Genomic DNA, 72089 nt, shown 5'->3' with positions numbered 1-72089 from the left:
TAAATCCAGCGTCAGATCAGATCAGATCAGTCGCTCAGTCGTGTCCGACTCTTTGCGACCCCATCAATCGCAGCACACCAGGCCTCCCTGTCCATCACCAGCTCCCGGAGTTCACCCAGACTCACGTCCATCGAGTCAGTGATGCCATCCAGCCATCTCATCCTCTGTCGTCCCCTTCTCCTCCTGCCCCCAATCCCTCCCAGCATCAGAGTCTTTTCCAATGAGGTGGCCAAAGTACTGGAGTTTCAGCTTTAGCATCATTCCTTCCAAAGAAATCCCAGGGCTGATCTCTTTCAGAATGGACTGGTTGGATCTCCTTGCAGTCCAAGGGACTCTCAAGAGTCTTCTCCATCAGTAATTGCCTTAAGTGTGAATGAATTAAGTATTCTAAACCAAAAGACAAAAATTGAAAAATTGTCATATACACATACATAAGCCTTTAGTCAGATTTACTTGGGAGTCTGTAATTTTCTCTGCTCACTGTACCACCATGTAAATGAATGTGTTGTTCTGGAATTTAAGCGTGTATGAGGAGGGGAAGGAGACTTTTCTATGTTTTTGAAAGTCTTTGGCAGAGTTTCATGTTGCTGTGAGTGTGTGAGGTGTGGTGCCTCTCAATAATTACACTGATGGGAAAATTGAGAAGAAACTGCTCAGAGCCACAGGAAGAATCAGTAGCTGAACCCAGGAGCACACGAAAAGCAGGTTTCTCCAGAGTCCACCACACCTTTTGGGGGACTTATTAGGGAAAAAAAAAAATCCTCTGAGTCCTTGTAAACCTTGACTTATGGTTTACTCTGGGGCAGGGAGAAGGTGAAACAAAAATTGTCATCAGACTATAAAACATCCACCTAACCTTCACCAGTTTGGGGTACTGCTTCCAGTTTAATTCTCTAGTGGTTCGCCAAACCCAGCTAACAGACTGGATAACAACCAGCCCTCCAAAGTGCTTCATAATGTGCTTAAGCTTGAACAATAAGGTGGAAACTTCTTGAATGTTTTCTTTCGCCAACTTGAGGATTTCACATACTTAAATCTTTGTTTAAAACAGAATTTTATAATTTTTAAAAGATTTTTCTGATGTGGACCATTTAAAAAGTCTTTATTGAATACATTATCATTATCATTACAATATCATTCAGTATACATTATAATATCATTACATTATCATTACAATATCATTCCTGTTTTATGTTGTGATTTTTTGGCCATGAGGCATGTGGATGTCAGCCCCCCGACCTGATTGAACCTGCACCCCTTGCATTGGAAGGCAAAGTCTCAACCATTGGACCGCCAGGGAAGTCCCTCCCATGCTTAAATCTTAAATGCTTGGTCTGAGAACCATTTAATGAGTAAGGGTTTTGAGCACTGGTTTAGTATGATATGAGAGTGAAACACAGTCATGAAAACTAGTGACTGTGGAAGTCCTTTAATATAACACGTTGCCTGCTGGACCCACAACGGTATTTTCTCTTTCACCAGTTCCTGGGCTAACAACCTGGCAGGCACCCCTTCTACAAATCTTTATGGGGGTGGTAACATAAATACAGATGCCAGGGCTCTGTCCCTCTGACTGTATCACAACCTCTGGGTGAGGACCTGGGTTTAACTATTTTTAAAAAATCTCCCCAGATATTTCTAGCATGCAGCCAGGGTTGAGAACCACAACCATCCAACTCTTTAGTATTTCATTCACTCAGTTTCTCATCTTTCTGCATTTTCTCTTGAAGTCATAGTCCAAAGGACCATGGAAACACTCCCTAAACTTGGGGGGAATAAAACACCTAAATTTGGATCTGTTGGTTAATTCATACTTGAGTCAACATGCTGAAGGTTAATCATACCCAAAGGGAAGAAATGAGAGGTTTTTTTCTTCCAACTCCTATCTCACATGGGAGAATGGAGAGAGACATGGTGTTTGCCTTTTCAGAATTCTGCACACCCAGCCTGAGTCAGCGCTTGAGCACGAGACCACGTCGTCTTTTGGGGTTATGTTCAAAACCATCACCTGGGGGCCATATCTTCGTCTCCGCTCTCCTGGTGACCTCCTACAAATTTCCCTGCTGTCCTGGGCCAGTGAAGTGCAAGGTGGGCCCCTGGCTCCCACACATCCTCAAGCCAGCCACCCCAGGGAAGAGCTAACCTGCACAGCCTCTGTGGTCTGCTGGGCTCCAGCCAAAGCCCCTTTAACACCCACTCACCAGTGGATTCAACACACACCTGCTGCCTTTGGATCAAGTGAGGCAAATTGACTACATTTCCTACATCAAAACCCTTCCCAAAGCCCCCTCTCCCCGCCACACCCCAGTCCTGGTGGAGGTCCTCATTCTCTTACCTGAATGTCCAGAGTGGCTCCCAATCAGACTTGCTTGACCTCAAGCCTCAGCCCCTCCAAACCCAGCCCACACGCTGCCCAGAGTCATCCATTTACCACTCAGATAGGGTCAGTCCTCCTCCCTGCTGGGCAAGCTCCAGTGGCACCTGCCACTAAGGTCTGCACGGCCTGGTTAAAGGCACCAAAACGGTCATAAACTGGCCTCTGCCCACTTCCTGAGCAGCTATCCACTGCTCCTGCTTCATGGAATCCCCCAACAACTGTCATGTACAGCCCTCCATACACATCGTTCTGAGCATTGCTTAACTGTCTCTTCATCCTGCTGGTGAGGAAGGGATTCCCGTCCTAGGTTATGGGGATGGCCGAGGACACGGACACTCGATGAATGGGTGAGACCCGCACCTGTGCTCACAGCTGGGGGAGGACCCCAGGGGGACTGCACTGGAGGCAGAGCAAACAGCCTGTTTCAATGTTTTATTTATTTATGGCTGCACAGAGTCTTTGTTGCTGAGAGAAGGGGCTGCTCTCTAGTTGTAGTACACGAGCTTCTCATTGCGGAGGCTTCTCTTGTCATGGAGCACAGGTTCCTGGGCATACGGACTTCGGTAGTGGTGGCACGTGGTCTCAGAAGTTGTGGCTCCCAGGCTCTAGAGCACAGGCTCGGTGGTTGTGGTGCATGGGCTGAGTTGCTCCATAGCACGTGAGATCTTCCCGGATCAGGGATTGAACCATGTCTCCTGCACTGGAAGGCGGATTCTTCACCACTGAGTCACCAGGGAGGCCCGAACAGCCTATTGCTCGTGGAGGTGGGCTTGGTGGTATCGAGGGGCGGGGTGACCTCGGGCTCATGCTGGAGGATGTGGCTGGCTTGTCTGAACAATGCCACAGGCTGACACCCTCTTCTCAGAAATAAGCAGGATCCGTGCTGGTCTCTCTTGACAAGGAGGGTTGTTTAGGTGGGGGCCTTCCTCCTGGGGAGCAGGGTGGCTAGGAGAGGCTGTGGCCCAGGCATTTGAGGCTCTGTGGCTTCACTATATGTGCACTTAATACCAGGCCCTAATCTGAGGTTTTCCATCACAGGCCTGAGAACTCTGTTCCTGTGTTTCTCCATTTCCCTCCCCCTGACTCTCTGGCCCAGTCCTGGTCCCCAAGACTGTCAGCTCAGGCTTCCCATCCACCAGGACATGTCCCCTGACCTCTCCCCTCCAGCCAGTCACTCACCGACCCCTAGTACGCCCTTGCACAGAAGCTACAAAAGTACTTTAATTTTCTGTCTCTTTTCTGGAATGTAAGCTCCTTGAGGACAGGGCCCTGAACAACTTATTTGTTTTCAAATCCTCAGTAAATGTCCAAGAAAAGACGGCATAATTTAAGAATATAACTCATACATTTACTTTTATCAAAAACATTCTAATTTACTTTTACTAAATGTTATGCCATCAGGAAAGACAAGTCCACTGGAATTCCTTAAAGAAAACAGGAAATAATAAAACTTCCAATTTCTACAGGGAAACTGTGAGGGGAAATTATGTAAAACTTGTTTTGCTAATGCACCCTCCCCGCTTTCTTCACAGGGTTGAGCTCGGCCCACGTGCACACCTGCCCTCCCCTTAAACTGTTAAGCCCAGATTCCAAGAGAGCCTGGGATTCTAAAACACCATCTGAGGTCAGCGTGCAGGTACCAGTTCACGTGGGCAGGAGCTGAACTCACCTCTGCCATCACCCAGGTTTCCTGGGCTGAGGCATGTGGGGTCAGAACCTCCAGGCACCTTCAGGTAGGAGACAAACAGAGACAAAGCTGCTTCTGTAACCCTTGACCCCTGCTTAGAAGTCTCCCAGCATCTCACAACTGTGAGAAGCAGAGCCAGGATTCAAACCCAGGTGCGCCCAGTTCCGGAGACGGCACCCAGCTGGGCCAGGAGGACAGTGGACTTGGTGCCCGGGCTGCTGTGGGAGCTCGTCGCCCACAGCAGAGGGCACAAGCCAGCAGCCTCAGGCTCCAATGGTCCAAAGACAAGTCTTCCTTGGTGTGGGCTATACTTAAAGTTTATTTCCAATTTGCTTTTTATTGTGGGAAAATACACATAAAATTTAACTACTTTTAAGTGTACAGTTCAATGGCATTAAGTATACTCACACTGTTGTTTAGCCATCTCCACTATCTGTCTCCCAAACTCTTTTCCTCTTACAAGACCCTGTCCCCATTAAACACTAACTCCCCATTCGCCACTCCCCCAGCCCCTGGCAACCACAGTAGAACTACAGAAAGTAGAACCACAGTTCTACTTTCTACTGAATTTCTATAAATTTTATGATTTTAAGTACCTTGTTCAATGGAATGATTTGTGGGCTTCCTTGGTGACTCAGTGGTAAAGAATCTACCTGCCAATGCAGGAGAGGCGGGTTGGATCCGTGGGTTGCGAAGATCCCCTGGAGGAGGAAATGGCAACCCACTCCAATATTCTTGCCTGAGACAGTCCACAGGGTCACAGAAGAGTCAGATATGACTTGGCGACTAAACAATAACAATGCTATTTGCCTGGTTGTGACTGTCTTATTTCCTGTATCATAACGTCAATGATGTTCTATGTTAGGTCCATGTTGTAGTATGTGTCAGAATATCCTACCTTTTTAAGGTTGAATAGATTTCCATCACGTGAATATACCACACTTTATTCATTCATTCATCCATCAACCGACAGCGGGGGTACTTCCACATTTTAGCTATTGTGAATAATTCTGCTATGAGCATGAGTGTACAAACACCTCTTTGAGACACTGTTTCAGATCATACATCCAGAAATGGAACTGCTGTATCATAGGATAATTCTATCCTTAATAAACCTAGCAGCTGTACTTTGCGGCATTCCCATCAACAGTGTACAAGATTTCCAGCCCGTCTACATTTTCACCAAGACTTATTTTCTTTGTTTTATTATCTTTTAAATAATAACCCATCCTATTGGGGATGAGGTGGTATCTCACTGTCGTTTGACTTTCATTTCCCTAATGATGACTGATGTTGAATGTCTTTTCAATTAAAAAAAAAGTGTCCAACATGAAGCTGGTATTCATTGCCACAAGGCAGGCAGGCCTGAGGTGAGGTGGGGACTCCCTCTGGAAGGAGCAAGGCTCTCCTGGTCAGCCTGGTCCCCACCGCTACTCCCTCCCTGCTGCCTGACCTGGCGGCACGGGTGCCTGAGACTCCCTGAGGGGTGGTCAGCGTTGCCCTCAACAAGTGCAGACCTTTAGGCAAACGTCTCACCCCAGTCCAGTCTGCGTTTTCCCCACCTGGCCCCTGGGGCCTCTGGAGACCACAGGTGACTGGATTTCTTCTCCTTGTGCTTCTTACAATCATCTCCCAACAGGAGGATTTGCTAAACAAACAACAGAGAAAAGCTTTCTCCCATGAAACTTAATAAATCCATCAAGAATCTGGGCATGACCATGGAGGGACATCCTGAGCCCAGACGATCTCGGGAGGGGCCGCCCGAGGCCTTTTGAAATCAAAAGCAGGCCGAGCCCTGGTCACAGCAGCGTTTCGTTTCGCTGCTTTGGAGTAAATGGAACAGCTTGATGAGACTTTCTTGAGATGAGAGTGACAATACTAAAGAAGTTGCTGGGGCGAAACGTGTCTACCGCTACACCCACTGAACAAACGCGCAGAGGGTGTTCTCGGTGATGAATGCCTGCCCTGTGCCCCATGGGGAGAAGGCGGGGATGGCGGGAATCCACTCTCCCACGGTCTACAGCCTGTACCCGGGATCTGTGGCAGACACCAAGACCGAGAGAAGAAAATCTGCGATCTTGTGTGTCTGAGAAGACGGGCAGGACCCTTCACGCCTGCTCCCAGACTGAACCTGGTGAATCGCCCGGCTGATTCACCGAGGAAGTCAGGAGCAGGAGAGTCTGGGGCAAACCCAGAGAGGAGAGGAATCACCCGGGGCCATCTTCCTGGGACCTCTAAGTCTTACCCTTATGCAAGGATCTATTCCTGTTAACCACAGGCTGCTCCTTCCTAGCACCTGGAGGATGTGCACCCATTTCACAGGAGAGCAAATGGAGGTTTGTGTCACAGTGGCACATGACCCTGGATGTGATCTACAAAAGTGTTATTAAAGGTCTGTTTGGCTATTTAAAAACTCCGAGTGCCTACCTAAGTTGATTAGGTGCAGCCTGAATCAATGAAAGCTTTAGCAAAAAGATCCTCAAGCTACCCATAGTGGGGTCTGGTCATTCTGCAAATGTGGGCTGGCCCCAGAAATCCTTAAGGGGCCCATGGCACATCAGAACAAAGGTGAAATTGAAAGTCGCTCAGTCATGTCTGACTCTCTGTGACCCCGTGGACTGTACGTCCATGGAATTCTCCAGGCCAGAATACTGGAGTGGGTAGCCTTTCCCTTCTCCAGGGATCTTCCCAACCCAGGGATCAAACCCAGATCTCCCGCATTGCAGGCAGACTCTTTACCAGGTGACCACAAGGGAAGCCCATATCAGAACAAAGGGGCAGATCTATTATGATTGTAATAATAGAAAGCAGGTTCATTGAGTACCAGCATTAAGTATCCTTCAGGCCAAGTAGGCTGCTAAACCTCCCCACATATTCTGTCCCCCTGGTCTTGGAGGTCATACTGAATTTAGGTATTCGAGGCATAGACAGGTATTCAGGCTTTGGCTCCAGGGGCTGTGCTGCCAGTCATCATGCGAAACTAATCTTCCAACCACTCCAACCTCAGGGCTCTGTGTGCTTCTCTAAATGAACTGCCATCTGCTCGCCCTGCCTACTCAGAGTACCATTCCAAAAGCAAATCTGCCCCCCTACACTCCATGGCTTTTGGTTTCCTGCAAGAAGTGAGAGCACCTGTGTTCGTGATTCTAATTCCTCATGACACACTGAAGTGGGTGCTGGTCCAGAACCAGGAGAGCTGAGCAGTGTGGGCACAGGTGAGTGGCAGATGCAGCGCACACTGTCCCTCTGCCCTAGAGGTTGGTCCCTGTGGCCCACCCACCGTGAGTGAATAAGCATGGCCAGTTCTTCCAGGCTGCCCGATTCAGGTCACAGACGATGCCACCCCACTCCTCCATACAGCAAAAACTTCTTAAATAATATTTTGGGTTAACGTTTTTGTAAAATGCTTTACTGTTTTCCTTCCATTTTTTCTTCTTCAACTGTCAGACTTAATTTTAGCAATTTTGATGGAAATTTTTCTAAATGGCTTTACATGTTTCTTTACCTTTTTCTTTCAGGGCAGCTTGAAAAAATAAAACCTTTAGTATGGAGAATTTTGAAGATACACAAAAGTAGTTCATAGTAGAAACCCGCAGTGTGCCCTCTGCCAGGTCTGGCTTCTGGGCTCATTTCACATCTGTGGAATCAGTCACGCTGTGAGTGTAGCAGGAATATGGTCATTATCATAGTGAATGTCTCTGCCAGGCATTTTCACTGCTAAGAAGGATTATGTTGAGTGAATAGATCACAGTTTATCTGTCCTTCTGCTGATGGACATTTGAGTTGGTTTTGATTGGAAGATGGAGCCAGCAGAAATACTGAAAATGTTCCTGCCTGTGACACTGGAGACTCTGTATGCTCACTTCTCGCTCTTCTTACTTTTTATTTAAGTATAGTAGATTTATAATTAGGTTAATTTCTGCTGTACAGCAAAGTGATTCAGTTACATGCATATGTGCCTTCTTTTCCATTATGGTTTGTTACAGGATATTGACTATATTTCTATGTGCTGTACAGTAGGACCTTATTGTTTATCCATTCTGTATGTAATAACTTGTATCTGCTAATCCCAAACTCCCAACCCATCTGTCCCCCACCACCCCTCCCCTTGGCAACCACAAGTCTGTTCTCCACGTCAGTGAGTCTGTTTCTATTTTTTGGATATGTTCATTTGGGTCATATTTTAGATTCCACATATAAGTGATTGTATTTGTCTTTCTCTGACTTGCTTTACTCAGTATGATAATCACTAAGTCCATCCATGTTATTTTAAATGGCATCTCACTTTTTATGGCTAAGTAGTATTCCACTGTATACATGTACCACATCTTTATCCACTCATCTGTCAATGGACATTCACGTTGTTTCCATGTCTTGTCTATTGTGAAGAGTGCTGCTATGAACATTGGGGTGCATGTATTTTTTTTGAATTACAGTTTTCTCTGGATATATGCTCAGGAGTGGGATTGCTGGGTCATAAGGTAGTTCTATTTTTAGGTTTCTGAGCAACCTGTATACTGTTCTCCATAGTGCTGCATGAATTTACATTCCCACCATCAGTGTAGGAGGGTTCCCTTTTCTCCATACCCTCTCCAGTATTAATTATTTGTAGAATTTTTAATGATGGCTATTCTAACCAGTGTGAGGTGATACCTCATTGTGGTTTTGGTTTGCATTTCTCTAATAATTAGTGATGTTGAGCATCTTTTCACTTGCTTGTTGACTTTCTGTATTTCTTCTTTGGAGAATTGCCTATTTAGGTCTTCTCCCCATTTTTCGATTGGGTTGTTTGCTTTTTTTTTGCTGGGTTGTATGAGTTGTTTGTATTTTGGAGATTAAGTCCTTGTTGGTCACACTGTTTGCAAATATTTTCTCCCATTCTGTAGGTGGTCTTTTCCTTTTGTTTATTACTTCCTTTGCTGTGCAGAAGCTTGTAAATTCTGATTAGGTCCCGTTTGTTTATTTTTGTTTTATTTCTGTTGCCTTGGGAGATTTGACCTAAGAAGACACTGTTGCGATTTATGTCAGAGAGCATTTTGCCTATGATCTCTTCTAGGAGTTTTATGGTGTCGTGTCTTATGTTTAAGTCTTTAAGTCACTTTGAATTTATTTTTGTATATGGTGTGAGTGGGTTCTAACGTCACTGACTTACATGAGGCTGTCCAGCTTTCCCAGCTTTGCTGAACAGACTGTATTTTCTCTATTGTGTATCCTTTCCTCCTTTGTCATAGATTAATTGACTCTAGGTGTGAGCATTTCATTTGTATTGAGCATAAAAACTTAGGAATGAAACTGCTGGATCAGAGGCTAGAGGTGATTTAAGACTTAGGAAATGATGCCAAACAGGTTTCCAAGGTAACTGTGCCAATTTACTCCTGCCTGGGATTAGTAGCTTTAAAAGCCGGGAACATGCCTTCAATATTGAAAGAATCTCAGTATTTGAATCACTCAGTTGAAGCCTGGTATGACTTGAGTGATCTGAACCATCTTCATTTCAACAGAGATATGGAAAATGTTGCTCAAGGGTACAGAGAGGAAGGTCATTTTGGGAGATGCCCAGTGGTTTTCTCACCTCCAGGTATGACCCTCTGCTTAGAGCTCCTCTCTGTTAAGTTTTATGCTCAGGGGACTCCTCCACGGGTTCCCAGGGTGGAAAGCAGAGTACCTGGACCCTGCCTGTCCCAGCTGTAGACTCAGCCTTCAAAGACAACAAATTGGAAAACCCTTACATGGCCCTGTAATGAAATCTTACAGTAAAAGTAACTGTATAAGTTAAATTTTAGGTGAAAGAATCGCTACTTGTGGGTGATACAATTGTGTATCTGGGAGATTCAACTGAAAAATGAATAGAAATAAAAAGAAAATCCAGTAATGTGACTAGTTACAAATTTAACATTCAATAAGCAATGGCTTTCTGATGTGCAAGGAACCTGTTAGAAAATATAACAGAAGGAAAATTCACTTGCAATACCCACAAAAGACAGAATATCTAGGAATAAACTCAATTAAGATGAATTTAAATGAATCAAAACTTTATAGCTCCAGTAAAACTTAAAAAATATTGAGCAAATAGCAAAATACACCCAGTTTTTTAATAACAAGAACTGACATTATGCTTTTTCCTCCCTGTGCCCAGTCACTTCAGTCATGTCCAACTGTTTGTGACCCTATGGACTGTTACGCATCCTCTGTCCATAGGATTCCCCAGGTAAGAATCCTGGAGTGGGTTGCCATACTTATCTAAAAATTTAATGCAATCTCAATAAAAAATATCTATTTCTTAATTAGACAAGCTGATTCTAAAGTTCATATGAGGACTTCCCTGGTGGTAGAGTTATTAAAAATCCACCTGCCTGTGCAGGGGACAGGAGCTCAGTCCCTGGTCCAGGAAGATCCCACAGGCTGTGGAGCAAATAAGCCCATGTGCCTGCAGCTACTGAAGCCTGTGTGCATAAAACCCGTGCTCTGCAACCCAAGAAGCCACCTCAGTGAGAAGCCAGCACACGGCAACTAGAGCAGCCCCCACTCGCCACAACTGGAGAAAGCTTGCACAAAGCAAAGAAGACCCAGTGCAGCCAAAAAAAAATAAATAAGTAGAAGTATAAGATTTACACAAAGAAAATATGAAAAAATTTAGACATTAAAAAAATAAAGTTCATATCATGCAAAACTAGCCAAGAAAACTCTATAAAAGAAGGCTAATAGGTGAGACTGCCCTTTTAAATAATAATAACTAGGGCTTCCCTGGTAGCTCAGCTGGTAAAGAATCTGCCTGCAATGCAGGAGACCCCAGTTTGATTCCTGGGTCGGGAAGATCCCCTGGAGAAGGGATAGGCTACTCATTCCAGTATCCTTGGGCTTCCCTGGTGGCTCAGTTGGTAAAGAATCTGCCTGCAATGTGGGAGACTTGGGTTCGATCCCTGGCTTGGGAAGATCCCCTGAAGAAGGGAATGGCAACCCACTCCAGTGTTCTTGCCTGGAGAATTCCATGGACAGAGAAGCCTGGCGGGCTACAGTCCAGGGGGTCCCAAAGAGTCAGACGTGACTGAGTGACTAAGCACACATAAAACTACACTTACTTAAAGGTGCTTGAAACAGCATATGAATGTACAGTGAGATCAATGGGACAAATAAGAGTCCAGAAATAGACCCCAACACATATGGTAAGACGACATTTCAAAGCAATGAACAAAAGGTAGATTATTCAATAAATGACTCTAGGACAGCTGAGTGCCAGCTGGAGCCATGGCGTGCTCCTTACACTGAAGAAAATTCCAGATGGAGAAAAGTACTTTAAGAACATAAAAGCACGGAAAGAAGCTTGAGGGTTGTTGTTTTTTTTTTTTTAAATCATCTCCAAATAGGGAAGATTTTTCTAAATAAGACATAAATCCCAAAAGCCATAAAGGAAAAGGCTGCTACATTTTCATACCCATAAAGTTTTTATAGACGATTAAGAGGTACAAACTATTATGTATAAAATAAGCTATAAGAATATATTGTACAGTATGCAGACTACAGTCAATTTTTTATAATATCTATAAATGGAGTATAACCTTTAAAAATTGTGATTCACTATATTGTGTACCTGTAACATATAATACCAGAGAAGGCAATGGTACCCCACTCCAGTACTCTTGCCTGGAAAATCCCATGGATGGAGGAGCCTGGTGGGCTGCAGTCCATGGGGTTGCTGAGGGTCGGACCCAACTGACCGACTTCACTTTCACTTTTCATTTTCATGCATTGGAGAAAGAAATGGCAACACACTCCAGTGTTCTTGCCTGGAGAATCCCAGGGACGGGGGAGCCTGGTGGACTGCCATCTATGGGGTCACGCAGAGTCGGACACAACTGAAGCGACTTAGCAGCAGCAGCAGCAGCAGCAGCAACATATAATACTGTACATTAACTATATTTTTTTACAGTAGATTAATTTTCTAAGGAAAAAAGTTTATTTAGGGAAAAATAGTTATTTCTAAAAGTGTTTTGAAATGACAGACTTGGAAAAAACATTCGCTACTAAAACAATAAAGGCCTAACTGCCTTACTACTGAAAGAACAACTGTTATTTAAAAATCAGAAAGAGCTGGTTAATATCCGTAATCCAACATCCAAAAGAAGAGTGAACAAAAGACAAGAGCAGGTAGTTTATATATAAAAAGGTGCTCGACCTAATTCACAATAAAAGCAATGGAAATCCCAACGAGACAATAAAAATTGAAACGACAGATAATCCACGTTGGACGCAGGCTTTGGACACCACCAGAGGCGGTGCTGGTGAGAGGCCAAGGACTCTGTGTTCTCCAAGGCCCTTTGGTGTTCGGTGTCAAAAACTGGACGCGTGTACCTCTGCATCCGGCACTTCTTCCTCTACAGATTCTGAGGGCAGAATTCCATAACTGAAAATTGTTTTTAATAGCACTAAACTGGAAACAATTCAACTGGCCTTTCAGTAAGAGCCTGGCCAAGTGTGCTCTAGAATGGGGACTGACAAGCTGTTTCTTAAAGGGCCAGATAGTATTTTAGACTTCGGGGGCCAAGAAGCAGCACAGAGTTTATTATGTAGGCACTTCTTTAAAACTATGCTCAGTCAAATATGAAAACAGATGTCTTTGGTCTCAGGTCTAGGATATCCATCACCGACTCAATGGACATGGGTTTGGGTGGACTCTGGGAGTCGGTGATGGACAGGGAACCCTGGCATGCTGCGGTTCATGGGGTCACAGAGTCGGACACGACTGAGCAACTGAACTGAACCAAACTAGGATATCCACACAATGAAATGCTATCCAGAGTATGACGAGGCATGTCCAAATATTTATTGTGTGAAAAAGCCCCAAGGCATATGTTTTAAAAAGTAAGAGGTAGTCAGTTCAGTTAAGTCGCTTGGTCGTGTCCGACTCCTTGTGACCCCATTGACTGCAGGATATGCAATCAACACACAAATATCAGTTGTGTTTCTATATACTAACAATGAACAGAGTGAAAAGGAAATTAAGAAAATAATCTCATTTACAGTAGCACAAAAAGAATGAAATACTTAGGAATTAATTTAACCAAGGAGGTGAAAGACTTACATACTGAAAAGTATAAAACATTGCTAAAAGAAACTAAGGACACAAATAAATGAAAGGTATTTTGTGTTCATGGATTGGAAGACTTAATATCATCAAGATGTTACTATTACCCAAACTGATCTATAGAGTCAAGTATCAGATCACATCAGATCAGTCGCTCAGTCGTGTCCGACTCTTTGCGACCCCATGAATCGCAGCACACCAGGCCTCCCTGTCCATCACCAACTCCCTATCAAAACCTCAAAGATATTTTTGCAGAAATAGAAAAATTCATTCTTAAATTTATATAGACTCTCAATAGACTGCAAATAGCTAAAAAATCTTAAAAAAAAAAAAAAACAGAGTTGGAGGATTCATACTTTCAGTATGGTACTGGCATAAAGACAGACATACAGACCACTGGAACAGAATAGAGAGCTTGGAAATAAATCTCACATACAGGGTCAAATGATTTTTGACGAGGGGACTAACACTATTGATGGGGAAAGGACAGTCTTTTCAACAAATGGTGCAGGGAAAACATTCAACTATACACAGATGATCAATAAACACATGAAACAATGCTCAAATGTCACTCATCATTAAGGAAATGCAAATCAAAACTACAGTGATATACAACCTTCAGCAATAAGGATGGCTATTTTCAAAAACCCAGAAAAGAACAAGTGTTGGCAAGGATGTGAAGGGATTGGAACACCTATTCACTGTTGGTGGAAATGTAAATTGGTGCAACTGTTCTGGAAAACAGCTTGGTGAGTCCTTGAAAACTAAAAAATAAGATTATTATGTGATCCAACAATTCCACTTTTGGGTTTATATGCAGGGTCTATAAAAAAGCAGGGTTTCTTGGAGAGAGATTTCTACATCCATGTTTGTAGCAATATTATCCACAGTAGCCAAAAAGGCTGAAGCAACCCAAGTATCCACTGACAGATAAATGGATAAACAAGATGTGAAATACACTCACTCACACACATACACTGAAATATTATTCAGCCTGAAAAAGAAATGACATTCTACTATACACTACCACATAAATGACATTATTTGAATGGAACTTGAAGACATTATTTGACGTGAAATAAAGATACAAAAGGACAAATATTGTATGATTTCACTTACATGAGGTATCTGAAATAGTCAAATTCATAGAGACAGAAAGTAGAATGGCAATCACCATGGGCTGGGGGCAGAGGGGTATAGGGAGTTATTGTGTACTGGGAATAGGTTTCAGTTTGGGGCAATGAAAGAATTCTGAACATAAAAAGTAGTATGGCTGTACAATAATGAATATACTTAAGGTCACTGAATTGTACACTCAAAAATGGTTAAAATGGCAAATTTTATATTATATATATTTTATCAGATTAATAAAAGAATATTATTTAATGTTTTTAGAAAGCAAAGGATGTAATAATAAGCTTCCAATTATACAAATTTATGTGCATACAAATGTGTATATAGGAAATTTCTGAATGACATGTGAGGAACATGCTGGGTTTCTGGGATGGCAGAGAGCCTTGTTGTTTAGGCACTAAGTCATGTCACCAACTCTCTTGTGATCCTATGGACTGTAGCCCACCAGGCACTTCCATCCATGGGATTTCCCAGGCAAGAATACTTGAGTGGGCTGCCATTTTCTTCTCCAGGGGAATCTTCCTGCCCAGGGAATGGAACCCGCATTTCCTGCATTGGCAGGCGGGTTCTTTACCACTGAGTCACTAAAGAAGCCCAACAGAGAGCCTTACTCTTTCAATAAAAACTCTGGATTTAGAAAGAAACATTTGCCATAAAATAGTAAAGTGTTTTCAACAGTCATAGATCATCAAAATCCCTTCTGCCACACCAAACTCACAATTCACAATCTACTTCCCACACTGGTCACACCACACCTACTGCTAAAGTCAACATCAGCCTACTCAGCGCCTTTGTGTAATTAGAATAAGGCAACCACTCCTCTGGGCGGATATGACTCTCAGTCATGCAGCTGGAGGGCAGAAAGAAGGACGGGTTTCAGGCCCACTAGCCCTTCACTGGGGTGCCATTTTTGCAGTGCACAACATGTACAACTGTTCATGGTGTTTCTGCCTGGGGCCAATTTTCCCCTACTTGACCAATGTTGTTTTTCACAGACCAAGAGAGAATACATAGCACCTTTGTTAAAAATACAATTTCCTTAAAAAAAAAAAAAAAAAAGTGTTTCTTTGAAAAGCTTACAAAAGATAAGGGGAGTAATCCACTCTTTTCAGTTGATACAATACAAAAGGCACCATACAAATTTTCTGTTAATTGTTGATTACAGTGATATTCATAACCACACGACCTGTGAAACTTTCTGGTTACTTGGAATTTGAATTTTTCTCTCAGAAAGTCCTAACTGTTTAGTTACTAGGGAAAACTCCCTTGTTCTCTATTTTTCTTTCTATCAGTTGGGTCCCTGTAACCAACTGTGTTGAGGGATGTGGTCTATCTGTATGTAGTCTGAGGACTTTGATGCACCACTGTGAGGCCAGAAGTTATAGGGTCAATGTGATGTCTGATTTCAGATAAACAAAATGCACACCAAATGGTTTCTGTATTGCCTTTTTTCTTTTTTCAAAGAATAATGTTTGGTACAAGCCGTATGACCCGATGCAAAGAACTGTGATTATTTGTCATACTTATGTGCCACAGATTCATTACAAATCTGGAAAATGAAAATGACCTGGAAATACTGAGTCAGCAGCCATGAAATTAAAAGACGCTTACTCCTTGGAAGGAAAGTTATGACCAACCTAGACAGCATATTAAAAAGCAGAGACATTACTTTGCCAACAAAGGTCCATCTAGTCAAGGCTATGGTTTTTCCAGTAGTCATGTATGGATGTTAGTTGGACTATAAAGAAAGCCAAGCGCTGAAGAATTGATGCTTTTGAACTGTGGTGTTGGAGAAGACTCTTGAGAGTCCCTTGGACAGCAAGGAGATCCAACCAGTCCATTCTAAAGGAGATCAGTCCTGGGTATTCACTGGAAGGACTGATGTTGAAGCTGAAACTCCAATACTTTGGCCACCTGATGCGAAGGGCTGACTCATTTGAAAAGACCCTGATGCTGGGAAAGATTGAGGGCAGGAGGAGAAGGGGCTGACAGAGGATGAGATGGTTGGATGGCATCACCAACTCAATGGACTTGGGTTTGGGTGGACTCTGGGAGTTGGTGATGGACAGGGAGCCCTGGCGTGCTGCAGTTCATGGGGGCTGCAAAGAGTCAGACATGACTGAGTGACTGAACTGAACTAAACTGAAGTGTCCAAGCAAGAAGGAAGGTCTCAGCTACCCTGACAGCTGGTTTTTGGCTCTTTCTCCTTAGATACACATGTTTGCAGCTCTTGATGACCCTAAGTCCATGATAAGCAGGTGCTTTGTAAAACCAGACTGTTCTGAACCTAAAGGTAACTCTCTTCCTATTAAACATAAAATAGACCTACTTTCAAATGTATTCTGTCCTTTAAAAATATTTTTCGACTTAGAGAAAAGTTGGTTACTGACCCTTTACCCAGATTCCCCTAATGTTACTATCTAGCATAATCATGTAAAAGTTAAGAAATAGTCATGGGTACAGTACTATTAATCCATCTGCAGACTTTATTTGGACTTGACCAGTTTTCCCACATCTGCTTTTGGCTGTCATATATCCTTAATCTCCTTAGATCTGTGACTTTCCCTCTCTTCCCTTATCTTTCATGACTTGGGCATTACTGAAAAGCACTGGCCACTTATTTAGCAGGACACCCTCCATTTGGGTTTGTCTCACTTCATGTACCTATCAGGGGAGCAGCATGTTGACATCTTTTTACAGTGGTATTGCCTTTGATCACTTGGTTATGGTGCTGTCTCCTGACCATAAGATTACTGTTTTCCTCTTTGTAATTAATAAATATCTTGTGGGTGGGGATACTTGAGACTGCAAATATCTTGTTTTTCCACAAACTTTTGCTGACAACTTGAACATTCATTTGTGGATCTGAGAACTATTAGATTGATTTTCTCCAGGAGATTTCTGTTCCCCTCTTTCTTTCTACATTTATTAATTAGAAATCTTTTATAAGGAAGAGCTGGCCTTTCTCCCTTATTTACTTGTTAATTTTGAAAACTTTATTTACTTATATCAATATGTGCTTATGGATATTTATTTTATTGGGTTATAATTCAACATTGTTATTTATTTTATTGCTTCCATTGATTGCTCCAGCTTTGGCCATTAGAAGCTCTGTCATGTTTCTGAACCATCTGCCACATCCCCATTCTTTTCAAGTACTTCCTCCCTTACTGGTCTGACAGGATGCTTCAGACTCTTCATAGCAGCACTATTTACAACAGCCAAGATATAGAAACTACCTAAGTGACCATGAACAGAGGAGTGGATAAAGGAGATTTGACACATATATACAATGGAATATTACTCAGCCTTAAAAAAGAGTGACATTTTGCCCTTTGTAGCAATATGGTTGAACTTTCAGGGTATTATGCTTAGTGAAATAAGAGAAAGAAATACTACATGATATCACTTAAATGTTGAGTCTAGGGGACTTCACTGGTGGTCCAGTGGCTAAGACCCTGTGTTTCCACTGCAGGGGGCCAGGGTTTGATCCCTGGTTGAGGAACCAAACATGCCCACAACTAAGAGTTTGAAGGCCTCAATTAAAAAGTCTCACACACCACAACTGTGTGCAGCCAAATAAACAAATAAAGATCCGGTGCAGCCAAATAAATACTTACGAGCTGCCAGTCCAGGTTCGATGCACGATACTGGATGCTTGGGGCTAGTGCACTGGGACAACCCAGAGGGGTGGTATGGGGAGGGAGGAAGGAGGAGGGTTCAGGATGGGGAACACATGTATACCTGTGGCGGATTCATTTTGATATTTGGCAAAACTAATACAATTATGTAAAGTTTAAAAATAAAATAACATTTTAAAAAAATGTGGAATCTAAAAAATAAAAAAAGAGAGTGAATATAGCAAAAAAGAAACAGACTCACAGACCTAGAGAATAAATTAGTGGTTACTGGAGGGGGAAATGAAGGAGGAAGCGGCAAAATAGGGATAAGGGATTAAAAGATACAAACTACTATATATTAAATAAATAGGTACAAGGATACATTGTACATCACAGAGATTACAGCCAATATTTTATAATAACTGTAAATGGAGTATAACCTTTAAAAATTGTGAATCACTATGTTGTATACCTGAAACTTACAAAATATTGTAAATCGCGTATACCCCAGTTTAAAAAAAAATTTATGCTTCAGGCTCACCTTGTGTTTTCCCCATCCCACTGCAAGAAAAGACGCACAAGTGATATTGATGTCTAATTAATCATGAATAAAAGTAAATATAATTATCGACAGTGGCGTGATAGGATTAAATAATACCCTAGACCTCCATATCACCTCTGTTCAGAGGCTCTGCAATTAGCTTAAGTTCCATGGTTTGATTCATTTTAGGTAATTTCTAGAACAGTGCAGGACACATGTGTGCTGCATGCTCAGTCGCTAAGTTGTGTCCGACTCTCCGTGACCCCATGGACTATAGCCCACCAGGCTCCTCTGTCCAGGATTCTCCAGGCAAGAATACTGGAGTGGGTTGCTGTGCTCTCCTCCAGGGGATCTTCCCGACCCAGGGATTTAACCCAGGTTCTCTCACATTGCAGGCGGATTCTTTACCATCTGAGCCACAGGGGAAGCTCACAGGACACATAGTAGGTCATAATATAACATCTCTGAGAATACGTGTTCCACACGGGCATTTTTCTTTCTTAGCCTCAGAAAAATTATCCTCTTGGCTAAATTCAGGTTTCTCTTCCTTAGGACACCAGAGAAAATGGATACATCACATCTCTGTTCACCTCATGCTCAGAACAGCCCTCAATTCTGGACCTTAATTCCAGAGCCCAGGATGGGAAAGGTAAAGGAAAAGACAGTGGGACACAGCAGGGATTCAACTGAAAGTCAAAAAGTCACCACCTCCGGAGGGCCTCTGAGCCTGTCAGTCCCCAGTCAACAGGGCTCCCCAGCTCATTTTCCAGGTTGTTATTGCTGTTTTTCCCTAAATCTGCTCATTGTCAGGCTCAGCACTGTTTAAATCTTGACGAGAAAGAGCAAGAAAGCAAAGTAAGCAAGCATAAGGACTTTTCTCTGCAAATGTTACCCAAGTATGTTGGTTCTGGCCTCCAGCCAAGAAAAACACAGATGATCCAAGAATCGCCACCCTCCGCTGGGACCTGCAACCCTTCAGCCCAGAGGTTTTATTTTGCAGGCAGCGGTAAAGAAGCAAGAGTGGTTTAACCCCAGTGCCGAGGCCCCTGGGCTGGCAGCTCTGTCTTACACATGTCAACTTGTCCCAAGCATGAGACAGGGTACCGCTGGGCACTCTTTCCGTGGGATCCAGCAGAAAACCCGGGTGGTGTTTAAGAAAAAGCAAAGTGAATTAAAAAACAGAAGACTGAAGTTCAAGAACCCCGCCAACAGTCAGCCTTGGGCTCAGAGAGGGAATAAAACTAGGCTGATGCCAAGATACCACCTACTTTCTAGGTTCTTGAAAATGATTTTTTTTTTTTTTTTTGGTCCTGTTGACTGATAGCAAGTCCTGTAGCAACAATAGGAATTCCTAGGATCAGGCCAGGCTTAGAATTGACCAAAAGCCCCAGGTTTAAAAGCTACATGATACTGAAGTTCTATCAGAGCTAAAAGAACTGACTAGATGGGACATTCAAATTATTCACTATGTAACAGCGGTAATAATCATACTAGTGACCACACATTCACGTGCCTAATATCTGAAGGATGTTCAACTCCAGTCCTAACCACCAGCCCATACAATAGGTGGTTTTACCTTTTGTGGCAGTTTTCTTTGTTTTAATGGCCACCAATCTTTAACTATTAAGATCTTTGTCCCTCGCCTTGAATCCTGATACTTCTAGAGAAACCTGCTCCGTTTTGACAACTTGGTCTTCAGTTGCTAAGACCCAGCCACCCTAGGTTGTTCTTTCCCAGGTGAGGACATCCAGATACACAGGCTGATTAAACTTCCATTGTCGGGGACTTCCCTGGTGGTCCAGTGATTAAGAATGTGCCTTGCAATGCAGGGGACACAGGTTCAATCTCTGGCCAGGGAATTAAGATCCTACATGCCAAGGAGCAACTAAGCCCATAGACCACAACTACTGAGCCATGCGCTCCGGAGCCTGTGAGCCACAAGAGAGTCCCTGTCCTGCAGCGGAAGATCCCACATGATGCAACAAAGATCTTCTTATGCCACAACTAAGACCTGACACATAAATAAACATTGAAATTAAAAAATAAATAAATAAAAAATAAAGGTCTGACACATAAACATTAAAATAAAATAAATAAATAAAAATAAAATAAACATTAAATAAAAACTCCAATTGTCTCTCCAGTAGACGGCAGACTTATATTGCTAGGAAGGTCTAAATAAGTACATAAAGGTTAAGCTTTTCTTTTTGTTCTTTTGAATTAACATTCCTATTTGGCATGGCTTGTGCTTTGAGTAAAGCATCTGCAGGTTGCGTTGTTTTGACTCCCTGCATTTTCAGATGATTGTCTCTGCCTCTGGGCAGTGGAGTTCATCAAGTCTTCTGCTGGCGGATGAACAGATGGCACCCGGGGCTGTGCTCGGGTGGCTGCTGGGCACCCCTTCCTGCCCTGTGTCCAATTGCCCCTTTGTGCTCAGTGAGATAACTCTCCAGGGTTACATGCCAGTAAAGGCCCAGTAAGTAACAGAACCAGGGTTTTACCAGGATCTGCTTGTTAATTTTCTCAAGCGGGCTCTCTCTGTTTCTTCATTTTCCTTTTTTTTTTTTTTGGCTGCAAGCACAGCTTACCAGGTGGTGCTAGTGGTAAAGAACCCACTCCTGCCAATGCAGGAGACTTGGGTTCAATCCCTGGGTTGGGAAGATCCCCTGGAGGAGGGCATGGCAACCCACTCCAGTACTCTTTCCTGGAGAATCCCATGGACAGAGGAGCCTGCCGGGCTATACTCCTGACCATATGGGTCACAAAGGAGTCACAAAGCGTATAGCGTCACAAAGAGTCAGACACGACTGAAGTGACGTAGCACGCACGTACAGCTTGCAGGATCTTAGTTCCCCGACCAGGGGTAGAACCCATGCCCTTGGCAGTGAAAGCACTGAGTCCCAACCACTGGACCACCAAGGAATTCTTCTTTGTCTTCTGAAATAACTCAGAATCCCTGTGCCTCACCAGCAAAGTTGGAAACATCATCAATTTACATGAAATAGCCTCCTAATGAAGTCCAATTCATTAATTTTTCCTTTGTGTTAATGCTTTTGTTTGTGTTCTCACTTTACTGCTGCATGTTGGCCCTGCCCACGGTTGCCTCTCAGAAAACTCGTGATGAATGATCAGAGGGAGGAAGGAGCAAACCATGTAGGCCCAGACTGTTCCAATGCTCAGTGAGACAGTCTTGTTTCAACCTGCCGGGTCTGACCTCTCCCAGAGCTCTCCAGGACCATGAAGAAGCCCAGGAAATCCCTGGGAGGCAAGGGGTTTTCGCAGAGAGGACAGTTGAGGCAGTTAAATGGGTGACATCCACAGAAGCCACTTTTTCCAGGTCAGAGCAGTCTGCTTGGCAGCTGTGGCAGACCCTTGTGGATGGTGAGTTCAGAAGACTCAGGGTAGGGTCAGTAAGGTCACTCCAGGAAAGGCCAGAGAGTAAATGATCTGTATTGTCCCCACTCGTCTCTGCCCCTGCAGTGTGGAAGGAGCCCTAGACAACACACAAACCAGGGGCGTGGCTGCGCGCCAAACTTTACCTACAAGACCCGGCGGTGGGGAGGCTGTAATTTGCTGACTCCTGACTCAGGAGATGGTGGTCAAAAAACAGGGCTGGGCCTTGCCCTCAGCTGTTCAGTTGGAAAATTTCTCTTTTTTTCATGTCTTCATTTAACAAACACTTAAACAGCCACATTAGGCCAGACATTTGGAAAGTGAAAAGTGAAAGTCACTCAGTCGTGTCCAACTCTTTGTGACCCCATGGACTATACAGTCCATGGAATTCTCCAGGCCATTTCCCTTCTCCAGGGGATCTTCCCAACCCAGGAATGAAACCCAGGTCTCCTGCATTGCAGGTGGATTCTTTACCAGCTGAGCCACAAGGGACACCCAGACATTGGGAAGAACTTTATCGATGCACTTAATTATCACAATGATTCTATTAATATTAGGCAAGTATTTACTATTATTCTCCCTGGTTTGGTACAGAGAGGTTAGGTAACTTGCCCAAGGTCACACAGCGGTAAGTGGGAGCATCAGGGTTTGAATGCAGGCAGCCTGTGCTCTTCCCATCACCCTGTGCTGTGCAGAGGCAGGCTGGCCTTCACGGAAGGAACACACTGGGCACCCTGCTCTGTGTTAGCCTGGAGGGAGGGGACAGGGCTGAGGTGATGAAGACCCAGTTCTGAGATGGGAAGGACCCTATGGGGCCTTCTCAGGACAGACTACCCCTGACTTCTGGTCTTCCACCTCCCTCTTGTCTGTACAAAATCTTTAGCCAAAGAATAAATTTCACCAGAGAGATGAGAAGATATAGAAACAAAGGAAAGCAGTCCAAGACCAAATAATAATTTTGTCAGGAAGCAAACTGTCATGAACTGTCTTCAGTTCCTCCTCAAGAGCTGCAGATAATATTGAGCCATATCCTATGAGCTGTCTTGTAGATACTGAAACCCCCACAAGATGCAAGAAGCTAACTACTTGATGACCAGACTGTAGCCATGACATAAGCTGCCACAATTCCAGGAACTGGCCTCAAAGAAATGGGAACAAGCTGACCTTGGAACTGAAGATTAACCATACCTATAACCATCAAGATGATGCTGGTCAGACCACCGATGACCAATTTCAAGATGACTGTCAGAGCTGACTGTGCTGCTTCTGTATGTAGCCCCTCCCATAAGAGCTCTTGCCCACTGATGGTGGGGGTAGCTTGCCTTTGGACAGTAGTCTGCCTTCTCCCCTGGTTGCTGGTCTCTGGAATAGAGCAAACTTTCCTTTCCACCAACACCTGCCTCTCAGGTATTGGCTTTGGAGCACTGAGCAGCTGGACCTGATTTCTGTAACATTCCTACCCTCAAGGAGCCCTGTGGGAACTGTGCAGATCAACAAGGAAAAGCATAAGATGCAGGATGACTCTACTTTTAAGAAAGCAGAGAAGTCGCAAAACTCACCTTCAGGGATAAAGGTCAGAAAACTGGTGACCTTGAGGAGGACAATGGAGGACACAGGGACATTCTGCAGTGCTGGAAGGGGCCAGTGTCTTCAACTAGGCACCCCATATATTTGGGTAAAAAAATTGTCAAGCTGACCCAGTAAAATACACGCATTTGAAAGGAAACAGACCTGGGGGTGGTGGGTGGAAGCTGGCAGGTAGTGAGGCAGCTGTTCAGGCTGTGGCTCTCCGAGGTCTCATCCAGATGCTGGAGGGTCCCTCAGCCCCAGTCCCCTCTCCTCAAGAGTTCTACAGGGAGGAGATGGAGTCACAGACAGTGACATGAACTCTGAATGAGTCCTCTGGGGGCAACACTGACATCCCTCCTCAGCAGGCAGATGGCTGGGAGCTGCTTCCAGACCAGAGTCAAGGCCTTCCCCACAAACCCCTTTGGGGTGGACTGGGATACTTGCCATGAAGCCTGGGCACAGATGTGGGATCCACAACACACTCACCCAGGGGACCCCACAAAGAGGGAGGGAGAGGGCCTCTCTTTGGCCATCAGCCAGGACTGTGTCCCTGACCTTACTCAGCACCCTGTGAGGTGGGCTCGGATTGTAAACTCCTTGCAGATAGGAGTCTTCTTGGGAATCTGGTGCCTTGAACAGAGACTTGGGAAATGGCCTGCCCACACGCTGGCACTGGTTTTAGGTAGGACTGTGGCCACGCCATAGGCAAGTGATGTAATAGGATTATATGACCTGAGTCACGGAGGAGTCAAACAAGATGCTCTGTGTAGAAGTGCTCAGCCCACTGCCAGGCAAGAGGCAACACTGCATGGATGTTAACTGCCATGCTTGGAGAGGGACTGTCCCATGTGAAGGTCACACCTATGACCTCAGCCAGATCAACTGTACCAGACGTCTCCACTAGAGCAGCCAACCACCTGTTCAGGTGCCATCTGCGCCCCCACCTCCGGAAGCCTGGGCTCTGCCTAAAATGTCAAGCAAAACCTTGATGTAATTATGTAATGAACAGGTGCGTGAACTAGCTAAAGAGGGATGTTCCAAGTCTGGCTGACACACGGAGAGGCTGGACTCCCCACCATATCAACACGAGGCCCCGCCGCAGACAGCAAGACGGGTCCTAACAGTCTCTTGTGTCCAAAGAGAAACATGGGAGGGCTGTTCCAGCTGCCTCTGAAAATGCGGGGCTTGTGTGCAACTGGACACGAGGCTATGAGCAGGTGGCCTCTGGAGACAGGCCTCTCTCCCACAGCCCGACAGCCTTGAACACGGTGGATTGTGAAGTTATTTGTCGTACGAGCTGATCTGACTGAAATTCTAATTCCAGAAGTGAGTCATGGGCTCGGCACCAATACTGTGGGTGATGTGCACATGGATGGTTTTTGCTGCCTTGTTTGTAGTGACAAAGAAACTAGAAACTGCCAGAATGTCCAACATTAGGGGCATGGTTGAAGAAATTGATACTTACACACCTCTGTTTAAAAATAAATTAAACCTGTGTCTTTTGACCTAGAAGGAGTTTTACAATGTCTTGTTAAGAGAGAAAATCAATTTGCACAGTACTTAATGCACTGAGAATAATCCCATTTTAATAAAAGGATAAAACCCCATCTAAGTGTATAAATATTCACATGTTTGTTCGGGGATGGAAGGGGTACAGAAGGATACACAACTGAAGGAGTAGGGAGAGATTATTAGCTTTTCCTTTCTCTTTATTTTTTTATTTGGAGATTTCAAATTTATAGGAAAGTTGCCAAAATTAAAAGTGGTACAAAGAACCTATACATATCCTTGGTCAAGATTCATCCACTGTTAACATTTTATCCTTTAGCTTTATGATATATGCATGTTTCCTGCCCGCCCTTCACTTACTTGCAGTTTCTACACACACACACACACACACATTTTTTTTTCATGATCCATGTGAGGGTTAGTTACATACATCATGGTCATTCACCCCTAAAGACTCCAGAACCTATTTCCTAAGAACAGAGAGGTTCTATTACATCAGCACAGCACAGCCTTTGGCTTAAGGAATTAAATACTGATACAAAGTATGTTCTCTGATCATGAGAATTAAACTAGAAATCAGTAACAGAAAGACAGATGAAAACATTTCCCCAAGATATGGAAACTAAAAGACTTGCTTCTAAATAGTCCAGGAGTCAAAGAAGAAATGAGAGAAATGAGAGAACAGTTTGAATTTAACAATGTTAATACAATCTTTGACCTAATCCACCGATTATAATTCCTCATGTCCTTTGCCATGTGACTTGACACTGCTGTACGACCAACTGGCATGAGCAGAATTTATCTCCCCCACTCTAACCGAACTGGGGATGGGAAGAACGATTTGCTTGAGCTAAAGAAAAGGGGGCTAAGTGAGAATGTGTCGGTTCCTGATAATGGCTTGACATTTTGGCAAAATGTAAACATATGAGTGACCCCTGGGCTGGAAAGATCCCTTGGAGAAGGGAATGGCTACCCACTCCAGTAGTCTTGCCTAGAAAATTCCATGGAGAGAGGAACCTGGCGGGCTACAGTCCATGGGGTCGCAGAGTCGGACACAACTGAGCATGCACATGCACGCACACACACACACACACACACACACACACACACACACACACACACACACACAAAGATACAAGCAGTGTATTTGCTTTTCAGCCACCACTTATCTTCAACTCAAAATTCTCTCTCAAGATGACCCGAATTAGCAGGTTATCACTCATAGCACAGATCAGTCTGTCTGGAATCCCTGACATTTCATTGCAGAGGAATGAGACGGCAGGTCCATCTGTGGGGACAAATACACACCCGGGGCTTGTATGTACAGCTGTCGGCTCTTCCTTGAGCTCTGGGTTGGAAAAAACCCATTAGTTCAGTTCAGTGGCTCAGTCGTGTTCAATTCTTTGCGACCCCACGGGCTGCAGCACGCCAGGCTTCCTGTCCACCACCAACTCCCGGAGCTTATTCAAACTCATGTCCATTGAGTCAGTGATGCCATCCAACCATCTCATCCTCAGTTGTCCCCTTCTCCTCCCACAGTAGTATGTATAATGGTCATCTGAGTTAAATTCGCCCATTCCAGTCCATTTTAGTTCACTGATTCCTAAAATATCGATGTTCACTCTTGCCATCCTCTGCTTGACCACTACTAATTTACCTTGATTCAAGGACCTAACATTCCAGGTTCCTATGCAATATCGCTCTTTACAGCATCAGACTGTACTTCCATCACCAGTCACATCCACAATTGGGTGTTATTTTTGCTTTGGCACTGTCTTTTCATTCTTTCTGGAGTTAGTTCTCCACCGATCTCCAGCAGCATATTGGGCACCTACCGACTTGGGGAGTTCATCTTTCAGTGTCCTTCCTATCTTTGTGCCTTTTCATGCTGTTCGTGGAGTTCTCAAGGCAAGAATACGGTTTGCCATTCCCTTCTCCGGTGGACTACCTTTTCTCAGAACTCTCCACCATGACCCGTCTGTCATGGACTGGGTGGCCCTACACAGCATGGCTCACCGTTTCATTGAGTTAGATAAGGCTGTGGTCCATGTGATCAGTTTGATTAGTTTTCTGTGATTGTGGTTTTCATTCTGTCTGCCCTCTGATGGATAAGGATAATACATTTATGGAAGATTCCTGATGGGAGAGACTGACTGAGGAGGTCACTTAAGCATTAAAACAGATACACTCAGAGAGTAGAATATGACACACCTGTATTGTTAAATACCTATACCTTAAGGCCAAGTGCACATCAGGTGACAGCTGGCCCCTCCCAGTCTGCTGGGGGGGTCCCTGGAAGGCCAGGCTGGGGAAATGCTGGTGCTGACTCTCTGAAAGGGAAGAGGGTGAGAAGAGCCCAGAAGACCCCTTTTTTATTTTTTTAATTGAAGGATAACTGCTCTACAGAATTTTGTTGTTTTCTGTCAAACTTCAACATGAATCAGCCATAGGTATACATATGTCCCCTCCCTCTTGAACCTCCCTCCAGAAGACCCATTTCTTGAAGGCTGATCATTGTTGTCCTGGGGAACCTGGTACCTGAGTGACCCCATATATCCAGCCTGGGTCTTGTAGGGGGAGGGGAAAGGAGCCTGGGGAGCCCTGCAGCCCATCCCAGTTATCAGAAACAAGCGACAGGACAGTCTCAGACTTTTCCCTTGGGGGAGACACACACATTTCCCTTGAATAAAGGGATTCCAGCTCCCTCTAAGCACAGACTCCAGAACAGAGGTCCTGGTGTACAAAGATCACAGATGCAAAATTTTACATATGCAGAGCTTTCTTTGCCTTCTCAAAGGGAATCATGTCCCACCCCCAACCCACCCAGCCAACCACCCACAAAATAAGAACTACTGCTCTTAAGAGAGTTGGAAAGCAAACTGGTTAGACTGCCATAGGTTGTAACAAGAAAATATTTTATTTGAGAACATTTGATACTGTGGGAAGCATTTCTACTAAATCCAAAAGCACCTGACTGATGGTCTACTTCCACTCTCCACAAGCCAGCCAACAGCCTCGGCCGGCAGACGCGAGGTGTGTCTGTCCATGGCTGACCCCTCCATCACCGCACACCTCCGTCAGGGGCACAGTCAAATGGCAGGCTGCCCGGCTCCTCCAGCCCCAAACTGACCTCACTTCACAGGACAGGAGAAGAGCTCTCGCCTCCCAGGCCAGGGCCCCAGCCGGAAATGCTCACAGGAGAAAGGTGAGGCAACGTCACACACAGACACTGTGACCAAAGTCAGCGCATGCCCCGCTCTGGGGACAGCACAGCCGGGTTGGGACAGGCTGGGTCAGCATGTGGTCGTCACCAGGACAGCGCAAGGCCTCGCGGACACAGCTGGGATCTTGGACTACAATCACTCTGCTCACTTTAAATGGGACAGAACATCTCTCCTCAGGAAGATCAGCTCAGGCCTTTCTGGCTGAACGCGCTCTCGGCTGAAGTCGGCACACCTGGCAGTCTTGGCTGACCTTGGGAGTCCAAGGTGCGGACAAAGGCCTGTCCAGTGACTCTGCTGACCAGGGGGTCACCACACACGCGTCCGCCCACGCCCCTCAGCTCCGCGGAGCTCAGAACCTGCAATGGGTGAGTGCTGCTGCCGGGCCTCCTATTGGCCCTCTCCTCTAAGCACGTGCACCATGAAGAGCTGCGCTCACATCAGCCCTCTCCTCCAAGCATGTGCGCCCCGTGAGGAGCTGCACTCACGTCAGCCCTCTCCTCCAAGCACTTGTGCCCCGTGAGGAGCCGCGCTCATGTCAGCGTCGCAGACGCAGAAAGAAGGCGTGCTTACACTCCGTGCTCTCCAGGGGGTAATACTTGTCATAAAAGTCTAAGACGTACTCTTCCGTCTTGAACCCGAACTTCTGGTAGAGCAGCATGGCAGGGTTGCTGGCAGAGACGTGCAGGGTCACGTCCTTGCCCATGCAGGTCTGCAAGAGAGTGGAGAAGCACACAGTGGGAACGAGAGAGCCTCGGGGAAAAGGAGTGGGTGGAGAGAGTCCCTGACATGCAGGCAGTCAGGTATGGAGGCTGGAAGAGTCCGGCCTGAGGCTGGGGCACGGCCCCACCAGCTAGCGCCCGTCGGGGGACCCAAGCCCGCTGGCCGCCGCCAAAACCCTCGATGAAACGTTCCAGACTGAGGAGGTGGACGGTAAGCTGATTGAATGTTTTTTCCCAGTTTTTGATGGAACTTGCTCAGTAATTCCCACATGTTGGTGTCTGTCCACCTTTAATGAGGCCTCTTAGTATACGAAGCCTTAAGGACCCTGGTTTGTATCCAGTTTTTTCCTCTCTGGAGCAAAGAGCCACTGGGGATATTTCACTGCCAACTGTTTTATAATTCAGTTACATTTAAGTATATCCAGCGTAACAATACCAAACACTATGACAAACTTGAAGAAACAAGGGATGAAACCAGACATTCTGTTTTTAAAAACTAGATGTCATCCTGCAAGACAATCATAAACGCTTCCCCCTGGACCTACTAGGAAAGATGTCAAGTTATGTGACCGGGTATGAAACCTCAAGACTTCTGTTTAATTATACAAGCTGGGTATCCCCTAGGGACATTCCGAATCCCAAAGACGACCCCCTCCCCCCCCTCCCCCGCCCCAGCACTCCCAGACTTCTCAGAACTGAGGTTTCTTCACGTAGCACCAGCCTTATCCAGTGGGGGAAAAGAGGGGTGTCTGTCTACTGCAGCTAGGCAGGTTCTCAGATTCTTTAGCCACACAGAAGAGAGCACCGGAAGTTACATAAACTCAGAATTGGCTCTTTAGTGAGGAGGTGCTGAGATTGTGGGCTTCATGAGTCTTGGAGGTTTTACAACCCCGTCCTTAAGGCTTCCTATACTAAGATGCCTCATCAAAGGTGGACAGACACCAACATGTGATAATTATTGAGCAAGTTTCATTAAAAACTGGGAAAAAACATTCAATCACCAACTCCTATTTAAAAAGAACCTTGCCTACATGACACACAGTGCTCCATACCGAATGGCTTCAAGTAAGTCACCAGATGAATTCTGGGGTAAAAAAAAAACCTTGCCTGTGCTTCTGGTGTTTGTATATAAATATATGGTCTATCTTCCTCAAAGGTGATACAGATACATCAAAGGATGGATTACTTAGAAGGTTCACAGCAGCTTACACAGTGACAGTAAAACTACAAATAAGCGGCAATAACAGAATATACCTACTGCTGATAGGATGAGGTTTTTTTGGTTTTGGTCATGCTGGGTGGCATGCGGGATCTAGTTCCCCCACCAGGGACAGAACCCGCACCCCCTGCATTGGGAGTGCAGTCTTAATCACTAGTTCACCAGGGAAATCCCTGATAAATGGTTTTGTTAAAATGTTTAAAAATACCTAAGAACTAAAAATCACATGTTCACCCCCACTTCTCAGAGTCACCACGGTGGTGACTCCAAGACCAGAAGCAGTTACAAGATGGACGGTCCCGGACTTCCCAGGTGGTCCAGTGGCTAAGACTCCACGCAACCAATGCAGGGTGCCCGGGTTCGATTCCTGGTGAGGGAATGACCAGGAATTTGATTCCCATGTGCTGCAACTAAAAGTTTGACTTCTGCAATGAAGATCAAAGATCCCACGTGCTGCAAGAAAGACCTGGTGCAGCCAAATAAAAATTAACTAAAAAAAAAAAGACGGTCTGAGTGTTGCAGGCTCTTACCTCTGTACGCACCTCATTTTATTTATTACACATGTCCACAAACTGATTTCTTTGAAACTTGGGTCTGAGGAGTGACCTCTTTGGGGGTGAGGCTTCTGTCTAGGTGTAAATAACCTTGTGGACAACAGAGCTGGCTCCCCTTCACCTGGTGTTGCCTGGCTCTGGCCCCGTCCGCACTCCAAGCCTTTCAGGGCAGGTAGGCAGACAGTGAGCAGAGACAACATACCTGAATCAGATGATAAATCATGAAAGTTGCGATCCCCGCTCTCCTCCAGTCAGGATGGACAAACAGAAACGAAATATAAGCTTCGTTGTACTTCACGTCGGGGACCATGAAGCCGAACGCGATGATGACTTTCTTATAGAGGACGACGACGCTGAAGTCAGGGTACTGCAGGCACTCGGACAGGTCGACGCCTATGCAGAGAAGCGATCAGTCAGCCCAGGCTCTGGGATGAGTGAGCGGCAGGCTGTTCAGTCTGTGCTTCAGCTGCACCTGCCTGCTAAAAACACCCAGACTGCAGACAGAGACACCACTGCAGACGCCACACATAAATACCAAAATTAGCATCATCTGGTCTGTGTACATATGTTAAAGAAGGGAAGTGGGACAGGGTGGATAGGAGAGAGCACGCAGGCTGGAAGTGGGCACACCTGGCTTTGAGCTTGGCCTCTGGGCCATGTGCGCCAGCTGGCACATACCCCAATGCCGTGCCTCGGGAATCTGCCTCAGGTGAGATGAGAGATACCCAGACCTGAAGGGAAGATCTAAGACCGCCCAAATTGTCGTGTTCTTTACCTCATACACAGACCACTGACAAGCTCTTTGGTACAAATGTCACTTTTTACAATAAAGGAGTTAAATATCACATAATTCCACGCTTATTGTTTGGAAGCCACCTCGCGCAGGGACAGGAAGAAACAGACACTCCCAGAACGTTCCTTTCAGCCCCATCCCACCCCCCACTACATGCACTGACATCCTGACAAAATCTTATCCAGCCCCTAGAAGACGTATTGTTTCCTTTACATTTCAAAGCAGAGCCACAAAGAACATACATTTAGCAATGAGAGAGTGTTCCTTTAATTGATGACTTCAGAGACTATATATAATGTGGTAAGGCTGATAAAATGATATATTGCATTGGGTCTATTATTTTCAAAGTCTGTGATTGGGGTTTTTGGCTTTTTAAAAACAACTTTTGGCTGTACTAACACCAAGGACTAGTTAAGTAAACAAAGCACACAGAATTATTAAGCAAACATCAAAAGTGTCCAGACACATCCAAGCCACCAGCCTGGGATCTCGATACATGCGGGAGATAACAGGGTGAACCATTTCTTCTGAAACCAGAGACAAACAGGGAAGAGGAACAAACGGCACTGTTTATTGCTTTAACTTCTGTGTGGATCACAATATACTGTGGAAAATTCTTAAAGAGATGGAAATACCAGACCACCTGACCTACCTCCTGAGAAATCTGTATGCAGGTCAGGAAGCAACAGTGAGAACTGGACATGGAACAACAGACTGGTTCCAAATAGGAAAAGGAGTGTGTCAAGGCTGTATATTGTCACCCTGCTTATTTAACTTATATGCAGAGTACATCATGAGAAACGCTGGGCTGGAGTTAGCACAAGCTGGAATCAAGATTGCTGGGAGAAATATCAATAACCTCAGATATGAAGATGACACCATCCTTATGGCAGAAAGTGAAGAAGAACTAAAGAGCCTCTTGATGAAAGGGAAAGAGGAAAGTGAAAAAGTTGACTTAAAGCTCAACATTCACAAAACTAAGATCATGGCATCCGGTCCCATCACTTCATGGCAAATAGATGTGGAAACAGTGGCTGACTTTATTTTTCGGGGCTCCAAAATCACTGCAGATGGTGACTGCAGCTGTGAAATTAAGATGCTTACTCCTTGGAAGGAAGGTATGACCAACCTAGACAGCATATTAAAAAGCAGAGACATTACTTTGCCAACAAAGGTCCGTCTAGTCAAGGCTATGGTTTTTCCAGTAGTCATGTATGGATGTGAGAGTTGGACTATAAAGAAAGCTGAGTGCCGAAGAATTGATGCTTTTGAACTGTGGTATTGGAGAAGACTCTTGAGAGTCCCTTGGACTGCAAGGAGATCCAACCAGTCCATCCCAAAGGAGATCAATCCTGGGTGTTCACTGGAAGGACTGATGTTGAAGCTGAAACTCCAATACTTTGGCCACCTGATGCGAAGAGCTGACTCATTTGAAAAGACCCTGATGCTGGGAAAGATTGAAGGCAGGAGGAGAAGGGGACGACAAAGGATGAGATGGCTGGATGGCATCACCAACTCGATAGACATGGGTTTGGGTGGACTCCGGGAGTTGGTGATGGACAGGGAGGCCTGGTGTGCTGCGGTTCATGGGGTCGCAAAGAGTCGGACACGACTGAGCAACTGAACTGAACTACTCGCTTCTTCCTGATCTTAGGAGAGAAAGAGATGTTCATATTTTAAACTGTCTATATGAGCAGACAAACTGAATGAAACCATATGAGTAAAGGTTTTGGGGTCACATGACACACACACTAGTTTTAAAAACTGCTGAAGTGAACGATACAGAAGGTGGACCTGCTGAGCTTGAATAGGGAGAACATACCAGGCCAGAAGAACTCCTGACACATGGAGTTTATGGTTGGGATGTGATTTGGCCGGACATAGCAGTAATCAAGAGGGGCGTCTGGCTCCGGCATCCAGTGAGGGTCCCCCCTGTGCAGGTGGGAGCGGATCTGGGAGAGCAGCTGCAGTTTGGGTGGCTTTGTTTCATAATCACGCCTCCAGAATCCAGAAAAGAAACACACAGAAGACAAGGAAAATACCCATTACTCCCAGCCATTTGATTCACAATGCTCCTTGATCTGCTGAAAATTTTAAATTAATTTGCACTACTTTATACGTCAGCTGACTTAAGAGCTACAGTATTCTTCTGGTATGACACTTAAAATTATCTCTACTAACGTTCGTTAGACAAGACCTAGTGGAACCTGCCAGGAAGTCCACTAGTGCTGGTGAGCCTTAATGAATGGACTGTGGAAACAGAAACGGCTTTCTAATTCCACCCTCTGACCCAGGACAGAGCCCGGGGAGGAAGGCCCAACTCCGCCTGGACATCCGGAGACCCAGGGGCAAGGAGCAGGCTTGTATGCTGACCCATGGGTCTGCCCAGGGGGAGCGTGGGGGGCTGGGCCAGGAGGACACATGACTGGGGTGGCAGAGATAACTGTCAGTCATGTGCAGCCCAGTGCGGGTGGGGGTGGGAACTCTCTGGTCAGCTCACTGTCCAGGTGCTGCCTACATGGGATATTCATCATCAGTCCACAGACAGGCCCCACCGTCCCCTTGTTTCCTTTTGCAGACAACTAACTATGTACAATTTAAAATAAAACAATAAGTATAATAATCAGAATGAAATCTCAGAGTTGCCCTGTATATTTATTTCAAAGGGACCAACCTTTCTATAATAATATACAGTTGAAACACACTGTATATTGTTTCAGGACGAGACTAGACACAGAGCAGAGGCCTGGTCCTTGCCAACGCCAGTTCACAGACGTGGGGAGGCTGGGGCTGGCTCAGAACCCAAGCACCACTGCTCGTGCCACACCCAGTGTCACAGCTGTCCTCTGTGTACCTGATGTAGGGTTTCAGGATCCGAGACGTGTATGGGCTGACGATGCTCTGGTCCACAGCCGTATCTTCCGATCCCACCAAACGGTACAGAAACTTTGTGCTCTGGTGCCGGAATCCTTTCCTGGATGGCAAGGCAGTCTGTGAGAAAGACAGGCCAGTTATACAAAAATAAAATTACTCAAAGGGCTGGTTTCATTTCTACAGATGAGTAGTACTTAGGACATTTTTATGTGGCAGAAAGTAGGTCTTTCTGCAGGACTTAACTGGAAAATTTAAGGTTCATAAAAACTTCATAAGTACCTTTGCATAAAACTGGATATGAAAACCTAATTGCAGTTTAATAGTTTAAAGGCAAAATAATTAAAAAGTTTTAAGTTATGTATAGCTTCTCCAAGTTTCATGTTGTCTATAAGGCACCTTGAATCCGTTCATCAAATATCAGTCAGTCCAAGCATCAGGTGGGTCACACACACATGTACACACACATACACGGCTCCTGTCTCATGAAGGGTCTCTGTTACCATGGCAGAAATCACTGTTGCATGTGTATATGGATTTATTACAATATGTCTCTACTGAGTAAATCTCACAAAAGTAGGACTGACATAGATTATTATCCCTACACCTCAGTGTGAGCAGAGAGGACTGACCAGAGGGTAGAGGGGACATGGTCCCTGCTCCCCACAGGCCTGCAGACGCCTGCTCTCCACACAGGGCTGCTCAAGGGCCCTCGGTCATGTCGTAATAGAACACGGACAATTAGGTTTCATAGCAAACAGCTCAGACGGAAGATTAAAAAGTACATTTACAAAGCGGTTTGCCAGGGGTTGGATGAAGTTTAGAAACCTGAGTTGTTTTTGTAGAATCAGCTTGCTCTTGGGCTAGAAAATAACTTTGTTGGAAGAAGAGCATGAATTCCTTTCTTAATAATTTTGCTCTGATTACTTCCCCAAACTGGACACCAAAACTTTCAGAGGCCAATCAACTCTGAAATTCTGCCAGGACTTTGAGTTTTCAAGTGAAATTCAAACTTGGGGTACACAGTTTCCAAGTACAGCCCGTTTCCTCCTGAGCCTGAAGGCACACCCATCTCCTGTATCAAAAGACGAAGTCAATGTCCCCTCCTCTGGAACCTGGCAGGCCTGACATAGGCCTGACCGGTCAGAACATGGCAGAAGCAATAACACTCTGGGACCTCTGAGCACAGGCCATAAGGGAGCTGGTGGCTTCCTCCTCGAGTCCAGCTGCTGTGGTACCCAGGTGGGACACTGAAGGGCTGGTGGCCACATGTAAACAGGCTCTAGCGGACCAAGCTCCAGCTAAGTGGAGCCACAGGGTGCCCCTTCCTTCAGCTCATGAAGTAGAAAAATACCCAGCTGAACCCAGTCAACCCACAGACTCAGAAATAGTTATTGTTTTAAGCTATTAAGTTTTGGGGTGGTATGCAACTTGAGAACAGGTAACACCAGCCACTGAGCCTGTGAACAGCGTCAAGTCAGCATGTGGAGGTGAGGTCTGTGAGACCCCCGGATATGCACAGTCCTCACCTTATCTGTCTCCCTGGCTTCCACACCAGGTTAACCATCCTTAGCTTCTGCCTGGTCCATGAACTACCCCTGCCCCCTACCGGGCTCCTCCCTGCCACACTCATGCCACCCCATCCATCTGAACACAAGGCCAGAGCCTACTTTTAAAAAGTAATAAAAGTCACCTTCCTGGTCTGAAACTCCTACATGGCTTCCAGCTGTGCATTCAGAATAGACACAGACTCCTGTTCCACGCCCTGCAGGATCCACGACCCCATTGGCCAGGTCCTCTGCCATTAAGACATTCCCACCCCACGTGCCAAATGAAATCCTGCCTCGGGGCCTTCCTGCCCTAAACCTTCCTGGACGGGCTCCTCCTGAGGATCAGAACCATGGAGCATCACCTCCACAAAAGGTGCAGTCCACCTCCCACCGCGCTCCCCATGGCACTCACTTGAAGGAAAAGTCCCTGCTCGTTCAGTACTGTCATCTCCCTGCTCCTGGTGTCGGGGACCTCCTCTGTCTTAAGTCACTGTCTAATCCAGAGCCACGCCCTAACTCCCTTCAATTCCAAAAAGGCTGAGAGGTGAGGAAGCTGCAGAAGAAAAGTCTGAGGCCTGTAGAGGTTTAAGGATTATGAGGTTTAAGGCAAGAAGCCATCTGTTTCCATGAGAGAAGTGCAAGTGCTGATGCAGAAGCTGTGGCAGGTCATACAGAAGACTTAGGTGAGATAGTGACAGAAGGTGGCTGCACTAAACCACAGAATGTCAATGTAGATGGAACAGTCATCCAGTGGAAGAAGCTGCCATCCAGGACTTTAATAAGTAGAGAGGAGAAGTCAGTGCCTGGCTTCAGGCTTCAAAGCTTCAAAGGACAGGCTGACTTTTTTTTTCTCTTAGGCTGACTCTCTTATGAGGAGGGGCTAATGCAGCTGGTGGTGGTAAGCTGAAGCCAGTGCTCACTCACCGTCTGATTTATGCTCCGTCTACACAGCCTGTGCTCTGTAAATGGAACAACAGAGCCTGGATGACAGCACATCTGTTTTCAACATGGTTTTCTGAATACTCTAAGCCAAGTGCTGAGACCCAATGCCAAAACTGAAAAGCCGAGAGGAAAAAAAAGCCCCTACCCACCCCCAGAAAGGAAAAGAATATCTGAAAACTGTGGTGTAACTACTAAAAGTGTAATATATGCAAAATGGGAATAGCAGGAGGAGCACACAGGACAGAAGAAATACCTGAAATGATAACAGCTGAGGATTTCCCCAAGTTAATCAGACACCAAACCAAAACCACAGATCCAAGGAGCTCACAGAACGAGGAGGACAAATGCTAAGAAGTCTATCGGTCACCTGTAACAAAAGGGCAGAGGTGCCAGGCAAGATAAATGAAAGCAAAAGCACTTAAAGTGTGTGAATACAAATAAATATCAAAAACAAAGAGAAAACTGTGAAAGCTTCCAGGGCACAGGAGAATAAAAGAAGACCACCTATAAAGAAGCAAGTGTTAAGAATGACAACGCAGCTTCAGGAACAAGCTGATAGTGAGGTGATGATGAAGTGGTGATGCTAAATGTCAACAGGGGAAAAAAAATGACAATTTTATATCCAGCTATACTATCATTGAAATGTGAGAGTGAGGATGTTCTGAACTTCAAAAAGACCACATTTTAAGAACTGTTACAAAAAGTGCTTCAGCAAGAAATTAACCTGGAAGAAATGATGGGAAGTGAATGAAAAGTTTAAGTTTAGTGAGGTTTATTGTTGACTAAATAAGCAACACAATGGAAAAAAGGAAAAGGAGAGCAGGCAGAGGTAGTTTTTTGTTTGTAGGGCGAGGATCACATGGTAATATTTAAAAAATAATACAGAAAAAGAAATACATGTCTTAAGTTAAGACCTATAAAAAGAATAAAAATGGAACAATTTTCTCTATAGAAAAGCATCAACGTCACATAGACTATTTTCTCTGACTACAAAATAATCTGATTAGAAATTAAATCAATTACTAAAAGATAGTATAAAAATTCTCATGTATCTGAAAACTAAGAGTTATTTAGCACTAAATAACTCTTGAGTTAAAGAGGAAAGGTTAACAAAAATTGCAAAACACTAAATACTGAACTATAAAAAAAGTCACATCATTTCAAAAGTCATGAGTAATGGCTAAAATATCACAGGGACAGTTACAGCTACGAATATACTGATCAGAGGACAAGAAGGCAAGTGGATTGAACAAACGCATTTACGGCTGCTCCCCTATATAACTGTATTAAAGTGACACTAACATTCCAGGTTAAGATGGGGGATGAAACACAAACATTTAATTTTACTTCTTCCCAAAACCCCGCCACAACTATAGAAATAGTCTTTAAAAATAAATAAATAAAAGACAAATACACAAGAACAAAAAGATCGGAAGAAACCACAGTAACTGGGAAGCAGATAGATTAAAATTAAGAGATTTCAAGCCAGAATCTAGAGCTGGCTTTGGGTGAAGTGAGAACCAGTCCAACCTGTACTGCAGAATCCTCTTACAATGCAACTGGCAGCACCAGTTTTGTCTGGCACCAGGAATAAGGCAGGCAGAGAACTAAGGTGCAGGTAAAAGCACAAGCTGGAATCAAGATTGCTGGGAGAAATATCGATAACCTCAGATATGAAGATGACACCATCTTTATGGCAGAAAGTGAAGAAGAACTAAAGAGCCTCTTGATGAAAGGGAAAGAGGAAAGTGAAAAAGTTGACTTAAAGCTCAACATTCACAAAACTAAGATCATGGCATCCGGTCCCATCACTTCATGGCAAATAGATGTGGAAACAGTGGCTGACTTTACCTTTCTGGGATCCAAAATCACTGCAGATGGTGATTGCAGCCGTGAAATTAAGACGCTTATTCCTTGGAAGGAAGGTATGACCAACCTAGACAGCATATTAAAAAGCAGAGACATTACTTTGCCAACAAAGGTCCGTCTAGTCAAGGCTATGGTTTTTCCAGTAGTCATGTATGGATGTGAGAGTTGGACAATAAAGAAAGCTGAGTGCTGAAGAATTGATGCTTTTGAACTGTGGTGTTGGAGAAGACTTGAGAGTCCCTTGGACAGCAAGGAGATCCAACCAGTCCATCCTAAAGAAGATCAGTCCTACCAATGAACACCAAAGAAGGGTGTTCATTGGTAGGACTGATGTTGAAGCTGAAACTCCAATACTGTGGCCACCTGATGTGAAGAGCTGACTAATTTGAAAAGACCCTGATGCTGGGAAAGACTGAAGGCAGGAGGAGAAGAGGACGACAGAGGATGAGATGGTTGGATGGCATCACCGACTCAACGGACATGGGTTTGGGTGGACTCCAGGAATTGGTGATGGACAGGGAGGCCTGGTGTGCTGCGGTTCATGGGGTCGCAAAGAGTCGGACACGACTGAGCGACTGAACTGAACTGAAAAGCTGCGTGCGGAGCAGTAAGACCCCTCAGCAGGGCTGTGCTCTCTGAGGCTCCAAGGGACAACCTATGCCAGGCCCTTCTCTCGGCTTTTGGTGTGGCCTCAAGGCCTGTGCTCCTCAGCTCTGCAGACACACCGCTCGAACCACTGCCTGGGCCGTCACTTGGCAGTGGTTCTCCTGTTCTTGGGAGGACACCAGTCATGCTGGGCTAAGGGCCCACTTTGCCCCATGCAACCTCAGCTTAACTACTTGTATCTGCAAAGGCCCTATTTCCATGTGAGGTCACATGCACAGGCACCAGGAGTCAGGAAAATACACACGTTTGGGGACACAATTACATCAGTGACCTGCAAAACACATTAAGCCTGTCTTCTTCTGGAAGGCTTCATCTAATAGCAGCATGCTCCATCCATGCTTCCTACACTGTTTATGGATAAAGAGTTTAAAAAGGCAGAGGGAATGGTTAACACTAAAAGTCAAAGAGTCGCTTCCTCTGGGGAAGTGGGCAGGCTGCAGAATTAAGGTGGTTTTAATGCCCTGTTTCTTACTGATCTTATTAACTTCTAAACTATACCTGTATGTGTTCTTGTATGGGTAAGATGCCTTTCATAATTTTAACAGTTAAGTATAGTGATTAAAAGGAACAAAGAACAGGTGACCAGATGACAGCACAAAAGCATATGAATAAGTGGCAAGTGACTAAGACCAGGAGAGCCCAAACCTAAGGTGGCTGTGAGGACAGGCCAGAACCAGTGTCTCAGGTCAGCAAGGACATCAGGTCCAAGTGAAGCTGAGGGCGGGCAGGGGGCCATAGACTGAGGGGTCTCTTGGGTCAAGAGGTATTAAAGCTCCAATGACACTTCTGCCATCCACATACAGAAACCACCTCTCCCTTCAGGGCAGACCAGATTCTCTGGAGGCTCCAATGAGAGATTCTGATGCAGCCAAGGGTAGAAGTTCTGTCCAGAAAACAGGGAGACTCAGGGGAAGTTTAACAACTGCATGGTCAGCCCCTGGCTCTCCTCACAAGGTTCCTAAGATGCATGCAGGCAGGTTACGGCTTCCCAGGAAGGAGAAACAGGAAAAGAATTACAGGGATCCAGCTGGAGTGAAGGTCTTTGGAAACTACAGAACCCAGAGACCGAATCCAGCCTGCTTTCGTACATACTGTTTCTGGCGCACAGTGATGCCTTTCATCAGTCGTGTATGCTGCCCTCACACCACACAGCAGAGCTGGGTAGCGAAGTTACAGCTACTTACTCTCTGACCCCTCAGAGAAAAGGCTTGCACACCTCTGGTTAAGAGGGTCCAACAGCCAAATAACAGGAGTGCTCCGAACAGACAGAAATAGATGCCAGGAAATTCCAGAACTCAAGAAAGAGCATTTCAAATAGAAAGGCCCATAGGGAAAGGCCCAGCACCGGGAAGAACAGCCCCACATGCAGCGCAGTGCTGGGTAACCAGAATACCAGCAGCAAAGTCCACACCCCACCAGTGTCCAGAGAAGACAGGTAGAAGACCAGCCCACCACAGAAGAAGACAGGAAACATGCAAACAGTCCAGACAAGCAAAGCACAAACAACCAGGAAACAGGAGAATGTTCTAACTTCACCTGTAATCAAAGAAATGCATCCAAAAAACAAACAAAAAAAACACGACTTCATTTTATAGCCATCAGAGTAGCAAAATTAGTTAAGGAATGGTTAGCAGCAATGCCAGCAAGACACAGGAGAGAGACTGGCTGGCTCCTGCCATGGGAGGGTGGAGTTCTGGCACTTGTGGCGCAATCACCTGTCCCTGGAGCGCTCACACACTAGTGTCCTCCGGCCAGGCGGACACCACGCCGACTCGCTGCTCTTCCTGCAGGGTGTCTCCTAACTACACAAATGAAACCACACCTTCACTCCTGCTCAGCTCAGCGTCTGGTACACTGGCACACTGTACATCCTCCACAAACCTGCCAGTCAAAGCTACAACCCAGAACATGAGTAGCCACCCTCGGAGACTAAGAGATATGCAGAGAATGTCTAGGTTCTGTCTAGAATACCCAAAAGGAAAACAGAAACCCAAACTCAGATGTATTCAGGAATGTTCACGCTGGACAATTAAAATAAACACAGCCCAGTCGTCTTTGCACTTCTCCCTTCACTGTTCTTCCACTCTCCAGAACGCACCAGGGAGCCACAGTCCCAGGAGTTGAAGAGTGAGACAACACCCACCTGGTACCGGTCAAGGATTCTAAAGTCCTGACAGGTCGTCCTGTACGTGGCCTGTCCAGCTGGAAGCCTGGAAACTCCTCCATCTTTGGCCCCGTAAATTCCGTCCACTAACAGGAGCGCAGCGTTCACGACCTGATCCAGGTCAAAGAGTGGCAGCCCCCGGTCCCTCTTTGCCTGCCGGACGATCAGCTTCCGCTTCAGTCGCCGGGCCTCAGGGGTCATGGCCACGGCCCCAGGACAGGCCTCCAGCCGCCTGAGGAGCAGCTTCTCCTCATAGATGCTCACGGGGGTGAACTTGGGCCCCTTGGGCTTCCGGTCCTTCTCCAGTACAGGTTTCCTCTTCTCTCGAGCCCTCATCTGCAAGGACGTGTTGGAGTCTGTGTCCTCACTGTCGATGTCCATCCTGTCGGGCTTCTCCTCCTCACTCTCTACCTCCTGCTTGATCTGCTCGGGGGCCCTGACCTTCTTTCTGCCCCCGAGCCCTGTCCCTGAGGCAGCCGTACCGGCAGGGGGCGGGACGTACTCCATCCCAGGGTCTATGACACCGTCTCCTTCCATCTCATCGTCATCTGTGAGAAACAGAAAGTAAGTGAGGAAATGTGGCCCCACCGCCCCCCAGGGAAAGCACACTCACCGCCCCAAGGGCCACACAGGCCCTGAGACCCCAGAACAACGGCTCACCATGAAACAAGGCCTGTGGCGGCATCACATCCGGAATGAGGTCAGCTTCCGAAAGCAGGCTGGGCGTGGCTGAGTGAGAGGCCGGGGTCCCTGGGGCGGAGAAGTCCAGGGATGGTGAGGGCGATGGGCTCGTGAGCGGAGTGCGGTCCGAGGAGCTCAGGGACGAAAAGTCGATGACTTCTCCTTTCTCGAGAATCACGTCAGGCCTGCGGCCTCGGCTGATGAATTTGACAGGTGTGGAAGAGCTGCTCCGGTCAGCAAAGCCAGCCGCCTCTTTCTGGGCTCTCCTGATATCCTTGGCTTCCTGAGTCCGTGATCTTTTCTCTTTCAGTTCCATGGCAGATTCCACAGGATTCCGACTCGCTCTCTTTCTAAGTCCCTCAACAGTGATGATGGGATCTAAAGTTGGTTTGGAGGCTGCTGGTGAAGAACAAAAGATCTAAATTTTTAAATACCGATTCAGCACTAGCTACTTTTACTAACTTATTGTGAATCTACTACCATAGAAAGAGAAATGTTCAATGAATGCCCTGAACTAAGATTAAGATTTCTCTTAACCAGGAAAAAGGAATTATAATGTAAATACAAACACTTTCCACACGGACTTTCACTTACTGGAACTGGTAAAGGTTAAAAGTTTAGAAACTGGGATGGCTTAGGGATGATAAAGAACCTGCAATGCAAGAGGCCTGGGTTCAGTGCCTGCATTGGGAAGATCCCCTGGAGAAGGGAATGGCAACTCACTCCAGTATTCTTGCCTGGAGAATTCCATGGACAGAGGAGCCTGGAGGGCTACAGTCCATGGGGTCACAAAGAGCTGGACACGACTGAGTGACTAACACTAAAAGTTTGATAATGCTCAGAGAACACAGGGGAATAGGGTATTTTCATGTCTTTTTGGTAGAGCATAAAGTTTATCACATCTTTTTGGAGGGTAATTTGGTAATATGACTAAAATTTTGAATAAATATATGCCCTTTGATACAATAACCTATTTCCAGGAATTTATCACAAAATATTGGCAAATGTATTAAAGTATTGTTTAAATAACAAAAACGATAGAAATAACCAAAATGTGCATCAACAGGGTAATGGTTTAGTTATCATGCAGCTACTCAGTGAAATGCAATGAAATAAAAGGAACAGGATAGACCTACATGTACTGCTATGGAAAGATGGCCAAGATATACTTGGTGAGTGTGGAAAAATTGGAGAAGAGGTAATATAGTATGAACCAGTTTTTTTTTTTTTTTTAAGAAAATGCTTAAATATACAAAGAAGACTTCTAAAAGCACTCACAAGAGACAACAGTGGCCCCGCTGAAGTTAAGCTGCAGGAGGTGGAGAGGGACTTTCAGACTTTATAGCTTCAATATTATATGTTTTATTCCCAGCTACATTGTTAAAAAGTTATAAGTTTATTATCAAAACGATTTTAGATTAAAAAAATCAGATCAATATGTGACAGTAAGGAGCTACTGTTAGTTTTTTATAAGTGAGAAAATGCCATTAAGGTGAGGTTACAGGAAAGAACCCTTATGGCTAATAATGAAATATTTAAGAAGGAACTGCTGATACCTGGAAGTTGCTTCTGAATAACCCAAGGGTGTGGATGGGTGGGGGGCTGGGAAGAAGCACCCAGGGGCCCAGATAAATGACATTAAAGGAGATCTCCAGGGTTAACAGCTAAAGTGAAGACAAAAGTGTGAAGGGATTCACTACATGACTCTCTTCACATCTGTATATTTAACATTTTCCATACTAAAAAGGTTAAAAACATAAAAAAAACTTACTGAAAATAGACAACCTTTTAGATACCCAAGGAAATTTATAAAGTTGCTAAGTCATGTCTGACTCTTTTGTGACTCCATGGACTGTAGTGCACCAGGCTCCTCTGTTTAGGGGATTCCTTGATTAGGAAGTTACAAAATATTTTTGTACACTATTTATTTACAGAATAAAAACCTGTGTTAGAAGAAAACTGTGGAGCAGAGCAGCTCCAGGGAGGCCACAGTGCCTGCCTGGTAAAAATAGGTCGTCTACACTGGCATTTCTGGGCTCATGACAGTACCTTTCACTTTCAGAGCGGAGGCGGACAGCTTCTCTCCCTCGGGTTTCAGCGTTGGGGGCCTGTTGTGGACGAGCTTCCACCATCCTGGTTCTCCGAACTCCTGAGCTCCCGAGCGGAAGTACATGGGGCTCCCCACGCTGAGGCAGCCAGCGACCGTGCTCCACCAGGTGGAAGTCTTCTTCCTGAGAGTCCGAGGATTTAAAAATTATTGGCTTTACAACTCTCTCCTTACCTAGATGGTGCAGTCTCTGCCTCCAGGTCTGGGATGGGCTACGGAACCTGCCTCTTTGAAGGAACAGAGCTCTTCAGGTAAGGGAGAGGCACAGGGTTCTGTATGGCTTCAAATCCCGTCTCCACCACCCCTTCTATTAACAGCTGCCTCAGGTTCTTCATCTTTAAAATCAGGATAATAAAACTGGCAAGGCTGCTGAGAGGATTAAATGGAATAATGCCATAAAACAGAGCTCATAAAACACTTCTTATCAGAATCCACATGATTATAGAGTTTCAGTTGGGAAGATCCCCTAGAGCAGGGAATGGTAACCCACTCCAGCATTCTTGCCTGGGAAATCCTGGTGGGCTACAGCCCATGGAGTCTGACACAACTTAGCAACTAGACAACAACAACAGGCTAATTTTATTTAACTTGAGCTGCTTTTATGTATGGGGAAAAGGAAATGGCAACCCACTCCATTCTTGCCTGGAGAATCCCAGGGACAGAGGAGCCTAGTGGGCTGTCGTCTATGGGGTCACAGAGTCGGACACGACTGAAGCGACTTAGCAGCAGTAGCAGCATTTATGTATCAGTTAAACCAAGTCTCAGGAAAGCAAGCAGGAGAGTCCTTAGCCCTGGTAAGTAGTTCATTTTACACACGGAGTCGGAGGCATCCCTCATTCTGCTACCTGCCTTCACGTAGCAGAGGAGGAATATAACTATATGGTACGTCCCACAAACACAGAGTCGAGCCTCAGGGGAATAATCAACTCTAACCAAATCCCCCACCCCCCAACCAAAACACAACAAGCATTTAAAAATAACTACACTAGAGTGTATACACCCAAAATTTTAAATATGTAAAATGTCAACTGGGGCTTCCCAGGTGGTATAGCGGTAAAGAATCTGCCTGCCAATGCAGCAGACGCAGGTTGGATCCCTGGGTCAAGAAGACCCCCTAGGAGTAGGAAATGGCAATCCACTCCAGCATTCTTGCTGGGAAATCCTGGTGGGCTACAGTCCATGGGATCACATAGAATTAGACACAACTGAGCATGCACAGCACACAAAATGTCAAGTACTCAGGTTCCTGTAAAAAGTTGGTCTATCATATAAGGAAAGTGTTCTATTTCCACCTCAAAAACATAAACCAGTGACCAGAAATCCTGAAGAATCGTCTTTAATTACAAAGGCCAGTCTAACAATGGAAAATACTGCTGAAAAGGCAAAGGAGAAAGGTATTCTTAAGAACAGAGATATACTAGACAAATACAGACAAACCAAAAGAATTCCACAAAAAAAAACCAAAAAGACTGTAAAGGGCCTAAGCACTGAGATGGGAGAGTGACCCCCAGCCTCTGGCCCCAGAGTACCTCTCTTCTGCTACCATCTCACCTGGTTTTGAAACTTCCAGACCCCCACCCAGAGGTCTAACAAGGGGAACCTACTCCAGAGGTCTCTGGAGCTCTGTTCATTTTTCTTCCCATTGTCCTATTTGGCTTCAAATCCCTCTAGTGAATTTCCCATTTCAGTTATTGTACTTCTCAGCTCCAGAACTTCTTTTTTATTTACTTAGGACTTCCATCTCTTTGATGGTATTTCTGTTTCATTCATACCTTGCTGCCTGATGTTTCCCACCTCTTCCTTTAGTTCTCTGGGCATCCCTAAGCTGTTCTAAAGTCTTTGACTAGTAACTCCACCATTAGTCCTTCTTCAGGGATAGTTTCGGGTTTATTTTTTCCCTTCAAATGGGTCATACTTTCTGGCTCTGTGTATTCCTTAGGGTTTGTCTGTTGAAAACAAACATCCGACATTTGGACGTCAGTCTTTCTTCTTTCCCCAGGGTTCACTGGACATGATGGCTGCAAGCTGTCTCTGTGCCAGAAATCAGCTGGACTGAAAACTCAAGGTCCTCTTGGCTCACGTCTAAGCCTGTGCCTTCCCCTGGGCATGCATGGAGACTAATCGCCCCTGTATAGATGGTTGCTTTCGAACATCTTCAGTCTTCAATGTCTGGCTCCAAAAGAGGGACAAAGAGGAAAGTGAAGGTGGGGAAGAAGGTGCCAGCCCTTAAGTTCCTTTAAAGTCAATCCAGCCAGAGAGGCGGGGCCTGCAACAGTGCGGGGAGGTGCAATGACAAAGGCTGCTTACCCCTTTGTCAGCACTTCTGTGATCAGAAGCAGCAGCGGGAGATCAGAGCACAGATATGATTGGAGGACACGGTCCTGTGTGTGCATCCAGACCCCACACTGTGCCAAGCTGCTCCTGGAAGGCGTGTGTGGCTGTCTGTCACTGGGCTGAAGGATGTGAGGTCATTAGACACTACTGTACTCAGAGCTAAAATTGACCAAATGGACTGTAATTTATGGTCCAGCTTCTTCTAGAGGACAATCCACCAAGTAGAACAGCACTGACCATGAAAACCTGCCAAGATCTAATTTGATCAGTTTTTTCCCTTCCCTGCCCCTTACAAATGGGGTGTATTAAGTTCCATAAATAGACCTATATAATTAAACTAAGACAACAGATTTCCTTTCCTTAAGAAAAAGAACCAGTTAAACTGTCAGTTCTTTTCTTAGTACCACTAAATATCTCCAGAACAAAAATAGCTCCTTTTGTAAAAAGGCACTGAATCTATTTCTCCTCATGGCAGCCTGCAGACGGTCACCCTCCCCGATCCCGCAGCAACTCTGGCACAGCTGTGACTTCTTGGCATCTGAGGACATGGGCGAGGACAGGCACAAACTCCCTGTGCCCACCTTTATCGTGTCCATATTGCCCCAAATCTGCAGGATTCGTGCATCTCAGCCAGAACTTCAGAAGGCAACTAACAATCACAGTCTCAAACAATCCACCAATGCAACTGCCAACTTGCTAAATCCCTGAGAGCAATGAAAATCTTGCTCGATGCACATGTACCTTCAGCTTCAACGTCTGGTCTGGATGTCTGTGGCCCGGCATCCCTACATCTGATGACCCAAGGAGTGGGTCACAAAGGAGGGGCAAACTCAAAGCATCATGATGAAAAAGAGTAACAAATGCGGAGTAGGAAATGGCAACCCACTCCAATATTCTCCCCTGGAAAATTCCATGGACAGAGGAGCCTGGCAGGCTACAGTGCATCAGGTCACAAAGAGTCAGACACGACCGAGCAACTGAGCACCCAAAACATATTGCTCAGAATATACAGGTACCATCTTCCAGGGAATGCAATATACTTCATATTAAGTCAGATCTCCAAAGTGTCTGTATCTATTTTTTTAACTTTTTATATTTGAGTACAGTTGATTAACAATGTTGTATTAATTTCAGGTATAAAGTGATTCAGTTATGCATATACATGTATCTATCCTTTTTCAAATTCTTTTCCCAACTAGGTTGTTATAGAATATTGAGCAGAGTTTCCTGTGCTATACAGCAGTAGGTCCTTGTCACTTATCCATTTTAAAAATAGCAATATGGAGCTTCCCTGATGGCTCAGTGATGAGGAATCCACCTGCCAATGCAGGAGGTACAGGTTCGATCTCTGGTCCAGGAAGGTCCCCCGTGACAAAGCAACTACGCTCAGGACTACTGAGCCTATGCTCTAGAACCCAGGAACCACAACTACTGAAGCCTGTGTGCCCTAGAACCTGTGCTTCGCAGCAAGAGAAGCCACCTCAATGAGAAGCCCACGCATTGAAACTAGAGAATAGCCCCTGGTCACCACAACTAGAGAGAACCTATGCAGCAACAAAGACCCAGCATAGCCAAAAATAATAAATAAATAGGTAAATTTTTTTAAAAAAGAGTAACAAATGAATAAACCACATGCATGTAAATCTGCCTAGACCTGGCAAAGTGTTATGAATGCCAAAAAGTACACAATGGTTTCTACCTTCCAGAGCTAATAAAGACAAACACTAGTAATTAATGAAGAGCAACTTCAATGAGTCCAGTCAATAACTGCCATTATTTCTCTTCTTCTGACCTCCTATAAGGCACTGACTCTAAAAGGACATAATAGTCCTCTGTCCTCAAATTAGTCACCTACCCAGCTATTATGCAGCTTCATTTAATCAAACTCTGTTTTTCAACAGTCTAAGAATCTGTTCAAACATCTTCCTGCTCAGTAGAAACCAGTAGTTTCCCCTGGATGTAGGGTAAGAAGTATGGAAACCTACACTTATATCTATGCTGGTAATTATACCCACCTCTGCTGAGATTGTTAACTTAAAGTGAAATCATCTTCTGGATTAAAAAATTTTTAGGAACTGCCTCAAGTGTATACGCTAAAGCTCTAAAGGCTTGCATTAGGCTGTCTTAAGTCGCATGTATTTTGCTCTTTACATCTTCATTCAAGGATAAGACTTTTAAAAGTCACATTACCTATTTCCTAGTAGAAAAGTCCAGTGTTTCTCAATAAAGGCACAGATGTCTTCCTTCCACCGGAAATAGCCCTGCCTCCCGCTGCCTTCCAGGGACAAGTTGTACATCGCCAGCACGACCACCTGGAACACAAGTGCACAGGTTGGGAGAAAAGTACCAACAGGAAGAACGTTTGCTGTTTGAGTGGGCATCAGGGGAGGGGAAGGATAACACCCTGGAGAATCTTCAGTACAGAATTCTACTTCCTGTTTGCTTTCCACAGATGAGCATCACTTAGCCTTGTAATCACGTGCACTTGCTCCTCACATGTCACCAACGCCAGGCTGCTGTGTGGCTGAGCTGGTGAAGAGTAAGGACTGTCCTAAGCACCCCCATGCCCGCCCCCTCCATCACTCAAAGGCAGCACTAAATGCTGTGTTAACCACAGGCATCAGGAGGCCCCAGGGGCTGCTCCATCTGGTGTTGCTGACAGACAGTGCTGACCTTTACTAAATATTCTGAGCATCACCCCTGCACATACACTTTCTAAGCCCTTCAGAGGCAGAAACAAGAGACTATCAGAATTTCAGAACTGAAGACAATGTGAGGTACCATCTACTCTGGGTTTAGCCTTTCTCAGCCATGGCCAACTTCTCCCGAGATGAAACTGGCATGGACGAGGGATAGAGACCTGACGGGCCTGGCTGCCCTGTTTATCCTCAGAGAGCATGACACCCCCAGCTCCACTGCATCTGGCCCAACCATGTATTTCACAGGTAATGCATTCACAGCCCCAAATGGGGAAGTACTTTCTTGAAATATAAATAACACACTGTATAGAAGAGAAAAGAACAAAAAAGGAAGTAAAAATCATTTTAAATCCACCATCAAGAAATCATCTTTTTTAACATTTTCGGTGACGGTCCTTTCAGACATTTCTCTTCTCATCTAAAGAAAGTTTTGTAGTCATAAATGGACAAAAATCTATACATGTTATTCAAAACCATGTTTTCATCCTTATAAAAATGATGATTAATTTTGGGTCAATGAAACTGAAAAGGGGACAGAGAATCTAAGAAGAGAGTCCTTCCATAATTCCAAATCTGCCTATATGTGCACACATCAGAATAATGGTAATATTAATCTGATCTTGCCAAGACAAAGTATTCTATGTATGCTTTGGAAAAAAAAAAACAATACCAGTTATAATATTCATTAGACTGTAAACATCCTCAGTACAAGCTTCATTTTCTACTCACATATTTTCAGGCAAGTCAAAAAACGCTCCCTAAAACCACCACTGACAGATTTCATTAGATGTCCTAATAAAAGCAACAATAATTAAGATGACAGTCCCAGGCTGCAAACACAACTACAATCTATAAGGACACCATAAGTGACTTAGACGGTATAACAAAATCACCTTCTGATTATCCTGTTTATTTCCCCTCATAGCAAAAAGTGCTAGGGATAATTAACCTATGTATTTGTCTGCTTATCATCTAAAACAAATGTCCAGAAAGTCAGCTGCCTGGGGCTGTCTTGGCTGTCTCATTCACCATAGAAAAGAAAGAGCTGGATGAGAATTAGCTAGTCTCGACTAGACTCTACTCTCCAGGCCTAGAACAGTGCCTGGTGCATGGTATGCACTCGGCATTTGTTGAAAGAACAAACATAAAAACCGAGTGAAAATGAAAGTGAAAGTCACTCAGTCATGTCCAACTCTTTGCGACCCCATGGATTATAAAGTCCATGGAATTCTCCAGGCCAGAATACTGGAGTGGGTAGCCTTTCCCTCTGCCAGGGGATCTTCCCAACCCAGGGATGGAACCCAGGTCTCCCGCATTGCAGGCGAGAGACCTTTACCAGCTTTACCAGCTGAGCCACAAGTAAGTGATGTTTAATTCATAATTTTTAGAACTTAAAAGGCTGCATATACCATTGGTGCCTTGCTATAAACATATTAATATAAAAACAAACCCCCCAAAATTAACACAACCTGGAGATCAGTTATAAGATACTATTCAGGCAATAGTTGGGCAGGGTTAGGTTGGCCAACTTCACTTTTTTTAAATTGAAGCACAGTTGCTTTCAGAATTGTATTGTTTTCAGCTGTAGTGTAGTGATTCACCATCTTCACATTTTTTAGAATGGTTTTATTTTTCTAAAAACAGCTGCCAGAAAAATGTGAACCTCTTTGATTAAAATCAGAAATTTGGTATTATATATAAATGAAACTGTGTGGGTGAGATTTTCAAGAATCTCAAACCCAGTGTGCTAAGTTGGCAGTGAGTAATTTTACTAAGAACTCTTTTCTCCACATATTCTGTATGATTTTCATTGTGAAAAAGTGACCCTCAAAACAACTCAAAAGCTCATATGTAAGTTCCTCATTCTCTAGACACTTACTCCAATAAATCTGGGGCAGACCAACCTCACAAACTCTAGAGGTTTTACTCACTTGCTGCCATGTCAGCTTCAGCCTCTCATACTGCTCCTTGCCATCTTCTGAGCAATCAGAACAGGTAAACCTAAAAAAATTATCGCCCTTAAGGTAACTGAGCTGTTCCCTCAGCTGACCTAGGAGGAAAACAAAAAGATACATCATTAGAACAAAGTAACCAAAGGTTTAATCAGTTTACCAACCATTTTCCAAGTTTCCCAGGCCGTCTTCCATTTTTCTTTCAGCCAACCCAAGTCGGAAGGTTATTCTTCTACTATCAAGTGCATGCCCAGTAAGATAGATCCGTGGTTCCCTGACTTTCAGAAGACATTGAGAAGACAGGTACGGTTATCCTCACTGGCTGTTCCAACTGTTAACATTCCTGACTCCTACAAGAGGTCTCCTTACATACCCTTTAAGAAATATCTGAGCTCCCACTGTGCCATTTGGCTAGGAACTGGGAACAGGATGCCCAGGGCAGATGCGCTGAGCGCCCTCAGAGGCTTATAGCTGCTGCGAGGGGCACAGGGCGGGCAAGCAGGTAACAGCACCACAGCTGCTCTCCATCCTGTGTATCAGAACCACCCAAGAAGCTGTTTGTTTTAATATCCCTGGGCTTGTCCCACACACAGTTAATCAACCTCTAGATGTAGGGCATTTTCTGAAGTTCCCCAGGAGATGCTGAAGCTCTGGGAGACATGAAGACCCCTGGAGTGGAATGTGATGTGCTCAGTAGGGCAACATGAGGGCACATAAAAGAGATGCCAATCTACACTAGGAAGACAGGAGAGCTGGAAAAAGTGGGGGCACTGGGGCCTGAAGGATGCTTAGAATTGACAGGTGTAAAAAGGTGCTGGGGGTGTAGGGAGGATAGAGGCTGCAAAGACACACATGTTCCACAAAGGAAATTCACATGTGCAAAGTCCCAGGGAAAAGAAAGACCTGCTCGTGGAGAATGAAAAGGTCACCCTGGCTACAGAGCTCTGCGGGGATTATCTGTGGGGAGAGGAGGACATGAAGGAGAGGCTGGAGCAGTTGCAGGTGCCCAGCAGGAAGGGCGGTTTACAGTGAGGACAGGAGAGAGCCACCCAGCCATCCAGAACCCTGGATCTACAAGCAGAGACAGCTCAAGAGCAAAAACTAGCTAGTGCACATGTGCGTGCCTCTGCGCACGCATACTTGTATGTGCTCAGTCGTGTCCAACTCTTTGTGACCTCACGGACTATAGCCCCGTCAGGCTCCTCTTTCCGTGGTATTTTCCAGGCAAGATAACTAGAATGGGCTGCCATTTCCTACTCCAGGGGATCTACTTGACCTAGGGATTAAACCCATGTCTCCTGCAGTGGCAGGTGGATTCTTTACTCCTGAGCCACCTGGGAAGCCCCCAAAACTAGCTTATAGGTAGTAAATTTTAGGTTTGCTTTCTGTGAAAATGGTGTTACTTTATTAAATAGTAATTAGGAATCTGAACAGCTGAATCCATCTTAAAAACATCTCCACATACCAGAAAATGACCCAGTTCACAACAAAAAATACACATACACACATATATCTAAATTTCTCTGACTTGGTTACAGGTTCCAGTACACAGAGTACTCCTCCGATACATGTGTCTTTACCAGTCTCCATCTAACGGGAAAGCCCTGCTTCGGTAACTGCCCTGATGCCTGGCAAAGGACCTCCTGGGGGGTGTGTGTGCATCTACTAGCAGATCTACCAGCAGATCAAGGAAGCCAGCAAGAAGAAAACACTAGAAACAGGCACAACACATTTCTAATCTGCTAATTCCTTCTATCAGCAAACTATCGCAGCTGTTTTCCATGTAGGTTAAATATTACCTGAGTTATAAGTCTGAACTTCAGCTCTATGCTGGGCCTAGAATTTGGTTGCAAATCCACAATAATGTGACCCTGATAGAAAAATGCAGCTGATTCTTTAAGTCACACAGAATTTCTAATTTTTACTGGGTGGCAATCAAGAACGTTAATTTAACAAAGTGACAGAGGTTGGCAGTCATATTTATTAGGACAAATGTGTCTATGTTTTATATAAGCCTGCAGTTAAGCAACTAAACTAGTAATAAATCAAAGAGTTATCTTTTTATTTAGATCTACTTCACATTCCTGTTTCTTTCACAGGTTAGGAAAACACATCTTCCCACAGGAACTGACAGAGCAAAGGAAAGGAGAAGCTCCTTACTGGCTGGGATCCACTTCTGGCACTTGTCGCAGAAGTAGGACAGCTGCTCCTCCATCCACGACACATCCCCTTCGTCACTGTTGAGGGAGTCCCCGCTATGGTCGTGAGACAAGTCCACAGATGCCTGGTCCTCCGACTCCACGATCAACAGGGTCTCCCCCTCCACCTCCCCCTCCTCCAGTCCCTCCGAGGTTGATGTTCTCGTGGCTTCATCGTCGTGCCGACTAATCAAACCACTCAGGTGGATGCCACCCTCCATCCCTCCCGGCTCACAGGGTCAGGGTTCTCAGGAACAACTCCAATCTTTGGACACCTCTACGCAGACACAAGGGGCTCTAAAGACATTATTTAGAATATATGAGCCATTGTCCTTTTTCTGATCAAGTTTAAAAGGACAGTGAGTAAAAAAGATTTCACTAAGCTGTTCTCCATCAACACACACATTGAATGCTGTCTCTTTCATCAATACTTCACACACACTTCAAGTCACGTTTCTTGAGATCCCTTTGCCAACACCATTTTCTCTCTTTCTGCTTCAAGTTGCTCAGTCAGAAGAATCTGCTCTCCCAAAAGACGAATATTTTCTTTTTTCCGATTCTGCCTTTCAATGTCTCTGATCACTCCATCATGAAGCCTCTAAAAATGTAAGAAACAGATTTCAGTAAAACTGGAACAGGTAGTTCCCATCCTTGTATCATTCAAATCTAAAACACAGTTTAGATACAGTTAAAACTTTTAGATTCCAACTACCCAATTACTATTTTAATTTACTGTATGCTGCTGTTGCTAAGTCGCTTCAGCCGTGTCCGACTCTGTGCGACCCCATAGACGGCCTCCTACCAGGCTCCTCTGTCCCCGGGATTCTCCAGACAAGAACACTGGAGTGGGTTGCTATTTCCTTCTCCAATGCATGAAAATGAAAAATGAAAGTGAAGTCGCTCAGTCGTGTCCGACTCTTAGCGACCTTGTGGACTGCAGCCTACCAGGCTCCTCCGTCCATGGGATTTTCCAGGCAAGAGTACTGAAGTGGGGTGCCATTGCCTTCTCCCAATTTACTGTATAAATGTAATAAAGAAACCATAAAATTAACTTGGTAGACTGTCATAGTATTATTACAGACTTCTTATTGTCTTTTAGGGAAGTCCACATCATTTAATACAAATATGGTAAATAACAATTAAAAATTAAAAACTGGGGCTTCCCTGGTGGTCTAGTGGGTAAGAATCCTCCTGCCAATGCAGGGGACACAGATTTGATCCCTGCTTCTGCTGGGAAGATTCCCCATGCTTCAGGGCAACATTAAGCCTGTGTACCACTATTTAGCAGATGTGCCTCAACACCCTCAAGTCTGTACTCCACCACAGTAAAAAGCCTGAGCACTGCAACCTGCAACAAAGAGTAGCCTCCACACCCTGAAATCAGAGAAAGCCCAAGCACAGCAACAATGACCCAACAGCCAAAAATAAATCTCTTTTTAAAAAAAGAAAGAAAAACTGCCACTGTGCTGAATTTTAGAAGTTTAGTTGATATATGATACTTTAAAAATTTGAGAGCAATGGAAAAAAATAAAACAAGTGAAAAACAACAAACGAAAAAGAAACAGAAGAAAAAAAGAGAGCTAAATAAAAATTTGAGGAGGGAATTCCCTGGCGGTCCAGTGGTTAAGAATCTCCGCTTCCACTGGTTGGGGAACAAAGACCCTGCAGGCCACCTATGTCCCCTGCCCCCCAAAAAAAACCTTGATGAGAGTTAAAGTAACTGTGAACTACATTCCTATTAGCAATTGTCCTAGCTGAATAATAAATATCATAGAAAAAAAGTACTAAAATTTGAACACAGTTTCAGAATGCGAGAAAGTAAAGAACGTGGCTTGTTCTGTTACATAAACAGAATAAGTAAAAATTACACAGAATTACCATCAATTACCTAATGGGCAGAGAAGGGGAAAAAAAGAAAGCTATCAGCAGAGGAAAAACAAAGGCCCACCAATGGCAATTACTTTCACAAACACTAATGACAGAAGGTTCCAGAACATGAATGTGGCATCTAAGATGACTTCCTGAAGCATCAATCCAGTCATTATTAATAACAAACATTTTATAGTTTACAGGTCATTAAATACTCTCCTAACAGTGGCCTGTGAGGCAGAATAATGGGGGCAGGGCATGGGACCTGGGTAAATGTTTTTTTGTTTTTGTTTTTTTAATTTTAAACCAGACCTCTTTCAAATAAACTACAAGGTAAGTATCTCCATCTGCAAGGCTAGCTTGCAATTCATCAACAAGCACCAAGTTACAGATCTGTTTGTTTTTGGTTTTTAAATTTACTATTATGTCTACTTTAACAACTCACCAAGTACCTCGGTGCTGGCCCTCCTCCAGGCCTGGAGCTTCAGTGCTCATCATCAGGGAGCTAAGAAATTTAAGAGTCCTGGGACTGATACACAACTGAAACCCATCTGTCTTGAACCCTGCGCCCTTGGCCAGATCTCCAGACAGAATCGGAAGCTCTCATTCTACTCTTCCCTCCCCAGCTCCTGTCCTGTGGGCCTCCTGTCAGGACACATTGACACACCCCACCCAACCCCTGAAGCCCACACCTTCCACACCTGCTCTGAGGCCCTCCCTTCCTTTCTCAGACTTTGGCACATGGCTTAGGTTCTTGTTCTCCATCCATCATTTGCTAGTTTCCCCCCCAAGTTTCAAGATCTGTGCCAACTGCCTGGCACACCCTTCCTGGGACTTCCAGTTGACAACTGTGCTGACCACCCAGACCTCTTCATTACCATAACTCTTAAACCTGGAACCCAGCTCCTGGTGCAGTTCTTACTCCTCGGGTAGTACTGCCAGTTTTGCTGGCTTCCTGTGAGGATGAGTGCTCCGTACAGTGCCTGGTATGTGGTAGACAGTCAGGAAACAACGGGGGACCACGCCAACCACTGATTTATTTCTTGCTTCCCTGAACCTTCCAACACACCCAACCATGTCAAATCACATGTCCTCCTCTTTCCCAGGAAGTAAGCCACATGAATGACTGGACGGATAACAAACACAAGTTATTCTGGTCAACCTTCACCTCTAACTTACAAATATCTAAACCTTTCACTTTTCGCATTCTAACAGCAGTTCTCAACTCTGGCTGCATGTTAGAACCCCTGGGTCGCTTTTAAAACATACTTAAGCAGGATCCACACCCGCAAGAGATTCTGATTTGACAGGTCTGGAGCAGGACCCAGGCGGTTTCACGGTATTTAATAAAAAAAAAAAACTTCCCAGGAATACTGGCACTTGTAGCTGGGGGTCAGAACCAAGCTTGAGCCCAGCCTTACACTCGGAAAAACCCCTGCTCCCTGACCTCAGAGTTACATCCGCTACAGCATTCTCAACCCCCTTGTCAAATTTCCTCCCATCACCATCTTTTCCTTCTTAGAGAAGGAAGCCTCCTGCCTCTGTTCGGAAAGCTATCCCCTTAGCTGTGTTAGTTGCTCAGTCGTGCCAGAGTCTTCGCGACCCTATGGACTGTAGCCCCCCAGGCTCCTCTGTTCATGGAAATTCTCCAGGCCAGAGTACTCGAGCGGGTTGCCATGTCCTCCTCCAGGGGATCTTCCCCACCCAGGGATGGAACCCAGGTCTCCCGCATTGCAGGCACATTCTTTACCCTCTGAGCCACCAGGGAAGTCCCTTAGAGCCCTACTTTAAGCCCAAATCTCTCATCTCCTCCATGTCCTGTCATCGTTAATCATTCCATTCCCTCCGCTAAATCCCTGTACCACCGTCGGCCTCGTCTGCCGATTTCCAGAGAGTGGAACAGGACAGAGGCCTCGCCGGCAGCATCTCCGCACCACCAGCACACGCACCGACTCCCCCCCCCCCCGCCCCCATTGCCTGTGCCCACCCGGGGCGACCCAGGCTCCGCCGCCCCGAGCCACTCCCCTCGCTCGACCCTCAGACCCACGACCCGCTGCTCTTCCTCTTCTTTCTTCCCTACGAGCTCGGGGCCAAGGCTTGCGCCCGGGGGTCACGCTGACCGATTGGGAAACGGAAGACCCGAGAACTGAGAGACACAGCGCAGACGGTCAGTCTCCCGCGCTCCGACCCCGGCGGGCCCGGGGGCCGGGGTGGGGGGCGTCTCGGAGCCCAGTGTACCCGGGGACTCCCCCCTCACCCCCAGGACCGTTCCTCCCAAGGAGAAGGGGGTCCCCCGGCCCCGGAGAAGGGAGGAAAGGCGAGGAAAAGAGGCACCACGCGGAGCCAGGCCCGAGGCCCGAACCGGGCGGGCCTGGAACACCGACCTGCCGGTCCTGCCGCTGCTTCAGATGCACGCCCGCCACGGTGGCCGCAGTCAGCAGCACCGAGAGGCCCAACACCACCTTGGAGCGTCTGGACATCCCCGTCGCCTGCCTGCCTGCCGGCCGCGGGCTCTGCTCGCAGCGCCTGAGGCCCGGGGCAGCCGCCGCCGCCGCCGCCGAGTGAGCATCGCCGCCAGGGGCGGGGCCAGGCGCGATGCCTCGAGCGCAGAGCCCGGTCGCCGCCAGGCGCGGGGAGTCGAGCGCCGAGCGCTGTCCTTACTCCGCCGCAGAGCGTGACTTCTGGTGGAGCCTGGCGGGTACCCGAGGGACCAGATCATCTCCCTGCCCTGCGGGCTGGAAAAGGGACAACTTCCAAGAGCCCCTACCCAGAGCTGGCCCCGGCATCACCACCCGGGACGGTTTTGGAGGCCTGAGCCCCCTCCTCTCATCCGCCGTCCTCTGCGGCAGAAGTGTCGGGAGGCAAGATTCCGGGCTTGAGTACCTTGAGGACCCTCCGCCGCGCGCGTCCCCTCCGCCGCGCGCGTCCCCTCGGAGCGCGGGGCGCTGCCACGCCACCATCCCAAAACGCGGCGCTCGTTGCCCCTTGGCGGGGGAGGGCACCAGGAGAGGGAGTTTTTCTGGTGAGACGTGGTAGTCCACCTGCTTCCACCTTGACGCGGTGGGAGGGCGAGGCAGGGTCTGGTTTTTCTTGTCGTCGTCGGGAAACCTTCTGACTGCAGAGCAAGCTCTCCAGGCAGCGGTTCCTCTTCTGCTGGTACGAAAGACACTGTCACCTTGTCTCCAGGTAGCCCTTGAGACATCCCGTCTATACCGGTTTCTGCGTTCAGTTACCCGCGTTACTAGGGTCAAAAATGATGGAGCGAAGTGGAGAACTGAGAAGCCCACCGAAAAAGATACTATGCCCAGCTCACGCAGATGATGGGCTTTCCAAGGAAGAGAGGTGTTAGGATCAAGAAATGGTTGGATGGCATCACCGACCCAGTGGACATGAGTTTGAGCAAACTTCAGGAGATAGTGAAGGACAGGGAAGTCTGGCATGCTACTGTCTATGGAATCGCAAAGAGTCTGAGGCAACTTATCGACTGAACAACAATATTTTTTCCCACTGGAATTCCCAAGGGACAGATTTCCTCCTGTGCAAACAGCTGTGGACACTGTTGATTTGGGCTGAGTCTCACTCTGAGGTTTCTTCCACCTTGTTCTCTGTAGTGCTTTGCTATTCCAGCGTCTGTTGTGCAGAGTGTCAGTTACTTGAAGTGAATGCTGCTCTCCAGAAATGTAATGAGATAAAACTAACTTTTAAAGTGAAAATAATGTTTTCAAATATTTCGTCTGCAGCATTTTTCTCTGCAGAGGAGGAAGTACCATTGAGTTGGAGAATAGGATCCGTGTGTTGACCTTGGAGATAGAAGCAATTTAATTCAGGGCATATTGGCTTTTTCTCTAAAGAAAAAAAAAAAAGGTATATTAGACTACTTTTTACTTGCGGTAGACTCCAGTATTTTCTCCCTCTTAGTCAGTGAGCCTTCAGTAAAGCTGCATGTCTTTAGAATGTATGTCAGAGTGAGATCATGGAAAAAGCAAGAGAATTCCAGAAAAACACCTATTTCTGCTTTGTTGACTATGCCAAAGCCTTTGACTGTGTGGATCACAATAAACTGTGGAAAATTCTGGAAGAGATGGGAATACCAGACCACCTGACCTGCTTCTTGAGAAACCTGTATGCAGGTCAGGAAGCAACAGTTAGAACTGGACATGGAACAACAGACTGGTTCCAAATAGGAAAAGGAATAGTCAAGGCTGTATATTGTCACCCTGCTTATTTAACTTCTATGCAGAGTACATCATGAGAAACGCTGGGCTGGAAGAAACACAAGCTGGAATCAAGATTTCCGGGAGAAATATCAATAAACTCAGATACGCAGATGACACCACCCTTATGGCAGAAAGTGAAGAGGAACTAAAAAGCCTCTTGATGAAAGTGAAAGAGATTGAAAAAGTTGGCTTAAAGCTCAACATTCAGAAAACGAAGATCATGGCATCTGGTCCCATCACTTCATGGGAAATAGATGGAAAAACAGTGGAAACAGTGTCAGACTTTATTTTGAGGGGCTCCAAAATCACCACAGATGGTGACTGCAGCCATGAAATTAAAAGACGCTTACTCCTTGGAAGGAAGTTTTGACCAACCTAGATAGCATATTGAAAAGCAGAGACATTACTTTGGCAACAAAGATCCATCTAGTCAAGGCTATGGTTTTTCCAGTAGTCATGTATGGGTGTGAGAGTTGGACTGTGAAGAAAGCTGAGCGCCCACAAATTGATGCTTTTGAACTGTGGTGTTGGAAAAGACTCTTGAGGGTCCCTTGGACTGCAAGGAGATCCAACCAGTCCATTCTAAAGGAGATCAGTCCTGGGTGTTCTTTAGAAGGAATGATGCTAAAGCTGAAACTCCAGTACTTTGGCCACCTCATGCGGAGTTAACTCATTGGGAAAGACTCTGATCCTGGGAGGGATTGGGGGCAGGAGGAGAAGGGGACGACAGAGGATGAGATGGCTAGATGGCATCACTGACTCGATGGACGTGAGTCTGGGTGAACTTCGGGAGTTGGTGATGGACAGGGAGGCCTGGTGTGCTGCGATTCATGCGGTCGCAAAGAGTCGGACGCGACTGAGCAACTGAACTGGACTGAACAGAGTGAGATGGTCTTTCACTCTACCATGACTGATTTTTCAACTTGTCTTTTTGAAATGGATTGTTATTCTGCTTTTCAAAAGTCCCTCATGGGGATTCACTGGCTGTTTGGGAGTTAGGACTCTGTGCTTTCACTTCCATGTCCCAATTCCTTAAGAGCCCTCAAGCCTTAAGGTGTGGTCTCCCCCTCACAAAATATACCTTATGAGTTTACAGTGTCAAATTCAGAAATGGCTTATCTGTTTGTTTATATATTTATTTATCTGCAACTAAGACCCAACATAGCCAAATAAATAAATAAAAATACTAAAAAATCATCCCCATTAAAAAAAAGAGGGGATATATTTTAAGGTATGCTAATTATGAAAGGAAAGTTATGACCAACCTAGACAGCATATTAAAAAACAGAGACATTACTTTGTCAACAAAGGTCTGTCTAGTTAAGGCTATGGTTTTTCCAGTAGTCATGTATGGATATGAGAGTTGGACTGTAAAGAAAGCTAAGTGCCAAAGAATTGATGCTTTTGAACTGTGGTGTTGGAGAAGACTCTTGAGAGTCCCTTGGACTGCAAGGAGATCCAACCAGTCCATCTTAAAGGAGATTAGTCCTGGGTGTTCATTGGAAGGACTGATGTTGAAGCTGAAACTCCAACACTTTGGCCACCTGATGCGAAGGGCTGACTCATTTGAAAAGACCCTGATGCTGGGAAAGATTGAGGGCAGGAGGAGAAGGGGACAACAGAAGATGAGATGGTTGGATGGCATCACCGACTCAATGGACATGGGTTTGGGTGGACTCTGGGAGTTGGTGATGGACAGGGAGGCCTGGCGTGCTGTGGTTCATGGGGTCGCAAAGAGTCTGATACGACTGAGTGACTGAACTGAACTGAATTATGATTTCAATAAAGTTATTAAAAGAAGGCAAAAAAAAAAGCTGTTTGTATGTATCAATTCATTTCATTTGCACAATAGGTGCTGTTATTATGCCCATTTTACAAAGGAGGAAGGTAACTTGCCCAGAGTCCACAGCCTGAAACTTACAGTGCAACATAATTGGTTTTTAGTTTTGTTTTCAAAAGACATAAAAGATTAAACTCACCTGGTTTAAAAGTGAATTTTCACTTGATTTAACAGAGAACTTTTAACTTGAGGTAGTCGACAAGGAAAATGTGTATATGTAGACTCTTTCAATTCTGTATTTCAGGTACTTACAGAATGGGAGGAGTAGAAAGAAAGGGAGGCAGTTAAGGCTAGACACACAGGTGGGAGAAGAAAGAGAAAGAAACAGAAGAGAACAGGAAAGCAACGGACTCCCCGTAGGTTCTGTGGTCAGAGCATTGGCCTCTCAGGATGCTCATTTGGCCTCTGACAGCTACGCCCCGTTCACAAGGGCCTCGAGTTCCGTTTTCGAGTATCCCATTCCTCCCTTTGTGGGAGCCTTGCTATCCTCTGGCAGGATGTTGTTCTCAGAAAGTGGTCTCAGTGAGTGAAGCTCTATGACAAAGGGCTTCTGGCTTCACTGGGAACAGTCCCTGACCTCTGGGGGCCTCAGTTTCCCCCTCTGTACTGTGGGGACAGTGATATGTCTGCTGCCCCCTGGACTTGCTGGTTGAGATGACGAATTAGCAGCATGACTGCACCAAGTCAGGCCTGTGGCAGTAATGCGTGTCATGCTCTGGCCAGTGAGTCTTCAGGGGTCCCCTAGGAATGGCAAGATGGGGACCCCCTCAGCCTTGAGGGGAGGGGGAATCCCTGTCTTCACAGCCTTGGGAGAAGTCTGTTCATTTGCAGCTCAGAGGGCCTTTCAGCAACATCCCAGCTGGAGGCAGCGCGAGTGTTCTCACCGCACTTGTCCCAACCGTGATTCAAAATTCTTGGTGTGGCTGGCTGAGTTCCTTTGGATTCAAAATCCAGTCACGTTGTCAGAGAAAAATGTCAACCTTACCGGTTGTTAATGGAAGAAAGGAGCTGTTAGATCCTTTAAAGACAGGCAATTTCGACTGCTGTAAATTTATGAATCATTGTGAAAAAAATAATGGCTTTAACTGACAATACCACACGTTAGCAAAGACGTAGAACAGTTGGAACGCGCTGTGCTCTGGGTGGGAATGTCTCTTGGAACCACTTCAGCTGAATCTACTGGAGCTGAACCAGTTTGAATCCTGTGACCCAGAACCTTCAACCCCAGATGGAGGCCCCACAGAACTGCATACGTGTGTGCACCCAAAACATGTGCAAGTGTATCTGCGTATATCCCACTTGCAGAAATCTGCAGGTGCTTACCTTACTGGGGGTGGGGGCAGAGTGGGAGAGTATTTCCTGAAAGAACAGAGTGTGAGTGGGTCTTCTGGGATGCTGATATCATCCTGTTTCCTAATCTTTTTTTTTTTTTTCCTCTTTAATATTTATTTATTTGGCTGTGCCGGGTCCTAGTTGTGGCATGCGAAATCTTGGTTGCAACATGTGGGATCTAGTTCCCTGGCCAAGGATTGAACCCAGGCCCTCTGCAGTGGGAGCTCAGAATCTTAACCACTGGACCACCAGGGAAGTCCCCTGTTTCCTAATCTTGATGCTGCTACTGGGTATTCGTGAAGATGAATCAAGTGGTAATAGATTTTGTGCTCATATCTATATGCATGGCCTACTGCTATACAAAATCCTATATAAGGGACATCCTTGGCAGTCCAGCAATTAAGACTTGATGCTTTTACTCCTGAGGGCTCCGGTTCAATCCCTGGTTGGGAAACTAAGGTTCCACAAGCTGTGGGGCAAGAAAAAAAAAAAAAAAAAACTTCTTATGGCTTCACATTTTATCATTGCATCTTGCACCAAGAAAGTTTTTTCTCCACGATGACTATCAAGAATTGAGGTCTTATTAAGTGAAGTAAGTCAGATAAACACAAATACATGATCTCACTTATATGTGGAATTTTTTTTTAATGTTACAAATGAACTTATTTACAAAACAGAAATAGACTCATAGATATAGAAAACAAACTTGTGGTTTCCAAAAGGAATGGGGAAATAAATTAGGAGTATGGCATTAACATATACACGCTGCTGCTGCTGCTGCTGCTGCTACTAAGTCGCTTCAGTCGTTTCTGACTCTGTGCAACCCGACATACGGCAGCCCACCAGGCTCCCCCGTCCCTGGGATACTCCAGGTGAGAACACTGGAGTGGGTTGCCATTTCCTTCTCCAATGCATGAAAGTGAAAAGTGAAAGTGAAGTTGCTCAGTTGTGCCCTACTCTTAGCCACCCCATGGACTGCAGCCTACCAGGCTCCTCCGTCCGTGGGATTTTCCAGGCAAGAGTACTGGAGTGGGGTGCTATTGCCTTCTCTGATATACACGATACTATATACTATATAATATAGGTAAAGAACAAGAACATACAATATAGCACAGGGAACTATACTCAATATCTTGTAGTGGAAAAGAATTTGAAAAAGTACACACACACACACACACACATATATATATATATGTATGTATTTGCTATTGTTTAGTAGCTAAGTCATGTAAGACTTGCAACTCCGTGGACTGTAGCCTGCCAGGCTCCTCTATCCGTGGGATTTCCCAGACAAGAATGCTGGAGTAGGTTGCTATTTCCTTCTTCAGGGGATCTGCCCAACCCAGGGATCAAACCCAAGTCTCCTGCGTCTCCTGCATTGGCAAGTGAATTCTTTACCACTGAGCCACCCGGGAAGCCCCTGGTGCGTGATACTTCTTCCTAAGCAAAACCACTGGGAGACCTAAACACTGCCATCAGATTGAAAATACCATCCAAGACAAAAATATGAATCTGACCTTCTCAAAAACCTCCCAGTGGCTCCCCATTCCTTAGGATAAAGCTCCAAACTGCTTAGAATAGCAAACTACCCTTTGCCCCTCCCTGCAGTCCCTGCAAAGTAAAAGTGAAAGTCGCTCTGTCATCTCTGACTCTTTGTGACCCTATGGACTGTATGTCCATGGAATTCTCCAGGTCAGAATATTGGAGTGGGTAGCCTTTCCCTCCTCCAGGGGATCTCCCCAACCCAGGGATCAAACCCAGGTCTCCCACATTGCAGGCGGTTTCTTTACCACCTGAGCCACAAAGTCAAAAACAAGTGCAGCTGGAGATCAGCAGCTTGGAGAGGAACCAAGCAATGAAAACGAAGTGGAGGAAGTACAGCCCCCTCCCCATGTTTGAACACTATGGTCATCAGCACTGGTTCCACCTGCACTCGTGCAAGGGTGGGATTTGAAAAAATGCCTTCACCACTGAGTGTAATGTGGCTTCTGTCCTGCAGGTTTGAATCGGGGCCAGGTCCTCGAAGCTGTTGTGGGTTTCCAAGTCGCTGGTAATACTAATCATCTACTCTTACCTAGTGGGAGGTGTTCATAAGTAAGCATAGGTTCAAGGTGGAATAAACAGTGGGCAGGAGCGCGCAGGTGAGGGTGGAGGCATAGTGAACTTGAAGGTCATGTGAGGCAGGGATGAGAAAGAAAGAGGAGGCAGAGAGGCCACCGTTTGTTTAGGAATAAGGTGGAGGGCATCGCTGAAGTGGCGCCAGTGATCATCTTTTATGTACATGTTCCAATCTCAGCACCAAATGGCTTGGAAACATCGCACCACGTGGGACCCCAGATGGCACCAGTAGGACTGTTTAAAAAGCAAATGTAGGGCCTTGCCTCATGTATGGCCCTGGGTGGGCCCTAGCAGATAGTTAAGCAATAGGGTCCCATCTTCCTTGAGCTTAGCTTCTCATTTCAGCCATCCATTGTCCAAACTGTCCCTGAAGAAAGGTGTCCTTGAAGGAAAGAGAAAATTGACTTTCTCTCAGTAGGTCCAACACAGTCTTCCCTCTAGTGCTGGAACTGATCAATGAAAATGGATCAATGGGAATTCAATGGAGGAACTATATAATTCTACACTGGAGGTGTGTCTCTTCTCTCCCTCTTAGGGAATTATTCAATCATTTATTTATATCAATATGGACTCATAAATACATGTACAATTTTTTACTTTTCCTTTTTCTTTTTGGCCACACTGTGAGGCTTCTGGGATGTTAGTTCTTTGACTAAGGATTGAACCCAGGCCCTTAGGAATGAGAGCATGGAATCCTAACCACTGGACCACCAGCAAAGTGCAGAAGATGACCTCTTCTTGAATGGGTGTTTGCTTGGTTGCTGTTAACCTTTGCTTGTTTTCTGGAGCTCCTATAATGTTGACTCAGACAGCTTCTAGTTGTTTTCTCAATATTTATATGGTTAGCAAGATTCTTGAAATAAAAAAGTAAAATTCCTAAAGCAAGGCTTCGAGAGTCACAATTTTACTGATACCACTTCCTTCTTCTTTTTGTTATCTCTTTACACTTTCCTTAATCTCTTGTAGCTCTAATTTATGTTCTTATTTTATACAGCAGATTTGTTCATTGAGTTTTAGGAGTCATGACAATATGTATGGTCAGATTCTCATGTGCTCTTGGGTAACATTTTTCCAGGGAGAGGTCTTCATCCATCTTATTTTTTTTTTCCTGTTATTTTCCTCAGTTTTTTTCTTGTGAATAAATTTATAAACTTAATATTTCATCTTTTATTATTATTGTTTTAATTTTTATTATTCCTCTTTGAATGAAGTGAGTTCTTTGTGGTACTATTTGTCAGAGAAATGTATGGCTCAATCATCAAGACATAATATAGGATTTCCAGGAAGCGATCTTAGCGACTTAGCAACTCTTAGCGATCCCAAGGACTGCAGCCTACCAGGCTCCTCCGCCCATGGGATTTTCCAGGCAAGAGTACATTCAAACCTAGCATACGTAAATAAACCCCTCAAAAAAATGAGTTAAGGTTTAGTATTTTTCTTACAAGGGACAGACTAACATTCTTATTTGGGAACTTTCTGTGAGGAACATGAAGACATCAGGCAAAGAGTGCATAAATCAAACCAACATGGGGACAGAAGAAAAAATGAGATGTCCCCAGGAAGTCTATCGGAAGCTAAATGGCACACAGAGCCCTGCTCCACGGTCATTCCAGCATGCATTCTGATCTGTGCTCTTCACTGTCCATGGCAAGGTCGCTCTTCAGGAGTGGTCTGCAATGTGGAAGGTCTAATCACCTTCTGATGCCAGGACAGAATTATATGTCCTTTGAAAAACCTTTTTGCTCTTGAGGAAAATGGTCACTTTTCTTCTCATGCAGCTGTATTTTCACCAAGCAGGACAAAACGTAATCCTGAATTTGGTGGATTCCAAACACATGCTCCCCTTTGTTAGCAACAGCAAATATTTTGTCTAGGGAGGGACCACGTCTTTGCTTGGTGTCCCTGGAACCTAGCACAGTGCCCTGTGCTTATCAGACTCAGACAAGAAGCCTGCTCCCAAGAAAGCAACAGTGGAGAGTGAACCTTAGCTCCTTGTACACCACCAACTAGTACACAAATCAGATTAAAATGACTTTAAAATCTTTAGCATTTTAAAACACTGGGGTATTACGCAAGTAAAAGTGCAAATCTTTTTTTTTTTTGGTTGTTGCTGTGAACTATTTTTAAAGTACTGAATTTGTTATAATATTGCTTCTGCTGTATGTTTTAGCTTTTTGGCCATGAGGCACGTGGATCTTTGCTCCCAAAATTTTATCAATAGTTAATAATGATTAATTAATTTGGTTATTAATTAAGCAAAAATTTATTAATGCGACGCCATGGACTGTACAGTCCATGGAATTCTCTAAGCCAGAATACTGGAGTGGGTAGCCTTTTCCTTGTCCAAGGAATCTTCCCAACCCAGGGATCAAACCCAGGTCTCCTGCATTGTAGGCAGATTCTTTACCAGCTAAGCCACAGGGAAGCCCTTATTAATCAATAATTAAGTTAATTTCATTAAACTTTTCACAACATCCATCTAGCTATTTCTCTCCCTAGGAAGTTCACAATATCCATCTAGCCATTTCTCTCCATAGGAAGTGATTTTAAAGAAATTTACCCATGCTTGACATTTGGTAAGTCTTCAGTTAAATTAGTGTTCATGGAGGGCCTGACTCAGGCTCTGAACTGGAGGTGGGGGGTGGTTTACAAATATGAATAATACTTGGGCCTCTCTTCTGAAGACCCGCATGCATGCATCCATTTTTCACTCTACTGTGATTGTTGGTTTGCTGGTTTATCTTGTCCATTAGATTATAGGCTTTTTAAAAATACTTATTTATTTGTTTTTGGCTGTGCTGGGTATTCGTTGCTGCTCAGGCTTCCTCTAGTTGCAGTGCACAGGCTTCTGATCTTGGTGACTTCTCTTGCTGTGGAGCACAGGCTCTAGGGGGACGAGCTTCAGTAGTTGCAGCACCTGGGCTTCAGTAGTTGTGACTCACGGGCTTAGTTGCTCTGAAGCAGGCGGAATCTTCCCAGACCAGGGATCGAACCCATGTCCTCCACATTGGCAGGCAGTCTTATCCATTGTACCACCAGGAAAGTCCCACAAGTTTGTTTTCTATATGTGTGAGTCTGTTTCTGTTTTGTTAATAAGTTCATTTGTATCCTATTTTAGATTTCACATATAAGTGAAATCATATAGTATTTGTCTTTCTCTGACTTACTTCAGTTAGTATGATAATCTCTAGATCCATCCATCCATCCATGTTGCTGCAAGTGACATTATTTCATTCTTTATTTTTCCTATTATTATATATTATATTTTACATAATATAAACAAAATCACTAATATAACTAAATGTCTAGTAGTTTAAACTACAATGAACTACAGAACAGGTGGAAAATGGATTTACTTACTGGCAGCAAATAAACATTCTTTCTTATGGCTAAGTAGTATACTGTTTGCATGTGTGTGTGTGTGTGTGTGTGTATACCACATCTTTCTTATCCATTCGTCTGTTGATGGACATTTAGGTTGCTTCTGTGTCCTAGCTATTGTAAATAGAGCTGCTGTGAACTTTGGGGTACACATATCTTTTCGAATTAGAGTTTTCTCTAGAGAATTAGTTTTCTCTAGATACATGCCCAGGAGTGGAATTGCTGGGTGCTGGGTCATGTGATAATTCTATTTTTAGTTTTTAAAGGAACCTCCATACTATTCTCCATAGTGGCTGCATCAATTTACATTCCTACCAACAATATAAGAAGGTTCCCTTTTCTCCACATCCTCTCCAGCATTTAGTGTTAGTAGACCTTATCTGAGGTTTTTCTCATGAAGAGGCTGGGGTTGTGTGTGTTTGGGAGGCAAAGTGCCATTTTCATCATGTCTCATCAAGAGTGCGTATTAGACACACGACTAATCATGGTTTAGGTCCATCTTGATCATCTAGCTGAGAGAGTATTTATTGGGTTTGTCCACTAAAATTACTTTTGTTTTCCTTTCTGTACTGTGCTCTTTGAAAAAATCAGTCACTGCGCAACCCCCATTTGAGGATGGAGAGTCCACATCTTAGTCTCCAGACTTGTCAATATGTCTCACAGTAAAGAGGAATGAAGGATGAGGAGGGGTAGTGAGAGGAAGGAAGAATTGGGATGATTATTAGGTTTCCTTTGGGGGCTTCTCTGATGGCTCAGATGGTAAAGAATCCCCTTACCATACAGGAGACCTGGGTTTGATTCCTGGGTTGGGAAGATCTCCTGGAGAAGGGAACGGCTACCCACTCCAGTATTCTGGCTTGGGGAGAATTCCTTGGACGTACAGTCCATGGGGTCACACAGAGTCAGACACAACTGAGCAGCTTTTACTTTTCACTTTAGGTTTCCTCTGGGGCTGCTGAATGAATGCTTACTTATGGGGAAGTAATGAATACTTCCTTCATTCATTACTTACTTCAGTAAGTAATGAATACTTACTGATGGGGAAGTCTGGGGGCAGGGACGGGGGAAGGAGAGATTTCAAGGAAACATTCAGGACTTTTTCAGACTTACTGGGATGGTTTACAGAGACTCAGAATGGAGACACCAAATAAGCTATTGATCCAGGGGAATCTAAAACTCTAAGGAAGGTGTGGTTTGCACCTTTGAAGGAATTGAAATTTAACAATAAGAAATGGGTGAGATCTGCTTGGGAAAGAACGAAGGTAGGGAAGATGAAAGGAGCCAGCATCCAGCTCTGAGGACAAGCTGAGAACAACAGTTCAGTTGAAGGAGGAAGAGAGAACAGAAAGTGATGTAGGTACATATTGTAGAGCATGTAATGTGCTTCTCAAACCCCAGTGCTTACCAGAATCACCAGAATCTGGGTAAAGCCCAGATTCCTGGGCACAGAAAGGGTTTGCATTTCTAACAAATTTCCAGGTCAGGCTGATGCTACTACCCTGAGGACCACAGTTCGAGACCTGCTGGCAGAATGAACGCTTTTGACTTGAATAGGCATCAGAAAACCGGGGCGGGGTGCGGGGGAGGGGAGGGGGGGGATAAAGGAAGGATTTTCAAAGATTGAAGATGAAGGTATTTTCTTGCAGATGGGAACAACTGATAGAGTGAGGGAGCTGGACCACGCAGAAGGGGCAAAGTCCTTGATGATGAAAAAGGGGCTGGATTTGAAACCTCATGGGGGCTTTGGCCTCTGGTGGGACCTAGGCATTAACCCCATGCTAGCAAGTGTGCATAGATTTTGTGGATTAGAGGCAGGAGACTGAGGAAGCTTGTACCAGGGAGCTTCTGTATATTCCATAAAGAATGAAGAGTTGGGACTTCCCTGGTGATCCAGTGGTTAAGAATCCACCTTGCAATGCAGGGGACATGGTTTGATCTCTGGTCGGATAACTAAGATCCTACATGCTGTATAGCAAGTGAGCCTGTCACCACAACTACCGAGCCTGAGCCTAAATGAAGATCCCATATGCTGCAACTAAAGTCCTGATGCAGCCAAATAAATAATAATAAAGAATGAAGGGTTTATCTGGAAGATTCTACACTCTGTATTCTCAGGGAAGAATGAAAGCAGAGTGGAGAAAATGAGAGAGGAGTTTTGAGGCAAGGGGGCAATGTATGAACTCATCATCTTGGGGAATGGAAAATCCGTTTCCTAGACGAGCCTAATAGAACTTTTTCCCTGAAATCAGAAAAATGTTCTATAATCTATGCTGTCCAATATGGTAGCCACTAGCCAAATGAGACCATTTGTCTTTAAAGTAAATAAGAGTAGACATTTATTTCTTTAGACTCACTAGGCACATCTCATGCCTCAGTGGAGAAACAGAGTGGGCTCCGGGTGTGTGAAACCAGCTGGCCCTGGTTGGTCATTTTTCTTCAGTAAGGCTCCCCAGCTCAGGGACAGGCCCAGAGGAAGGCAGGTGGTACAAGCCTTTCAGCATGGGATTTTTTTCAGATGTGTGCAGCAAAGGAAGAAAGGATCAGAGAATTGAGGGTATTGGGGATGGAGGGGTTTACCAAGCAGGACTATAGAATGTCTGGTGCAGAACACTGAACAGGAGCATTGAAGACAAGAGGACCCTCAAATGTGTCCCCACTGTTAAGATGACCCTTCTAGAATAGGCACTCATCTAACTTTATCTGTAAATTGTATCTCAAAGGTAAATTGTTGACAAGAAGCATCTCTTCATAGAACACTCCAGCTAATAAAGAAAAAATGATAGGGCTTCCCTGGTGGATCAATGGTAAAGAATCTGCCTTCCAATGCAGGAGACACAGATTCGATCCCTGGTCCAGGAAGACCGCAGGTGCTATGGAGCAACTAATCCCATGAGCCAAAAGAAAAAATATGCAAATCACAGCCACAGGAAGATATCTCCTTGCACCTGTCAGACTGATTATCACTGAAAAGTCTACAAATAACAAATGAGGATGAGAATGTGAAAAAAGGGGCCCCTTGTGCACTGTTGGTAAGAATGCAAATTGGTGCAGCTGCTATGGAGACAGAATGGAGATTCCTCAAAAAACTAAAAATAGAGCTAAACTAAAAATAAACCATAAAATCCAGCAATTCCACCCCTGGGCATAAATCCAAAGAAAATGAAAAAAAAATAAAAGAAGGGAAGATAGAATTAGAGCATCCACAGTCTATTAATATAAATCCCTAGAGAAATATGGACATAGGTAATACATATCAATGGCACTAAACCACACAAACGAGGGACAAGATATTTTACATCGCTTGATGGAAGAACTCAAAAGCAACTGATGCATTCTTGCCGAAAAAACCCATTCTGAGTCTGATCGAGCTTCTAGATCCGGCAACCCCCTTGCAGAACATGTTAGTGTGGGGGCCAAGCAGGAGAAGGGGGATGGAATCAGCACTTCAGAATTGTGAGGCATCCCACCAGACACACAACTTGGCTTCTTCAACAAATTAATTGCAAGGGGTGGGGGGAAGAGATGGAGAGGAAATCTAAAAGAATCTAAAATTCCACATATAGGGACTTACCTAGTGATCTCCTGGTTAAGATTCCATGCTTCCACTGCAGGGGGCAAGGGTTCAATCCCTGGTCAGGGAACTAAGATCCCACATGCAACCTGGCATGTTCAAAAAAGAAAAATAAAGAAATAAAAAGGAAATTTTAACTCAGCCATAAAAAATGAAATTCTGCCATTTGCAACAATGTGAATTCACATGAAGGGTATTATGCTAAGTGAAATAAGTCAGACACAGACAAACACTATACGATCTCACTTATATGTATAGCACAGGGAATTACAGCCATTCTCTTGGAATAATTTGTAATGGAATATAA

The 72089-nt window shown here is 45.1% G+C and overlaps 2 protein-coding genes across 3 annotated transcripts; both read right to left on the bottom strand.

The window, feature by feature from the left end:
- Positions 1–27806: 27806 nt before the first annotated feature.
- Positions 27807–53675, bottom strand: KAT14 (lysine acetyltransferase 14). Of its 2 annotated transcripts, none has more exons than XM_019973221.2 (10): positions 53417–53675; positions 51236–51354; positions 48796–48917; positions 44214–44395; positions 42144–42563; positions 41463–42031; positions 34276–34412; positions 33244–33419; positions 30831–31021; positions 27807–28845 (listed from the first exon to the last, which is right to left on the bottom strand). In XM_019973221.2, exons 1-10 carry the CDS (start codon positions 53673–53675, stop codon positions 28672–28674), a joined length of 2349 nt encoding a protein of 782 aa, XP_019828780.2. In that variant the 3' UTR covers positions 27807–28671. The 2 variants fall into 2 exon arrangements, with proteins under 2 accessions (XP_019828780.2, XP_019828781.2); XM_019973222.2 differs by having other exon boundaries at positions 42144–42560.
- A 159-nt stretch (positions 53676–53834) lies between these two features.
- On the bottom strand, positions 53835–57907 carry PET117 (PET117 cytochrome c oxidase chaperone). The gene is made up of 2 exons (XM_019973223.2): positions 57708–57907; positions 53835–54052 (listed from the first exon to the last, which is right to left on the bottom strand). Exons 1-2 carry the CDS (start codon positions 57801–57803, stop codon positions 53903–53905), a joined length of 246 nt encoding a protein of 81 aa, XP_019828782.1. The 5' UTR covers positions 57804–57907; the 3' UTR covers positions 53835–53902.
- Between the last annotated feature and the right edge of the window lie 14182 nt (positions 57908–72089).

The sequence above is a fragment of the Bos indicus genome, chromosome 13 (assembly GCF_029378745.1).
Source record: "Bos indicus isolate NIAB-ARS_2022 breed Sahiwal x Tharparkar chromosome 13, NIAB-ARS_B.indTharparkar_mat_pri_1.0, whole genome shotgun sequence".
In the NCBI taxonomy this organism is placed as follows: domain Eukaryota; kingdom Metazoa; phylum Chordata; class Mammalia; order Artiodactyla; family Bovidae; genus Bos; species Bos indicus.
Note: the sequence above shows the minus strand (reverse complement) of the source record. Positions and strands in the feature narration are given on the sequence as shown.

Coding starts and splice junctions, on each gene's coding strand:
- KAT14 (XM_019973221.2), bottom strand. CDS start 53,675: ATGGAGGGTGGCATCCACCTGAGTGGTTTGATTAGTCGGCACGACGAT. Junction 33,420..34,275: donor ATCCTGAAACCCTACATCAG/GTACACAGAGGA, acceptor TGGATTCTGGAG/GCGTGATTATGAAACAAAGC. Junction 31,022..33,243: donor TCAGGAGTTCTTCTGGCCTG/GTATGTTCTCCC, acceptor TTCTCTGCATAG/GCGTCGACCTGTCCGAGTGC.
- PET117 (XM_019973223.2), bottom strand. CDS start 57,803: ATGTCCAGACGCTCCAAGGTGGTGTTGGGCCTCTCGGTGCTGCTGACT. Junction 54,053..57,707: donor AGCAGCGGCAGGACCGGCAG/GTCGGTGTTCCA, acceptor TTACATTTTTAG/AGGCTTCATGATGGAGTGAT.